This window comes from Salmo salar, chromosome ssa19 (genome assembly GCF_905237065.1).
Source record: "Salmo salar chromosome ssa19, Ssal_v3.1, whole genome shotgun sequence".
Taxonomy (NCBI): Eukaryota; Metazoa; Chordata; class Actinopteri; order Salmoniformes; family Salmonidae; genus Salmo; species Salmo salar.
In genome coordinates this window covers 49,519,373-49,591,461 of record NC_059460.1, presented here as the reverse complement: position 1 = coordinate 49,591,461, position 72,089 = coordinate 49,519,373, and the positions used below count along the sequence as shown (strand labels likewise).

Here is a 72,089-nt window from a genome sequence, read left to right as displayed (position 1 = left end):
AAATATTAAGATTAATTGGACATGGATTGTGTCAAATCTTTATCTATTTAGGTGGTATTAACAAACCACTGGTGCGGGCTAACATTGGGTTGTTTTGTTCTTATGTTGCAGATCCTTGGTCTTGATCAAGATGAGAGAGAAAGCAACCGTCTCATTATCAAGAGGCAGCTAAGGTCGAGAACAGCAAGGAAATGATTACAAACTTGGTCAAAAGTGGCTGAGTTTTTCTCTCTATCTATATCTATCTATCTATAATTATTTTTTTACCTCTTTTGGAAATCAGTGTATTGGTTTTCTAACAACCTATGTACGTATGTGAATATTGTAATTTTGTTTCTCATTTTCCATTATGTTTGAGAGAAAAAACTGAATTGTGCTTTTTAGAATAAATTATTTTTAGATTACTAATAAAGTGTACACACTACAGGGAACATGGCAAATGCCATACGTTTTTGTCAATGTACATTGGCGATGCAGCCTGTGATCAGAGAGACACATGACACATGGGACACATTGGAGGATAGAGTAGGCGTGGTTTAATCCTGCTCGACTGGGGCCAAGTGTATGTCATGGTCATGGCCACCCAGGTGTGGCTGTCATCTAAGGAGAGTGATACATTTCAACTCTCTCCCCTCGCCCCCTCTCTGTGGTGGGCCCCTGACAGGTCCCACTCACAGCCAGTCGGGTTCAGCCTCCGGTGGACAATTAATGGGACATTGGCCAGTGTTTGTGTCTGTCATTGCTGTTGTCATTGAAAACATGTTTCCAATGATTAAATGCTATTTATTCTCTGCAATACTTGGCTGTTTTTTGTCGGCTTGTCCCCTTGCGTGTTGGGTTTGATGTGCTTCTTGAAATCTTGAGCCTCCTTGGCAGTGGAAAATGTGTGTGTTGTGTTCTGGAAGGTCAAGGTGACTTTTGATGGGTGGATGAAGCTGCTGCTCAGGTTTAGCTTGCATAGTTGGGATCTCACCATGTTGTAGGTTACCCTCTGTTTTGGCACTCAGGTCTGGGTAAATGCTGATCCTCTTCCCTGCATATTTTGTAGGTCAGACCTCCAGATTCTGCTGCAAGGCAAACAATTCGTCTCTTGACTTCAAAGCTCTGGATCCATACAATCATACAGCCAGAGCCATTGCAGATTTGACCGGTGCGGTGCGCAATGTTAATCAGCGGCATGGGAACCAACTTCTCCAGCCGAACAGCTCATAGAAAAGATTGCTCATGAAGGAAGTTGAGTTGCCCGCTTCCACACCAATTTCAAGTTCTGTGACCTGCACATTGAATTTACAGGAATTATTTTAGAGTGATTCCGTTTTCTCTTTTAGGAGTTTGACTATCTTTTCCAACTTAGCTTGTGCTGTTTCCAGGTCATGGAGTCACACCTCTGTTGGATTGGCTCTCTCCTCCAGACTTTCCACTTTGGTTGAATAGGGATCAACTTTAGCAGTGAGCACTACCAATAATTAATTTACCGGTTTTAATTGTAAATTGAGGGCAGAGGTAATCAATCTCCTTACCAACTATCTCGGATAGTAGCGACCAGCTCTTTCTGTTGTCGGGTATTGAGAGCCGTCATGTTCCCATAGTTGAACTGTGGACAGACAAATTCTACCTGCTTGAGCCTAATAGACCTGCTATGTATTGCTTGTCACAAAATGAATGTCCTACACCTTAATATGATGTTTAGTATTGACAAGTTTTAGGAAATAAGTCATTTAATTTATAGTCATTTCCAAAAGAAAAGACACGAATAGGCCACCGGTTTCAATACATGCCACTGGAACCGGAAATTAATTGTACACCTCTGATTGTAAATCCTTGCCAAGCCTTTTGAAAAGATATAAAAACCCCTCTTCTCTCAACTGAGGAAGCCAGCTTGCCCAAATCTCTCTCCATGAACTCAAAGGGGTATTGGATAACATGAATAAAGGCAAATAGCTTCTGAGGTCTATAAAAAAAAATTGGAACCAATTGGGTCCACTGAAATGATGAACACAGCCGTTGATTTGGAATGGATGTAAATGCAGCACTAATTCAGCTTTTATTAACTAAACATAAGGACGCCACCCAGTGTTCTCACTATCGCACTGAACTTTAGTATACACAGATATTAAACCATTTTCGAAAATTCTGCCATCCCATCTTGAAACTTACTCACCCAAATTGGTACATTTGTACCAAAGCAGGTTTGTTAAACTATTATCCTCAGATAACCTCCATCGTCTATTACATATGTTATATGCTTCATCAGAAGCCAAAACGCCAATCTCTCGACACAAAAAGCTTTTGATAGACTAGAATGGTCATATCTTTGGTCGGTTTTGGAACAAATGGGACTTGGCTCCAATTAGATTAATATGATTCAAATATTACAGAATTCGTTTTTGTTCCCCACAAAGGGGCTTTATTACAGACAGAAATACTCCAGTTTCATCAGCTGTCCTGGTGGCTGGTCTCAGACGATGCCGCAGGTGAAGCCGGATGTGAACATCCAATTCTCTGGCAACAGCTCTGGTGGACATTCCTGCAGTCACCATGCCAATTGCACGCTCCCTCAACTTGAGACATCTGTGGCATTGTGTTGTGACAAAACTGCACATATTACAGTGACCTTTTATTGTCCCCAGCACAAGGTGCACTTGTAAAATGATCATCCTGTTGAATCAGCTTCTTGATATGCCACACCTGTCAGGTGGATGGATTATCTTGGCAAAGGAAAAATGCCCATTAACAGGGATGTAAACAAATTTGTGCACAAAATTTGAGTGAAATTATCTTTTTGGAACATTTCTGGGATTTTTTTTTTTTTTTTTAGCTCATGATACATGGGACCAACACTACCTGTTGCGTTTATATTTTTGTTCAGTATACACTACCAGTCAAAAGTTTTAGAACACCTACTCATTCATGGGTTTTTCTTTATTTTTACCATTTTCTACATGTGGGAACTCCTTCAAGACTGTTGGAAAAGCATTCCAGGTGAAGATGGTTGAGAGAATGCCAAGAGTGTGCCAAGCTGTCATCAAGGCAAAGGGTGGGTATTTGAAGAATCTCAAATAAATATTTTTTTTATTTTATTTGGTTAACACTATTTTGGTTACTACAGGATTCCATATGTGCTATTTCCTAGTTTTGATGTCTTCACTATTATTCTACAATGTAGAAAATAGTCAAAATAAAAAACGCTTGAATGAGTAGGTGTTCAAAATGTTTTGACTGGTTGTGTGTGTGTATTTATATACTATATACATTTTTTTTATGAAGAAATACTCCAGTCTGAACTTAAGTGACTTAAACCAGGAAGAAAGTGTGGAGAAAGGGTCATGAACTTACATTTGTGTCTTTTTAAAATGTTAAATCCATCACAGTATTTTCAATATAGCGCTATTAGCAGCACTATTTTGGTTGCTTTTTGTGGTCTCAAGACCACAGTGACTGTACATACATACCCCAACCAGAAGCCATGGATTACAGGCAACATTCACACTGAGTTAAAGGGTAGAGCTGCCGCTTTCAAGGTGCGGGACTCTAACCCGGAAGCTTACAAGAAATCCTGCTATGCCTTGCGACGAACAATCAAACAGGCAAAGCGTCAATACAGGGCTAAGATTGAATCATACTACACCGGCTCCGACGCTTGTCTTATATGGCAGGGCTTGCAAACTATTACAGACTACAAAGGGAAGCACAGCCACGAGCTGCCCAATGACACGAGCCTACCAGATGAGCTAAATCACTTCTATGCTCGCTTCGAGGCAAGCAACACTGAGGCATGCATGAGAGCATCAGCTGTTCCGGACGACTGTGTGATCACGCTCTCCGTAGCCGACGTAAGACCTTTAAACAGGTCAAAATACACAAGGCTGCGGGGCCAGACGGATTACCAGGACGTGTGCTCCGGGCATGTGCTGACCAACTGGCAGGTGTCTTCACTGACATTTTCAACATGTCCCTGATTGAGTCTGTAATACCAACATGTTTCAAGCAGGCCACCATAGTCCCTGTGGCCAAGAACACAAAGGCAACCTGCCTAAATGACTACAGACCCGTAGCACTCACGTCCGTAGCCATGAAGTGCTTTGAAAGGTTTGTAATGGCTCATATCAACACCATTATCCCAGCAACCCTAGACCCACTTCAATTTGCATACCGCCCAAACAGATCCACAGATGATGCAATCTCGATTGCACTCCACACTGCCCTTTCCCACCTGGACAAAAGGAACACTTATGTGAGAATGTTATTCATTGACTACAGCTCAGCGTTCAACACCATAGTACCCTCAAAGCTCATCACTAAGCTAAGGATCCTGGTACTAAACACCTCCCTCTGCAACTGGATCCTGGACTTCCTGACGGGCCACCCCCAGGTGGTGAGGGTAGGTAGCAACACATCTGCCACGCTGATCCTCAACACTGGAGCTCCACAGGGTTGCGTGCTCAGTCCCCTCCTGTGCTCCCTGTTCACCCACGACTGCATGGCCAGGCATGACTCCAACACCATCATTAAGTTTGCAGACGACACAACAGTGGTAGGCCTGATCACAGACAACGACGAGACAGCCTATAGGGAGGTCAGAGACCTGGCCGTGTGGTGCCAGAATAACAACCTATCCCTCAACGTAACCAAGACTAAGGAGATGATTGTGGACTACAGGAAAAGGAGGACTGAGCACGCCCTCATTCTCATCAACGGGGCTGTAGTGGAGCAGGTTGAGAGCTTCAAGTTCCTTGGTGTCCACATCACCAACGAACTAGAATGGTCCAAACACACCAAGACAGTCGTGAAGAGGGCACGACAAAGCCTATTCCCCCTCAGGAAACTAAAAAGATTTGGCATGGGTCCTGAGATCCTCAAAAGGTTCTACAGCTGCAACATCACTGTCTGGTACGGCAATTGCTCAGCCTCTGACCGCAAGGCACTACAGAGGGTAGTGCGTACGGCCCAGTACATCACTGGGGCTAAGCTGCCTGCCATCCAGGACCTCTACACCAGGCAGTGTTAGAGGAAGGCCCTAAAAATTGTCAAAGACCCCAGCCACCCCAGTCATAGACTGTTCTCTCTACTACCGCATGGCAAGCAGTACCGGAGTGCCAAGTCTAGGACAAAAAGGCTTCTCAACAGTTTTTACCCCCAAGCCATAAGACTCCTGAACAGGTAATCAAATGGCTACCCGGACTATTTGCATTGTGTGCCAACCCCCCCAAACCCTCTTTTTACGCTGCTTCTACTCTCTGTTTATCATATATGCATAGTCACTTTAAATATACATTAATGTATATACTATCTCAATTGGGCCGACCAACCAGTGCTCCCGCACATTGGCTAACCGGGCTATCTGCATTGTGTCCCGCCACCCCATCTTTTACGCTACTGCTACTCTCTGTTCATCATATATACATAGTCACTTTAACCATATCTACAGGTACATACTACCTCAATCAGCCTGACTAACTGGTGTCTGTATGTAGCCTCGCTACTTTTATAGCCTCGCTACTGTATATAGCCTGTCTTTTTACCGTTGTTTTATTTCTTTACTTACCTATTGTTCACCTAACACCTTTTTTGCACCATTGGTTAGAGCCTGTAAGTAAGCATTTCACTGTAAGGTCTACACCTGTTGTATTCGGCGCACGTGACAAATAAACTTTGATTTGATTTGAGTGAGTGAGTTTAACATTCTTCATCAAGAATATGGGCAAAATTGTATTATTGACATTGAAAGAGGTGTGGATGTTGTTCCCTTGTCATATAATTGCTACATTTAATATCAATATAGAATTAAAAATAGTATTCCAGATTGTATTTTGGGGATTATTTTTCGTGATGCGAATATGGAGTTGAGGCTGAGACAGCCTGATTAAATTTGGGTCCCGAGGCAAAACCAGTTGAGAACCACTGTTTTAAATTGTATTTCCCGGAACTAGCACTTCTTCCCATCATAAATTGGTACAGACATGATTATTCCGCCCCCTGACTGAGTATAGAGAGAAATGTGGTCTCCTATTGCCTTGGAAGAGGTGGTCTTTATATCCCTTTAAAGCTGCAATATGTAACTTTTTGGGTGACCAAATTCACATAGAAATGTCAGTTATAGATCTGTCATTCTCATTGAAAGCAAGTCTAAGAAGCAGTAGATCTGTTCTATGTGAGCTATTTCCATGCTTCCTGTTCTTAAATGTAGTTTCTGTATCTTTTACTTTTGGTTTTGTACACCAGCTTTAAACAGCTGAAAATACAATATTTTTGGTTAGGACAATATATTTCACAGCGGTTTAGATGGTACAATGATTCTCTACACAACGACTGCTTGTTTTGTCACATTGACTGAAATTACGCAAACTATTAGAATTTTAGCAACCAGGATATGGCGGCTCAATTTCTGCATATTGCTCCTTTAAACAATGTAAACTATGCTTTGGTGCTAGCATTATTGCTCATACAATGTCTATTTGGCGCAAAATAGAAAAACAATGTAATTGGGAATCACAATGGCATGCCCTTACGCCAATATTTCACAATAATGCCTTGCAGTCTTTTGCATCCCCCAATAGTCCAAATAAATTATTTGACTTCCCGAAAGGACTGATCTCTATAATATATAAACAACTTTTTGAAAGTTCTGAGCTAGCCATTAAAGTATGAACCACAGATGTAAGTGAATCTGAACAACCCTTTAACTGGAACAGAATATTTCGAAGTGCATGAATATAAATATTCAATGCATTTCATCTACAGTGTTACTTAATGATGATAGCTCCTTGAATCTCTCAATCAATCAGAGATGATTACTACTGGCAGGCATCGTTGCCACAAAAAAAGATGATGGCTCTTAGATGGCAATCACCCCACTATATATATATATATATATACACACAGTGCCTTGCGAAAGTATTCGGCCCCCTTGAACTTTTCGACCTTTTGCCACATTTCAGGCTTCAAACATAAAGATATAAAACTGTAATTTTTTGTGAAGAATCAACAACAAGTGGGACACAATTATGAAGTGGAACGAAATTTATTGGATATTTCAAACTTTTTTAACAAATAAAAAACTGAAAAATTGGCCGTGAAAAATTATTCAGCCCCCTTAAGTTAATACTTTGTAGCGCCACCTTTTGCTGCGATTACAGCTGTAAGTCGCTTGGGGTATGTCTCTATCAGTTTTGCACATCGAGAGACTGACATTTTTGCCCATTCCTCCTTGCAAAACAGCTCGAGCTCAGTGAGGTTGGATGGAGAGCGTTTGTGAACAGCAGTTTTCAGTTATTTCCACAGATTCTAGATTGGATTCAGGTCTGGACTTTGACCTGGCCATTCTAACACCTGGATATGTTTATTTGTGAACCATTCCATTGTAGATTTTGCTTTATGTTTTGGATCATTGTCTTGTTGGAAGACAAATCTCCGTCTCAGTCTCAGGTCTTTTGCAGACTCCATCAGGTTTTCTTCCAGAATGGTCCTGTATTTGGCTCCATCCATCTTCCCATCAATTTTAACCATCTTCCCTGCCCCTGCTGAAGAAAAGCAGGCCCAAACCATGATGTGTTCAGGGTGATGAGCTGTGTTGCTTTTACGCCAAACATAACGTTTTGCATTGTTGCCAAAAAGTTCGATTTTGGTTTCATCTGACCAGAGCACCTTTTTCCACATGTTTGGTGTGACTCCCAGGTGGCTAGTGGCAAACTTTAAACGACACTTTTTATGGATATCTTTAAGAAATGGCTTTCTTCTTGCCACTCTTCCATAAAGGCCAGATTTCTGCAGTATACGACTGATTGTTGTCCTATGGACAGAGTCTCCCACCTCAGCTGTAGATCTCTGCAGTTCATCCAGAGTGATCATGGGCCTCTTGGCTGCATCTCTGATCAGTCTTCTCCTTGTATGAGCTGAAAGTTTAGAGGGACGGCCGGGTCTTCGTAGATTTGCAGTGGTCTGATACTCCTTCCATTTCAATATTATCGCTTGCACAGTGCTCCTTGGGATGTTTAAAGCTTGGGAAATCTTTTTGTATCCAAATCTGGCTTTAAACTTCTCCACAACAGTATCTCGGACCTGCCTGGTGTGTTCCTTGTTCTTCATGATGCTCTCTGCGCTTTAAACGGACCTCTGAGACTATCACAGAGCAGGTGCATTTATACAGAGACTTGATTACACACAGGTGGATTCTATTTATCATCATTAGTCATTTAGGTCAACATTGGATCATTCAGAGATCCTCACTGAACTTCTGGAGAGAGTTTGCTGCACTGAAAGTAAAGGGGCTGAATAATTTTGCACGCCCAATTTTTCAGTTTTTTATTTGTTAAAAAAGTTTGAAATATCCAATAAATTTCGTTCCACTTCATGATTGTGTCCCAGTTGTTGTTGATTCTTCACAAAAAATTACAGTTTTACATCTTTATGTTTGAAGCCTGAAATGTGGCAAAAGGTCAAAGTTCAAGGGGGCCGAATACTTTCGCAAGGCACTGTTATATATATATATATATATATATATATATATATATATATATATATATTATATATAAGGTATGTGGACTCACCTTCACATTAGTGGATTTGACTATTTCAGCCACTCCCATTGCTGACAGGTGTATAAAATTGAACACACAGCTATTCAATCTCCATAGACAAACATTGGCACTGTCATAGGATGCCACCTTTCCAACAAGTCAGTTCATCAAATTTCTGCCCTGCTAGAGCTGCCCAGGTCAACTGTAAGTGCTGTTATTGTGAAGTGGAAACATCTAGGAGCAACAACGGCTCAGCCGCAAAGTGGTAGGCCACAAAAGCTCACAGAAGGGGACCACCGAGTGCTGAAGTGTGTAGCATGTAAAAATCGTCTGTCCAAGGTTGCAACACTCACTACCAAGTTCCAAACTGCTTCTGGAAGCAACATCAGCACAGCATCATGTTGTGGGGGTGCTTCACTGCAGGAGGGCCTGGTGCACTTCACAAAATAGATGGCATCATGAGGTAGGAAAATTATGTGGATATATCGAAGCAACATCTCAAGACATCAGTCAGGAAGTTAAAGCTTGGTCGCAAATGGGTCTTCCAAATGGACAATGACCCCAAGCATACTTCCAAAGTTGTGGCGAAATGGCTTAAGGACAACAAAGTCAAGGTATTGGATTGGCCATCACAAAGCCCTGACCTCAATCCTATAGAAAATATGTGGGCAGAACTGAAAAAGTGTGTGCGAGCAAGGCCTACAAACCTGACTCAGTTACCCCTGCTCTGTCAGGAGGAATGGGCCAAAATTCACCCAACTTATTGTGGGAAGCTTGTGGAAGGCTATCCGAAACGTTTGACCCAAGTTAAACAATTTAAAGTCAATGCTACCAAATACTAATTGAGTGTATGTAAACTTCTGACCCACTGGGAATGTAATGAAAGAAATAAAAGCTGAAATAAATCATTCTCTCTACTATTATTCTGACATTTCACATTCTTAAAATAAAGTGGTGATCCTAACTGACCTAAGACAGGGAATTTTTACTCTGATTAAATGTCAGGAATTGTGAAAAACTGAGTTTTAATGTATTTGGCAAAGGTGTATGTAAACTTCCGACTTCAACTGTACATATACATTCTTTTTTTTAGAATATACCTGTAGAAAAGGCCCATGGAATTAGTGGATTAATCCTTTAATTCATTGTCACTTACTCAGCTGGTCCAGGGGCGCTTTAATTTGTTCAGGTGGAAATGTCCGACAGATCTCCACTCCATAAATGGAGGAAATCGTCATCGCCTGATCGCGCTGCTTTCTCTTCCTTCACTCTGTCCAATCCAGAAGTTCTGTGCGTCCATGAATCCACGTAAATCCACCCAATCTGTTACCTTTCATCTGAACTATCTGTTGCGATTGGGAGAGTGGGCCATCAGTTGTTGTTTAGAGTTATTACCGCGGAGCGCGGCTTGGAGCGCACCGCTCCAAACATATTGTGTAATGTGAATGGTCAATGATCACTGCCCTACGGATCATAATAGGCCAATTATGCAATCGATATGCTTAATATGTAATGAAATTACATGTACACATGAAGACACTTGAAAGGGTGAAATAAGAAAGTCATTGTTTGTTGAACTGATCGACTCTGATATCCAACTAATGGCGATTATAGATTGAATAACCGATCACTGTTTGTATTATTTTTTCATGATTTATGATAAATAGTTATGAGCCTAAATTATTCACCGATGATTCCTATTGACTTATTAATGAACTGGATTGTTGAATTCCCTAAATGATGTTAATAATGAATGATTGTTATGATTTGATCTTTGTGATTATGAATTTGATTGGATACCTGTTATTCTGTTTCCTTTGTTCTGCAGCACAGACTACTCAATAAATATACCACTTTATGGTTAAAGGAATTCCTGCCTCAGTCTCATCCATTCCTCTGTCACCTGACCCGTGACCACCTGTTGACCCTCACTGTCAGTCATCCTACCTGTCCAGCTACCCACACAGATTCCACTAATCTTACAATACCTTTATTATTCCCTGCAAACCCTACCACCCCTACCCCAATTGGAGTAAACTAATAAACAATAACACTTAGGCTTCTACCTTCAGTTTATACATATTATACACATTTTACAGACACAATATATTTTACAATAGTTGAGCGCTTGTTGGCTACTTTTCCTTCACTCTGCGGTCCAACTCATCCCAAAACGTCTCAATTGGGTTGAGGTCAGGTGATTGTGGAAGCCAGGTCAACTGATGCAGCACTACATCACTATCCTTTGTCAAATTGACCTGTCACAGCCAAGTGGTGTGTTTTGGGTCATTGTCCGGTTGAAAAACAAATGATAGTACCACTAAGTGCAAACCACATGGGATGGCATATGGTTACCAGAGCATTCTGCAGCAATTCTGGTTAAGTGTGCCTTGAATTCTAAATAAATTACAGACAGTGTCACCAGCAAAGCACCATCACACCACCTCCTCCATGCTTCACGGTGGGAACCACACATGCGGAGATCATCTGTTCACCTACTTTGCATCTCACAAAGACACAGCGGTTGGAACCAAAAATCTCAAAGGACAGATTTCTACTGGTCTAATGTCCATTGCTTCTGTTTCTTGGCCCAGGCAAGTCTCTTCTTCTTATTGGTGTCCTTTAGTAGTGGTTTCTTTGCAGCATTTCGACCATGAAGGCCATGTGTAACTCTGTTGTTTTTGTCGCACTGCTTTGCATTATCTTGGCCCGGTCGCATTTGTAAATGACAACTTGTTCTCAACTGGCCTACCTGGTTAAATAAAAATGTACGCAGTCTCCTCTGAATGGTTGATTTTGAGATGTGTCTGTTACTTGAACTCTGAAGCATTTATTTGAGCTGCAATCTGAGGTGCAGTTAATTGCCAATTTCTGAGGCTAGTAACTCTAAGGAATTTATCCTCTGCAGCAGAGGTAACTCTATGTCTTCCTTTCCTGTGGCGTTCCTCATCAGAGCCAGTTTCATTATAGCGATTGATGGTTTTTGCCACTGCACTTGAAGAAACTTTCAAAGTCCTTCATTTTACGCATTGTCTGACCTTCATAGTGTCTTAAAGTAATGATGGACTGTTTCTCTTTGCTTATTTGAGCTGTTCTTGCCATAATATGGACTTGGTCTCTTACCAAATAGGACTATCTTCTGTATACCACCCCTATATTGTCACAACACAACTGATGGCTCAAACGCATTAAGGAAAGAAATTCCTCAAATGAACTTTTAACAAGGCACACATGTTAATTGAAATGCATTCCAGGTGACTACCTCATGAAGCTGGTTGAGAGAATGCAAAGAGTGTGCAAAGCTGTCAAGGCGATGGGTGGCTACTTAGATTTATTTAACACTGTTTTGGTTACTAAGTGATTCCATATGTGTTATTTTATAGTTTTGATGTCTTCACTATTATTCTACAATGTAGAAAATAGTAAAAATAAAGGACTTTTGACTGGTACTATATACACTGCTCAAAAAAATAAAGGGAACACTAAAATAACACATCCTAGATCTGAATGAATGAAATAATCTTATGAAATACTTTTTTCTTTACATAGTTGAATGTGCTGACAACAAAATCACACAAAAATAATCAATGGAAATCCAATTTATCAACCCATGGAGATCTGGATGTGGAGTCACACATCCAGATCACATTAAAGTGGAAAACCACACTACAGGCTGATCCAACTTTGATGTAATGTCCTTAAAACAAGTCAAAATGAGGCTCAGTAGTGTGTGTGGCCTCCACATGCCTGTATAACCTCCCTACAACGCCTGGGCATGCTCCTGATGAGGTGGCGGATGGTCTCCTGAAGGATCTCCTCCCAGACCTGGACTAAAGCATCCGCCAACTTCTGGACAGTCTGTGGTGCAACGTGGCGTTGGTGGATGGAGCGAGACATGATGTCCCAGATGTGCTCAATTGGATTCAGGTCTGGGAAACGGGCGGGCCAGTCCATAGCATCAATGCCATCATCTTGCAGGAACTGTTGACACACTCCAGCCACATGAGGTCTAGCATTGTCTTGCATTAGGAGGAACCCAGGGCCAACCGCACCTGCATATGGTCTCACAAGGGGTCTGAGGATCTCATCTCGGTACCTAATGGCAGTCAGGCTACCTCTGGCAAGCACATGGAGGGCTGTGCGGCCCCCCAAAGAAATGCCACCCCACACCATGACTGACCCACCGCCAAACCGGTCATGCTGGAGGATGTTGTAGGCAGCAGAACGTTCTCCACGGCGTCTCCAGACTCTGTCACGTCTGTCACATGTGCTCAGTGTGAACCTGCTTTCATCTGTGAAAAGCACAGGGCGCCAGTGGCGAATTTGCCAATCTTGGTGTTCTCTGGCAAATGCCAAACGTCCTGCACGGTGTTGGGCTGTAAGCACAACCCCCACCTGTGGACGTCAGGCCCTCATACCACCCTCATGGAGTCTGTTTCTGACCGTTTGAGCAGACACATGCAAATTTGTGGCCTGCTGGAGGTCATTTTGCAGGGCTCTGGCAGTGTTCCTCCTGCTCCTCTTTGCACAAAGTCGGAGGTAGCTGTCCTGCTGCTGGGTTGTTGCCCTCCTACGGCCTCCTCCACGTCTCCTGATGTACTGGCTTATCTCCTGGTAGCACCTCCATGCTCTGGACACTACACTGACAGACACAGCAAACCTTCTTGCCACAGCTCGCATTGATGTGCCATCCTGGATGAGTTGCACTACCTGAGCCACTTGTGTGGGTTGTAGACTCCGTCTCATGCTACCACTAGAGTGAAAGCACCACCAGCATTCAAAAGTGACCAAAACATCAGCCAGGAAGCATAGGAACTGAGAAGTGGTCTGTGGTCACCACCTGCAGAACCACTCCGTTATTGGGGGTGTCTTGCTAATTGCCTATAATTTCCACCTGTTGTGTATTCCATTTGCACAACAGCATGTGAAATGTATTGTCAATCAGTGTTGCTTCCTAAGTGGACAGTTTGATTTCACAGAAGTGTGATTGACTTGGAGTTACATTGCGTTGTTTAAGTGTTCCCTTTATTTTATTGAGCAATGTATATTGGGCCCACAAGGAAGGGGTGATATGGGGAGGGTTTTCTATGGTCACCGGAGCGGGAGGATGGATGTAAAAGCAACTTTGGATGTTTAGGGTGGTAGAAGGGGTGGGTGGGGAAGTAGATACTAAACACCCCGGCCATCCTACAATCTAAGATGCCCTCAATCTCACACAAATTATCAATGAACCCACCAGGTACAACCCCAAATCCGTAAACATGGGCACCCTCATAGATATCATCCTAACCAACTTGCCCTCCAAATACACCTCTGCTGTTTTCAATCAAGATCTCAGCGATCACTGCCTCATTGCCTGCATCCGTAATGGGTCTGCAGTCAAACGACCACCCCTCATCACTGTCAAACGCTCCCTAAAACACTTCAGCGAGCAGGTCTTTCTAATCGACCTGGCCCGGGTATCCTGGAAGGATATTTACCTCATCCAGTCAGTAGAGGATGCCTGGTTATTCTTTAAAAGTGCCTTCCTCACCATCTTAAATAAACATGCCCCATTCAAAAAATGTAGAACCAGGAACAGATATAGCCCTTGGTTCTCTCCAGACCTGACTGCCCTTGACCAGCACAAAAACATCCTGTGGCGTTCTGCATAAGCATCGAACAGCCCCCGTGATATGCAACTTTTCAGGGAAGTTAGGAACCAATATACACAGGCAGTTAGGAAAGCTCATGCTAGCTTTTTAAAGCGGAATTTTGCAACCAACCTGTAGCACAAACTCAAAGTTCTGGAACACTAAAGTCCATGGAGAATAAGAGCACCTCCTCCCAGCTGCCCACTGCACTGAGGCTAGGAAACACTGTCACCACTGATAAATCCACTATAATTGAGAATTTCAATAAGCATTTTTCTACGGCTGGCCATGCTTTCCACCTGGCTACCCCTACTCCAATCAACAGCCCTCCACCCCCCACAGCAATTCGCCCAAGCCTCCCCCACTTCTTCAAGCAAATCCAGATAGCTGATGTTCTGAAATAGCTGCAAAATCTGGACCCCTACAAATCACCCGGGCTAGACAATCTGGACCCTCTCTTTCTAAAATGATCTGCCAAAATTGTTGCAACCCCTATTACTAGCCTGTTCAACCTCTCTTTCGTATCGTATGAGATTCCCATAGATTGGAAAGCTGCCGCGGTCATCCCCCTCTTCAAAGGGGGTGACACTCTAGACCCAAACTGCTACAGACCTATATCTATTCTACACTGCCTTTCTAAGGTCTTCGAAAGCCAAGTTAACAAACAGATCACCGACCATTTCGAATCCCATCGTACCTTCTCCACTATGCAATCTGGTTTCAGAGCTGGTCATGGGTGCACCCCAGCCATGCTCAAGATCCTAAACGATATCATAACCGCCATCAATAAGACACATTACTTTGCAGCCGTATTCATCGACCTGGCTAAGGCTTTCGACTCTGTCAATCACAACATTCTTATTGGCAGACTCAACAGCCTTGGTTTCTCAAATGATTGCCTCGCCTGGTTCACCAACTACTTCTCTGATAGAGTTCAGTGTGTCAAATCGGAGGGCCTGTTGTCCGGACCTCTGGCAGTCTCTATGGGGGTGCCACAGGGTTCAACTCTCGGGCCGACTCCCTTCTCTGTATACATCAATGATGTCGCTCTTGCTGCTGTTGATTCTTTGATCCACCTCTACGCAGACAACAGCATTCTGTATACCTCTGGCCCTTCTTTGGACACTGTGTTACCTAACCTCCAGACAGGCTTCAATGCCATACAACTCTCCTTCCGCGGTCTCCAACTGCTCTTAAACGCAAGTAAAACTAAACGCATGCTCTTCAACCGTTCACAGCCCGCACCTGCCCGCCCGTCCATCATCACTACTCTGAACGGTTCTGACCTAGAATATGTGGACAACTACAAATACCTAGGTGTCTGTTTAGACTGTAAACTCTCCTTCCAGACTCACATTAAACATCTCCAATCCAAAATTAAATCTAGAATTGGCTTCCTATTTCGCAACAAAGCATCCTTCACTCATGCTGCCAAACATACCCTCATAAAACTGACCATCCTACCGATCCTCGACTTCTGCGATGTCATTTACAAACTAGCATCCAACACTCTACTCAACAAATTGGATGCAGTCTATCACAGTGCCATCCGTTTTGTCACCAAAGCCCCATATACTGCCCACCACTGCGACCTGTACGCTCTCGTTGGCTGGCCCTCGCTTCATACTCGTCGCCAAACCCACTGGCTCCAGGTCATCTACTAGTCTCTGCTAGGTAAAGCCCCGCCTTATCTCAGCTCACTGGTCACCATAGCAGCACCCACTCGTAGCACGCGCTCCAGCAGATATATCTCACTGGTCACCCCCAAAGCCAATTCTTCCTTTGGCCGCCTCTCCTTCCAGTTCTCTGCTTCCAATGACTGGAACGAACTGCAGAAATCGCTAAAGCTGGAGACTCTTACCTCCCTCACTAGCTTGAAGCACCAGCTGTCAGAGCAGCTCACAGATCACTGCACCTGTACATAGTTCATCTGTAAATAGCCCATCCAATCTACCTCATCCCCATACTGTATTTATTTATTTATCTTGCTCCTTTGCACCCCAGTATCTCTACTTGCACATTCTACCATTCCAGCATTTAATTACTATATTGTAATTACTTCGCCACCATGGCCTATTTATTGCCTTACCTCCCTTATCCTACCTCATTTGCACATGCTGTATATAGACTTGTCTATTGTATTATTGATTGTATGTTTGTTTATTCCATGTGTAACTCTGTGTAACTCTGTGTTGTTGCATGTGTCGAACTGCTTTGCTTTATCTTGGCCAGGTCGCAGTTGCAAATGAGAACTTGTTCTCAACTAGCCTACCTGGTTAAATAAAGGTGAAATAAAATAAATAAAAAAGATAGCATATATAGCCCCCCTCCCATATCTCTATAGATGCTATGGATGTAGGCCCACCTCTTTCTTTTCCTTTACAGTTTATTATTACAAAATCCTGTATGATTAATATGATCATTTCTCCCTGTTTTTTTGTGGGGGCAGCCTACGGTACTTGTGGTATAAACTAAGTGTGTAAATTGACAGGAATATTGTACCTGTAACCCCCTCCCCATTGAGAATCCATAATAGGCCTACAGTATACATCTAGCTAGATGTGATGTCCTCAAGAAAACCTTGGCGTTGCAAAACTGACTATTAATGGCATTAGGTTGTTCAGAGTTAATGCATTACCTCTGGTGCACCTCCATTTTATGCGTCTTGTGTATACTGTGGAAGGAAAATGGTCACCTTTTTTTGAAGTAGGGGTTAAAGAGGTCACATTAAAAGAGAATCACCATCTGTTTAGCAGGGTAACAAGAGCATTGATTTATCTTGTTTACTACCATCAGCACTTTTAAAACACGGTTAGATAGCAATCTGCGTCGCAGGACCCCGTGGAGAGTGAGATCAAGAACAACATCCGGTTGAGGGGTAACAACAGAGTTAACGTGCAGGTGAGATGAAAATAATATGGGATCCACGCTCAAATATTTCAATATGTTACAAATTGATGCCTAATCTCTGTTGAACTACACTTGTTGGCCTTACGCAATATCTTGTCCCATGTCAACAGACCCCTACAGTTGTCAGTGTAAAAGCAGACCAGAAGAAGCAAAAAGATGGAACCCTTAGAAGATCTGAGACTTCATTCAGAGTTCCCCATCTGCTCAGGATTAAAGGTTAGCAAGGCCATTGATTTATGTAGCTACTTCACTACCATCAGCACTTTAATAACCGTTAGATATCAACAACACTCCCCAAATGATGCATTAAGTATATTAGAGCTACTCTATTGAATTGGCATTGCCTTCCCTAAACTCTGAGGCAATGATTAATACCGGGATTAGTTGGCCTTTCTGTTTGTCCCAGTCTCTGAGTGATTGATTGACTGACAGCTTAGCTCGGACATGGCCGTTCATCATGCTCCTCTCTGGGCAGCTAACGGGAAGAAGCAGAGAAGAGTGACCACCTCAGCAACACAGTACAGATACAACATGACTGAGGTGAGCCACACGGTAAGCACTTGGGGGGGGACATATTTTTCTTACATATTTCGAGGGTGGTTGTTTTTCATTACACTTTTGCAATATGAAATTGTGGTGGAACAAGGTCAAAGCAGGAAGAGCTGCATTATTAGCACACTGCACGTTGTTGTTTGTGTACATTGCTGGCATGTGCATCATTAGTCTCACGGGGCCATCCTTCCAACAGAATGTGAGGAACCTGGACCCCCGAGGATAATACATTATAAATGCAGTTGATATGCCTATTCAATCTGTCATGTCTATGGATATCAGTTTGTGCTGACTGCTATGTGGGTATTGTCACGTCCTGACCAGTATAAGGGGTTATTTGTTATTGTAGTTTGGTCAGGATGTGGCAGGGGTGTGTTTGTTTAGAGTGTTTTGGGGTTTGTTGGGCTATGTTCTGATTTAAGAGGGGTGTTTGTTTAGAGTGTTTCGGGGTTTGTTGGGTTATGTTCTTGTTAGTCTATTTCTATGTTAGTTCTAGTATGTCTATTTCTATGTGGTGTTTGTTGGGTTGACCTTCAATTGGAAGCAGCTGCTCCTAGTTGCTTCTAATTGAAGGTCCTATTTAAGAGGGGTGTTTTTCTATGGGATTTTGTGGGTAGTTGTTCTTTGTATAGCTATATGCCTTACGGGACTGTTTGTCGTCGTTGTTTTTGTATACGTGTGTTTTGTTTTGTTTTTCCTTCTTTCTGCCAAATAAAAAGATGAGTATACACATTCCTGCTGCGTTTTGGTCAAATCCATACGACATCCGTGACAGGGATAAATATATTTGGTATTTGGTATTTTATTAGAATCCCCATTAGCTGTTTCAAAAGCAGCAGCTTCTCTTCCTGCGGTCCACACTGTCACAGTATCCACAGAAGGTGGCGCCCCTCCTCGGTCGAGCGGCGCTCGGCGGTCGTCGTCGCCGGCCTACTAGCTGCCACCGATCTATGTTTCTGTGTCTTTTGGTTTTGTCTGTCTGATCCGCACCTGTTTCTTGTCTGTCATTAGTTAGGTTATTTAGTGTGTCTTTTCAGTTCAGGATTTCGTGCGGGATTGTTTTATGTCAACTCTGGACAGTTATGAGTGAGTGCTGCGCTCGTTGTTAATTATATTTACCGGGCTGCGCCACGTGCGGCTTTTGTTTTGGGAACGTGTTTTCCCTAGTAGAATTTATGTGCGCCCTGTGCCTTTCGGCTTCTTGTGTTGTTCCCAGATTTTCTATTAAAACCCACTATTACTCCGGACCTCTGTCTCCTGCACCTGACTCTGCCTCTCTACTGATCCTGGTAATAGTGACACACACAAAACATGAAACATAATACAGAATGACATAATACAGAACATCATTAGATAAGAACAGCTCAAGGACAGAACTACATACATTTTTAAAAAGGCACACGTAGCCTACATATCAATGCATACACACAAACTATCTAGGTCAAACAGGGGAGAGGTGTTGTGCCGCGAGGTGTTGCTTTATCTGTTTTTTTTAAACCAGGTTTGCTGTTTATTTGAGCAATATGAGATGGAAGGAAGTTCCATGCAATAAGGGCTCTATATAATACTGTACGTTTTCTTGAATTTGTTCTGATTTTGTGGACTATGAAAAGGCCCCTGGTGGCATGTCTGGTGGGATAAGTGTGTGTGTCAGAGCTGTGTGTAAGCTGACTATGCAAACAATTTGGGATTTTTAACACATTAATGATTCTTATAAAAAGAAGTGATGCAGTCAGTCTCTCCTCAACTCTTAGCCAAGAGACACTGGCATGCATAGTATTTATATCAGCCCTCTGATTACAATTAAGAGCAAAACGTGCTGCTCTGTTCTGGGCCAGGTGCAGCTTAACTAGGTCTTTACTTGCTGCACTGGACCACATGACTGGACAATAATCAAGATTAGACAAAACTAGAGCCTCTGCAGAACTTTTTGGAGTGTGGTGTCAAAAAAGCACAGCATCTCTTTATTACGGCTAGACCTCTCCCCATTTTTGCAACCATTGAATCTATATGTTTTGACCATGACAGTTTACAATCTAAGGTAACTCCAAATAATTTAGTCTCCTCAACTTGTTCAACAGCCACACCATTCATTACCAGATTCAGCTGAGGTCTAGCACTTAAGGAATGATTTGTACCAAATACAACGCTCTTAGTTTTAGAGATGTTCAGGAACAGTTTATTACTGGCCACCCATTCCAAAACAGACTGCAACTCTTTGTTAAGGGTTTCAGTGACTTCATTAGCTGTGGTTGCTAATGCATATATGGTTGAATCATCAGCATACATGGACACACATGCTTTGTTTAATGCCAGTGGCACGTCATTGGTAAAAATAGAAAAGAGTAGAGGGCCTAGAGAGCTGCCCTGCGGTACACCACACTTTACATGTTTGGCATTAGAGACACTTCCATTAAAGAAAACCCTTTGAATTCTATTAGATAGCTCTGAATCCACAATATGGCAGAGGTTGAAAAGCCATAGCCATTTTTTCAACTACAGGTTATGGTCAATAATATCAAAGTCTGCACTGAAATCTAACAGTACTGCTCCCACAATCTTCTTATTATCAATTTCTTTCAACCAATCATCAGTCATTTGTGTCAGTGCAGTACATGTTGAGTGCCCTTCTCTATAAGCATGCTGAAAGTCTGTTGTTAATTTGTTTACAGAGAAATAGCATTGTATTTGGTCGAACACCATTTTCTTCCCAACAGTTTGCTAAGAGCTGGCAGCAAGCTTATAGGTCTGCTGTTAGAACCAGTAAAAGCCGCTTTACGAATCCTGGGTAGCGGAATTACTTTGGCTTCCCTCCAGGGCTGAGGACAAACACTTTCCTCTAGGCTCAGATTAAAGATATGACAGATAGGAGTGGCTATAGAGTCAGCCACCATCCTCAGTAGCTTTCCATCTAAGTTGTCAATGCCAGGAGGTTTGTCATTATTGATCATTAACAATAATCTTTCCAAACTTGCACTGCTTTTCTTTCATTATTATTTTTTTTATGCATGAATATAATTGCTCACTGTTTGTTGTGGGCATTTCCTGCCTAAGTTTGGCAACTTTGCCAATGAAATAATTATTTAAATAATTGGCAACATCAAATGGTTTTGTGATGAATAAGCCATCTGATTCGATGAAAGATGGAGTTGAAATTCATCAAGTGCAGCATCTGGATGCTCCTCACTAATCACATCAGACCAACAAATATTTTTAACATCATCCACATACGTCACAGCAAAATCTTTTGTATGATATCTTATACACTATTTTAGGCCCAGCTGTTGGAACTTCGGCTTTCCTGGATATAGCCACTATATTGTGATCACTGCATCCAATGGGTCAGATACAGCTTTATAACAAAGTTCTACAGCATTAGTAAAAATGTGATCGATACATGTGGATGATCTTGTTCCTGTAGTGTTTGTAAACACCCTGGTAGGGTGATTAATAACCTGAACCAGATTACAGGCACTGTTTACAGTAAGAAGTTTCCTCTTGAGCGGACAGCTTGATGAAAACCAGTCAATATTCAGGTCCCCAAGAAAGTAGACCTCTCTGTTTATATCACATACACTATCAAGCATTTCACACATACTATTTAAATACTGACTGTTAGCACTTGGTGGCCTATAGCAACACCCCAAAAGAAAAGGCTTTAGATGTGCCAAGTGAACATGCAACCACAACACCTCAATAACATTTGACATAAGATCTTCTCTAAGCATTACTGGGATATGGCTCTGAAAAGCATTTCTGTCTCTTCTATAAATGTTATATCCTTGTATTGCTACTGATGTATCATCTTATGAATTATCTAAGTGAGTCTCAGAAATGGCTAATATATGAATATTATCTGATGTTAGCAAGTTATTGATTTCATTAACCGTATTTCTAAGGCCACATATATTAATATGGGCTATTTTTAAGGCCTTTCCTGGGTAGCTTAAAAGAGATAGACATAATATTGAAAAGAGCAGACAAAGCAAGAAAAAAATATATACATTCAGCAGTCCATTAATCAATTGGTGTGTGTGTGCTGCGGGGTTGAGGCTACGAACCTATAGGCTTGGCTCTCTCATTCCTTCCAGGCTTCTTGGAGGGAGGGTGGACAATGAGTCTGTCGTAGTGGATGTATGCAATGTCCCCACACGCTCTGGCAGTTTTCATGGCTGGGATCAGTTCTTTCCTCTTCTGGCGCACAGCTTCAGGATAGTCCTCGTTGAGGAAGATATACGCTCCTCTCAAGTTCTTGGCTCTTTCCAGAACAGCTACCTTGTCCTTGAACCTCTGGAACTTGACCACTATCGGCTTGGGCCTATTACCTGGGCCGGTGGTGGGTTTTTCAATCCTGTGGGCGCGCTCCACCTCAATCTTCCTGTGGTCCATCTTCAATTTCTCAGAGATCATTTCACTCACATTGTCATCAGACTCCATCCAGGTCTCATGTGGAGATTCTGCAATTCCGTCCACAACCATGTTGTTTCACCTTGATTGTCCCTCGAGATAATCTAATTTATCTGTCATTGCTATCATGGATTCACACACAGAACTGGTGTCCTCTCTCAATGACTTACAGATTGCTGTCATCTTGCCGTTTTCCTGTTTCAACTCGTCGAGCTGACCCTGGGAGAACTGCACACTGTTCTTCAGGTCCTGGACCTCTCTGGTCAGGTCATCCATTATTTTATTAGTAGAATCCACGAGTATTTGGACAAAACACTTGAAACTATTTTCTTGTTGTGTTTAAAAGATCCTTCACGTGTGATAGAGAGACACCACTGGCACTGTCCTCAACGGTACTCCCGCCGGCTTTGGTCTTTGTCATGGTAGCTAGCAATGTATGTTAGGCTGTTACTCCTTGCAGTTCCAGACAGGGCAAGTCACACGAAAAATTGAAAACAACAAACAGCAGGGATCTAGACAGCCACAAACCCGGGACAATCCGCAGTACCAGCCACAATGGCTAACCGCGTCGCGGGCTAACCGCGTCACCTTGCTAGCTTGATGTCCAGCTAGCTAGCAGCTAGGCTAGCTGCGATGCCAACCTTGGTTGGCAGGATCATTGGAAAGATACAAGCAGTCCCAGAAACTGATGCCAACTGTGTCGCGGGATCCAACATAAGAAGCTAGGTAGCTACCAAGAACTTTCCAATATACTTTTAAACAACTAACTTTCCAAACAAACAAAACCGAGCTCTTCCTCGTTCCGCGTACAACGGAATCACCCAATGGCTTCTCTTCCTATATACACTACATGACCAAAAGTATGTGAACACCTGCTCGTCAAACATCTCATTCCAATATTATGGCCATTAATATGGAGTTGGTCCCCCCTTTGCTGCTATAACAGCCTCCACTCTTCTGGGAAGGCTTTCCACTAGATGTTGGAACATTGCTGCGGGTACTTGCTTCCATTCATTAGGCCCGGCTTGCAGTCGGCATTCCAATTCCTCCCAAAGGTATTCGATGGGGTTGAGGTCAGGGCTCTGTGCAGGCCAGTTTAGTTCTTCCACACCGATCTCGACAAACCATTTCTGTATCGCTTTGTGTACCAGGGCATTGTCATGCTGAAACAGGAAAGAGCCTTCCCCAAACTGTTGCCACAAATTTAGAAGCACAGAACCATCTAGAATGTCATTGTATGCTGTAGCATTAAGATTTCCCTTCACTGGAACGAAGGTGCCTAGCCCGAATCATGAAAAACTGCCCCAGACCCTTATTCCTCTTACACCAAACTTTACAGTTGGCACTACGCATTGAGGCAGGTAGCGTCCTCCTGACGTCCTCCAAACTCAGATTCGTCCGTTGGACTGCCAGATGGTGAAGTGTGATTCATCATGCCAGAGAACGCGTTTCCACTGCTCCAGAGTCCAATGGCAGCGAGCTTTACACCACTCCAGCCGACGCTTGGCATTGTGCTTGGTGATCTTAGCCTTGTAAGATTTATTGTAAGTTCCCGATGAACAGTCTCGACGTTGCTTTCAGAGGCAGTTTGGAAGTCGGTAGTTAGTGTTGCATACCAAGGACATACGTGCTACGTGCTTCAGCACTCGGCGGTCCCGTTCTGTTGAGCTTGTGTGGCCTACCACTTCGCGGCTGAGCTGTTATTGCTCCTATATTTTTCCACTTCACAATAACAGCACTTACAGTTGACCGGGGAAGCTCTAGCAGGGCAGAGATTTGATGAACTGACTTGTTGGAAAGGTGGCATCCTATGACGGTACCACGTTGAAAATCCGAAGCTCTTCAGTAAGGCCATTCTACAGTCAATGTTTGTCTATAGAGATTGCATGGCTGTGTGCTCAACTTTATATCACCTGTCAGCAATGGGTGTGGCTGAAATAGCCGAATCCATTAATTTGAAGGAGTATCCAGACATAACCATCAACATGAATTATAGGTGGTAGCCTGAGGGCCTGTCTATTCCCCGTGAGGATAAGCATCTCAAGGAAGTGTCATCAGTAGTGTGTTTGCTCCCTGGTTACTTTAAGTGCTCTTAAATTTTCTTTCTTAAAAGCCAAAAGAAGGACAGATTTTTTAATATTTTTTATATACATTTTCCCCTTTGGAATGACTGTTACTAGGAGAGATTTAGCTGTCATAATGCAAATTCTGTTGTAACGTATACACTTGGAGTCAGGAAGCAGGTGAAGAAGGTGAGTTTAATGATAAGAAAGGCAGATAAACAAAAACAGGAGAAGCGTACTGAATGTGACCAAAACCAATACTGCCTCATGACTGAGGCTACTGAGGGCTAAATAAATAAAGGGAGAGTAATTAAGGTGATGATGAGGTCCAGGTGTGCTTAACGATGGGGAGCAGATTATGATTATTGCCAGGACCGGTGGTTAGTAGAACAGTGACGTCGAGCGCCAGAGCGGGAGTAGGCGTGACAGATATAAGCGTTTGTAGGCCAATTTTGAATCTGTAGAATAACTACATTAACCATAATGCTAATTGACAGGACATTCCGAATTACCATGGCAACTATGTATCACAATAGTAGTTAATTTCTATGGTGAGGGGCCTTCTATGGCAAGCCAGAAACTTTAAGCAACCGAATGATTTTACTGTGCCCGGTTGCACACCGACATTTATGGTCAATTTATGGTCAATTATTTACATGGACCCAGTTGCATTTGCAAACAAATAATTTTTCTGTCCGAAATCAATAATATGCCTATGTAAACAGGGTAAGAGTGCAATCGACAGTCAGCAAAATAACCACAGACAGGGAGTTGACAAGGGATTAACAGGCATACATAAATTGTATTTATATGGTTGCAGTCATCAAAGATTGAATTACATTGAATCAAATGAATCTGATCTAATGATTTACCGTTTCGCTAGTGTAAGTTTAATGCAGCATCTTTGGTATAAGATGAAACAATAACGTTTATACTTCTGAATATGACAATCAATCAAAAACAATCCTACCACTACCTGCTTTTTAACATGCATGGATGGACAGGACTAAAACCTGTCTGTAATAGTTTTCGTCGTGCCTTGTGGGCAGACTGACATTGACTTACGGAGACATTAAATATTGAAATTGTCGTTTCCACGTCAGTTTGGATTTTCTCCTCCGTTAGTCTCAGGCTGAACTTCCTATCCTGAACTTCCTGGGGAGATTGAAGGGGTCACAGCACAGCACATAAGTGCAGTGTTGAGAATAACTGCCCACCCCTTTCTCATGCATGTAGGCTAGCTCGGCAGCCAGTCACCCACAAGAAAGTCAACCTTTTAGCTGTTGAAAACACTATCTATGCTCATAGAAATATATAGCTACGCTAGTGATTGTGGTCAATATGTGGTCAGCTTTGAGGACAAGGGTGAATAATGGGAAAATCTCAGTTCACCGAGGTGATAAGTGTTGATACTGTATGTGGATTCTAAGAACCAGTTTCTCTATTGAGTGCTCTCGATGTAAGCATTCCTCAATGCTTCATGACTCTACTGTATGGAGCTCAATAATCAGACCTTACCAAGCAGGGGAACATACCCCCTCCCCAATCTATTTCAACATGCAGCATTTGGCTTGTGATTAATTTCCAGAGTCTTTCAACTCTGGCCAATTATTTAGAAATGGCACAGAGAGGTATCATTGATATGGAACCTTGTGATTTGTGATTGGATTTCTTGTATTTCCAGTTTCAAGACATTATCAAAGGCAATATTGATGTTTTGTGTTTGATTCTCCTGTCCCTTATTAAAAACAAAATGGCTGCTGTTCTGGAGTTTCTGGAAACCCAATTTGCCGTGGCTAAAGATACACTCCATTGCCTACGTAGCTGCCGCTTCTCTGGTGAACGCCTTTGTCTGGTGTAGCATACGAACTTCATGTTGTACACAAAGGACATGTTCTAACTACTGCATTCTATGCCTCGGTAGGATATTAAGCCAAAGCGTGATTTCATGTTCTTTTTTCAGGAGGGGAGTTAGGCTACATGCCCGAAAACATCATCAACATGTTCATACAAACTCGTAGATTGTTTGTTGCCCCAATGCAAAACTCAAGTGTGGAGTCACATGCAGCTATCTAGGTAGCATATCAAACACAAGCAAGATTAATATTCTGTTTTATTTATCATTGCAAACAGTGCCTTCAGAAAGTGTTCATACCCCTTGATTTATTCCACGTTACAGCCTGAATTAAAAATGGACAATACCCAATAATGACATAATACATGTTAACATGTTTTTAGAAATGTGTGCACATTTATTGAAAATGAAATACATACAGTTGAAGTCGGAAGTTTACATACACTTAGGTTGGAGTCATTAAAACTGTTTTTTCAACCATTCACACATTTCTTGTTAACAAATTATAGTTTTGGCAAGCCGGTTAGGACATCTACTTTGTGCATGACACAAGTCATTTTTCCAACAATTGTTTACGGACAGATTATTTCACTTATAATTCACTGTATCACAATTCCAGTGGGTCAGAAGTTTACATACACTAAGTTGACTGTGCCTTTAAACAGCTTGGAAAATTCCAAAAAATGATGTCATGGCTTTAGAAGCTTCTGATGTTCCATAGAACATTTTTGGGCAGAACTGAAAAAGTGTGTGCGAGCAAGGAGGCCTACAAACCTGACTCAGTTACACCAGCTCTGTCAGGAGGAATGGGCCAAAATTCACCCAACTTATTGTGGGAAGCTTGATGAAGGCTACTCAAAACGTTTGACCCAAGTTAAACAATTTAAAGGCAATGCTACCAAGTACTAATTGAGTGTATGTAAACTTCTGACCCACTGGGAATGTGATGAAAGAAATAAAAGTTGAAATAAATCATTCTCTCTACTATTATTCTGATATTTCACATTCTTAAAATAAAGTGGTGATCCTAACCTACCTAAGACAGGGAATTTTTTACTCTGATTAAATGTCAGGAATTGTAAAAAACTGAGTTGAAATATATTTGGCTTAGGTGTATGTAAACTTCCGACTTCAACTGTAAATATCTAATTTACATAAGTATTCACAGCCCTGAGTCAACAGAACCACCTTTGGCAGCTATTACAGCTGTGAGTCTTTCTGGGTAGGTCTCTAAGAGCTTTACATACCTGGATTGTACAATATTCGCACATTATTCTTTTTTTTAAATCTTCAAGCTCTGCCTAGTTGGTTGTTGATCACTTCTAGACAGCCATTTTCAAGTCTTGCCATATATTTTCAAGCCAATATAAGTCATAACTGTAACTAGGCCACTCAGGAATATTCAATGTTGTCTTAGTAAGCAACTCCTGTTTATATTGGGCTTTGTGTTTTGTATTATTGCACTGCTGAAAGGTGAATTTGTCTCCCAGTGTCTGTTGGAAAGCAGACTCTACCAGCTTTTCCTCTAGAATTTTGCCTGTGCTTAGCTCTATTCCGTTTATTTTCATCCTAAAAAAACTCCTTAGTCGCTTGCCGATGTCAAGCATTGTAACGCCCTGGCCATAGAGAGGGTTTTTTTGTTCTCTATTTTGGTTAGGCCAGGGTGTTACATGGGTGGGCGTTCTATGTTTATTTTTCTATGTTGGTTTGTTTCTTTGGTTTGGCCGTGTGTGGCTCTCAATCAGGAACAGCTGTAGATCGTTGTTGCTGATTGAGAGTCATACATAGGCAGCCTGTTTTTCTTTTGGGGTTTGTGGGTGATTATTTTCTGTTTAGGTTTTTGTTAATCCTGACAGAACTGTTGGCTGTCGTTTCTTTTCATGTTTTTTTTGTAGTGTTCATTCGTTGATTAAAATACGTTATGATGAACACATCCTCCGCTGCACCTTGGTCTCTTTCTGACGACGGCCGTTACAGAATCACTCACCAACAACGGACCAAGCAGCGGAGGAAGGAGCAGCACCAGGAGAAGAGCATTCAGGATTCTTGGAAGTGGGAGGAATTACTGGACGGAAAAGGACCATGGGCTCAAGCTGGGGAGTATCGCCGCCCGCAGTGGGAGATCGAGGCAGCGATAGCTGAGAGGCGCTGGTATGAGGCAAGGGAGCGCAACAGGCACGAGAGGCAGCCCCAAAACATTTTTTGGGGGGGGCACGCGGGGAGTGTGGCACTCATAGCCCGGTGCGCTATAGGCCAGCCCCCCGCAAGTGCCATGCAAGTGTGGGCATCAAGCCAGGACGGATTGTGCCAGCTCAGCGCGTCTGGTCTCCGGTGCGCTGTTTCGGTCCAGGCTATCCTGCGCCGGCGCTGCGCACTGTGTCTCCGGGGCACTGGGAGGGTTCAGTTCGCCCTATGCCTGCGCTCCGCCCATGCCAGGCAAGAGTGGGCATTCAGCCTGGAGTATGGGTGGCAAGCCTACGCACCAGAACTCCAGTGCTCTCCCACAGCCCGGTTTATCCTGTGCCTCCTCCTCGGACCAGGCCTCCAGTGGGTTTCTCCAGCCTGGTCTATCCTGTGCCTCCTCCCAGGACCAGGCCTCCAGTGGGTCTCTCCAGCCTGGTTTATCCTGTGCCTCCTCCTCGGAACAGGCCTCCTGTGGGTCTCTCCAGCCTGGTCTATCCTGTGCCTCCTCCCAGGACCAGGCCTCCAGTGGGTCTCTCCAGCCTGGTCTATCCTGTGCCTCCTCCCAGGACCAGGCCTCCTGTGGGTCTCCCCCAGCCTGGTGAGTCCTGTGCCTGCACCCAGAGCCAGGCCTCCTGCATGTCTCCCCAGCCTGGTGAATCCTGGGCCAGAGCCGCCAGAGCCGCCCGCCTGTCCGGAGCCGCCAGAGCCGCCCGCCTGTCCGGAGCCGCCAGAGCCGCCCGCCAGTTTGGAGCTGCCAGAGCCGCCCACCTGTCCGGAGCCGCCAGAGCCGCCCGCCTGTCCGGAGCCGCCAGAGCCGCCCGCCAGCCCAGAGCCGGAGCCCCAGCCTGGTGAATCCTGGGCCAGAGCCGCCAGAGCCGCCCGCCTGTCCGGAGCCGCCAGAGCCGCCCGCCTGTCCGGAGCCGCCAGAGCCGCCCGCCAGTTTGGAGCTGCCAGAGCCGCCCACCTGTCCGGAGCCGCCAGAGCCGCAAGCCTGTCCGGAGCCGCCAGAGCCGCCCGCCAGCCCAGAGCCGGAGCCGCCAGAGCCGCCGCCTGTCCGGAGCCGCCAGAGCCGCCCGCCCGCCAGCCCAGAGCCGCCAGAGCCGCCCGCTAGTTTGGAGCCGCCAGAGCCGCCCGCCAGCCCGGAGCCGCCAGGGTCGCCCGCCAGCCGGGCGCAGACAGGGTCGCCCGCCAGCCGGGCGCAGCCAGGGTCACCCGCCAGTCCTCCGGCACAGCCAGGGGCGCCACCTAAGTGGGCCAAGCAGAGGGTGGAGCGGCGTCTACGTCCCGCACCAGAGCTGCTGCCGTAGGAGGGCCCCTTTAGAGTCAGGTTTTGCGGCCCGGAGTCCGCACCTTTGGGGGGGTACTGTAACGCCCTGGCCATAGAGAGGGTTATTTTGTTCTCTATTTTGGTTAGGCCAGGGTGTTACATGGGTGGGCGTTCTATGTTTATTTTTCTATGTTGGTTTGTTTCTTTGGTTTGGCCGTGTGTGGCTCTCAATCAGGAACAGCTGTAGATCGTTGTTGCTGATTGAGAGTTATACATAGGCAGCCTGTTTTTCCTTTGGGGTTTGTGGGTGATTATTTTCTGTCTAGGTTTTTGTTAATCCTGACAGAACTGTTGGCTGTCGTTTCTTTTCATGTTTTGTTTGTAGTGTTCATTCGTTGATTAAAATCCGTTATGATGAACACATCCTCCGCTGCACCTTGGTCTCTTTCTGACGGCGGCCGTTACAAGCATACACATAACATGATGCAGCCACCACCATGCTTGAAAATTTGAAGAGTGGTACTCAGTGAGTTATGTTGGATTTGCCCCCAGAAAATAACGCTTTGTATTCAGGCCATAAAGTTTATTTCTTTGCCACATTTTCTGCAGTTTTACTTTAATGCCTTTTTGCAAGCAGGATGCATTTTTGGGAATATTTTTTGAATAATTGAATCCACTTTAAATTCAGGTTGTAACACAACAAAATGTGGAAAAGGTCAAGGGGTATGAATACTTTCTGAAGGCACTGTCAGTAGTAGTTATTTTTCAGCAACTCTGGCTAGTGGCTACGATACTGCAGCAAGTACACAGATTAGCCTACCTACATCATCACACAAAACGCAGATTGTTTTTGCTCCTATGCAATGTGTAGGGACTGCGCCCTGCTTGTGCAACTGCAGTATCCCTTACAAAAGACAAAGAACTTTGAAGCCTTCATAATGGCCTTGAATGTTCGTTCAGATCGCTGCAGGGTTTTTCATTCAGCTGTAAAGAAATATGAGGCTGTAATGCTCATTTGAGTTGTAAGGCTGAAGCAAGCCGACTGCAGACGAATGTCAAGGTCTGCAGTCGGTGGAGGTGCATCTGCGACAGGCGAAAGTCGGACACTGATGTGGTTTTCCAACAGCAAGGCTCACTGTAACATGGCAGTGTTGCCATTGTTTATAAAAGTTTTTCTTTGTAATGTCTCCAACCCCCATATCACACACTTACAAACTGAAATCATATGTGTGTTCCTTGTACAATCAATTGGTGAGAGAGCCTCAAATATCACATTAATTTGTAAACTCAGCAAAAAAAGAAACGTCCCTTTTTCTGGAACCTGTCTTCTAAAGATATTTGGATTTTTACGAATTAACTTCACAGATCTTCATTATAAATGGTTTAAACACTGTTTCCCATGCTTGTTCAATGAACCATAAACAATTAATGAACATGCACCTGTGGAATGGTTGTTAAGACACTATAAGCTTACAGACGGTAGGCAGTTAAGGTCACAGTTATGAAAGCTTATGACACTAAAGAGGCCTTTCTACTGACTCTGAAAAATACCAAAAGAAAGATGCCCAGGGTCCCTGCTCATCTGCGTGAATGTGCCTTAAGCATGCTGCAAGGAGGCATGAGAACTGCAGATGTGGCCAGGGAAATAAATTGCAATGTCGTACTGTGAGTCGCCTAAGACAGCATTACACGGAGACAGGACGGACAGCTGATCGTCCTCGCAGTGGCAGACCACGTGTAACAACACCTGCACAGGATCGATACACCCGAACATCACACCTGCAAGACAGGTACAGGATGGCAACAACAACTGCCCAAGTTACACCAGGAACGCACAATCCCTCCATCAGTGCTCAGACTGTCCACAATAGGCTGAGAGAGGCTGGACTGAGGGCTGGTAGGCCTGTTGTAAGGCAGGTCCTCAGCAGACATCACCGGCAACAACGTCGCCTCTGGGCACAAACCCACTGTTGCTGGACCAGACAGGACTGGCAAAAAGTGCTCTTGACTGACGAGTCGCAGGTTTGTTTCACCAGGGGTGATGGTCGGATTCGCATTTATCATCAAAGGAATGAACGTTACACTAAGGCCTGTACTCTGGAGCGGGATCGATTTGGAGGTGGAGGGTCTGTCATGGTCTGGGCATCATTGGACTGAGCTTGTTGTCATTGCAGGCAATCTCAACGCTGTGCGTTACAGGGAAGACATCCTCCTCCCTCATGTGGTACCCTTCCTGCAGGCTCATCCTGATTAGTTGACAAAAGAGCATCCCACAATGCAGGCGATGGCTGCAGGATGAAGTTGGTGAAGATCATCTGCAGAAACTTGCAGTTGATTACAGTCAAAACTTCATGTACTTTCACATAAGTTCATACAGTCAACATTTTTTTTCTTAATTTTATTTACTTTTTACCCATTTTTCTCCCCAATTGGTAGTTACAATCTTGACCCATCGCGGTAAATCCCGTATGGACTCGGGAGAGGCAAAGGTTGAGAGCCATGCGTCCTCTGAAACACAAGCCGCACTGCTTCTTGACACACTGCTCGCTTAACCCGGAAGCCAGCTGCACCAATTTGTTGGAGGAAACACCATACAGCTGGCGACCGATGTCAGCGTGTACATGCGCCCGGCCCACCACAAGGAGTCGCTAGAGCGCGATGGGACAAGGACATTCCGGCCGGCCAAACCCTCCCCTAACCAGGACGATGCTGGGCCAATTGGGTGGGTAAAGAGAGAGACGTGAAGAGGGGGTGAGTATGCACAGTAGCTACTTAGAAAAAATATGTGCGTAAAATAACACGCACTCAGAACGTGATCCATAGCTTTGAGAAAGAGGTTTCCAGAATGGCGGGGTCGGGGTGAAAACCTATTACAAATGCATGAGCTATGTTAGTCGGAATTTGTATATGACTGACTGCTTTTCAGGGTTAGAATAATTGATGTAGGAGTTTCAATGTTGAGAGGTTTTGTTAACCCCTGCCCCCCATTGGTTTTATTGATATTTCCTGAAGTGCAAATAGATTATTTTTTTTATTCCCACCCCCACCCCCACCCTCCTGGAAATCCGACATGTTAGGAAAAATGTAACGAGTGAAAAGAGTAGGAATAAAAATGAATTGTATCATACATTTTCTTAGGGGAGAAATTTCAGACCCTCGATGAGCATATCAGGGTAAATATGCAGCAGTTCTGGTTTCCTCTGAATATTGGACTGCGATAGCTACATACAGTATAACCTGTCTGTCATCCAACAAATAAATTGGGAATTAAATTGGCTTTTCACGTTAGACCGGTGAACAGGCATTTGGAGTTGAGGAGTCATGTCCGCATCCTGAGTTCTGGGATTGAGTTTGATTCTATAGGAGCCTCTCATCTAATTTGCCCAGTCATTCCATTTCAAGATTGAAAATGTCTCAATTCTATTACCAAGTAATAACTCCCTGACAGTTGATTATTTTTTGGCTCAAAATGCAGAGGAAATGTTTGCTGATGCATTTGAAAGTGATTTGAGAAAGCTTTGAAGACACATTTATTTTATGGATTGAAATGTCGAGATTGCTTATGGCAATAATGATGGGATGTGCTGACCTTGTCATTTACATGATGGTCATTTAAGAAGAGTCGGGATTACCTTACCTTAATGTAATTTCCCAATATACCTCAGTAGTAGTCTACTTGATTTGAAGTCACTTGGAGGACTTTATAGCTAAAGTACAAGGCTATTTTTATTGAAATTGATGGAACTGGGCAATGGAACTGGGCAATGTTTTTCTATATGCATAGTCACTTTAACCATACCTACATGTACATACTACCTCAATTAGGCCGACTAACTGGTGCCTGAATGTAGCCTCGCTACTGTTATAGCCTCACTACTGTAAATAGCCTCTACAGTTATTTTTTACTGCCTTTTTACTGTTGTTTTATTTCTTGAGATCTATTGTTCACCTAATAGCTATTTTTTAACTTCAAAATTGCACTGTTGGTTAGGGCCTGTAAGTAAGCATTTCACTGTAAGGTCTCCTCCACCTGTTGTATTTGGCGCACGTGACAAATAAACTTTGATTTGTTCATCATGAATCAATCTGCCAAATAAAGTCTGTCCTCAGAGCGACATTGCAGGCCTCCTCATTCATACGTATGGCAGCAGAGTTTGGCTACTGCCACTAGCCCACCAGTATCAGTTGTTAGAATCTTTCACTCACTGCAATAGTCCCTAGGACAAGTAAGAGTTCTCAGAGACCCAGAGAGCATACAGCTATGATGATTTATGGGCCCCTGTGTCACGGTTTTCGTCGGTAATGGAGGACCAAAACGCAGCAGGTATGTGTAAGCTCATCTTGACGTTTATTAACTTCCCAAAATGAACACCAAAATAACAAAACAAGTGAACGAACGATATACAGACAGTCTGACAAGGCACAAGGCTAAACACAGAACAATCTCCCACAAACACACAGACAAACACACCCAACTAATATAGGACTTCCAATCAAAGGCAACACCACACAGCTGCCTTCAATTGGAAGTCCACCCCAATTAACTCTACATAGAAACACACTTACTAGACTACACATAGAAATACATAAACATAGACCATAAACCAAAAACCCGGAAATACTAAATCAAACACCCTTTTACCAAAACACCACCCCGGACCACATAAAACAAATACCCTCTGCCACGTCCTGACCAAACTACAATAACAATTAACCCTTATACTGGCCAGGACGTGACACCCTGAGCAATCAGGTACTGTTGATATCCATTCTCAGTCATGCAAGTGCAATGTCAATGAAGATTCCTTGATTCCTCCTCGCGCTCTGATTCTGCACACCTCTCTAACACTGACACTTCCTCTGCTGTAAACTGTTGTCACAGATGACACATTTGATGTTTGGAACTTGTCTTTTAAGCGGATATTAGAGATGCACTATTCAGAAATTGCTCCACCATTTCCTGGTTGCTAAAACTCTAATAGTTTGCCTAATTTCAGTTTATTTGACAAAATAAGTTAATATAATGTATAGAGTCATTGTACCATTTAAACCGCTGTGAAATATATTTTCCATACCCACAAATATTGTTGTTTCTGCTGTTTGAAGCTGGTGTACAAAACCGAAAGTAAAAGAGGTAACTTAATAACGGGAAGCATAGAAATAGTGCACATAGAACAGATCTACTGCTTCTTAGACTTGCTTTCAAGTAGAATGATAGATCTATAACTCACATTTCTATGTGAATTTTGTCAGGCCGCCCAAAAAGTTACATATTGCCACTTTAATCTTTCCGTTGGCTCCTAATGTGTGTTGAATAATCAGACCTCTTGCTGTCTCATTGAAAAACATGTACGGAGAGGATGTTTTATAGAGGTGTCTAGCAATAAGGCACCTCGGGGGTTTGTGATACATGGCCAATATACCACGGCTAAGGGCTGTTCTTATGTGCACCGCTGAGTGCCTGGATACAGCCCTTAGCCGTGGTATATTGGCCATACACCACAAACCCCTGAGGTGCCTTACTGCTATTATAAACTGGTTATCAACGTATTTAGAGAAGTAAAAATAAATGTTTTGTCATACGCGTGTTATACGGTCTGATATACCACGGCTGTCAGCCAATCAACAGTCAGGGCTCGAACCATCCAGTTCATAATTTAAACTATAAACCTGCCAGTTGTAATCCTAGACATTAACCCTGTCACCTTGTCAGTCTGAGCAAAGTCCTTGATGAGCTCAGAGAGAGAAGGTAAACAAGAGCTGCGCTCCAATTAGGGTTAGTTACAGGTCTACAAAGTAGGGCAAAGTAGAGCCTTTCACTTTGAATACTATTTTAAACCATCGCCCAACAGCACCCAGGGGTCAGGTGTTTTATGCAATTGGGCACAGTTGCATGAAACTAGCTACAGTATTATTCAAGACCTGTTTTTATTTATTTGCTCATGTAGTGTTTAATTGCGTTCTACAAACTAAATGAGTGTTTGTAGATACAGAAATAGCCCAATTAACACTGAATTCAACCAAGCAGCAAAGCGGAAGAGCCTTTTTAAAAGTCTATAGAAATGCAGGCCATGTTAATTGCTCATACACTAGCAACATGCCCTGTAAACGTCTCCCTGAGGATGCATGTTGAGTCCAAATTAGGTCACCTAATATTCAAACAAGGCTCACAGTCAGACGGAGCGCAGCACAGCACAGGTGCCCCACCACACTGATTAATGATTTTGTTGAGGCATGTGTTGCATCTCTGCTAGTGGGTCAGCGGTTATGCGGTCATGATCGGAATTTGCTAAGGTGGAATTGGACACTGGGGGGAGGTGTCTGTAACAACCTCTCCATGCTGTTGTCCGCAGTTTAGGATTCCACAGGGATGTGTGAGAACAGGCTGCTTGCTGTACGCTGTGTGGAGGAACTCTGTTTCACCAAGTTTCCTCATTAAAATTATACGCAAGTGATAAGAAAGTGCTACTTTCTATTACATTTTATGCATTTACTGTCTAGATTTGATATGTACATTTTACCGGCAATGTCAATGTGGTAAAAAAAATCGTATTGGTTATGAAATATAGAATAGTAGAGCTCGTAATTGAATATATATATTTGGTCTTGGTAGCCTGCAGTGTCTCAGTTGATGGGGCTGTCCAGAGACCAGAGTGACAAGATGGGATAATTAGAACTGTGATCTCTGCTGTCCAACAAACATCGCAGGACCTTGAAGAAGTTGAAGGACCTATAATTTAAATTGGCTATCAGCTGATCTTGCCATCTGATATGAATTAGTGCCTGAATGCCCACCACTGCTGAGCATTTTGACGTTGAATTGGCATGCTATTGCCAGGAGGAAATTATTATCTTGGAAGAGTGCATGTAATTATGCTCTCTCTGTCTCTGAATAGGGTTCAATTAATTGTCCTATTGGACTCATTACAAATCTGCCTTTTTCAATCTAGTATAGCAGTCCCTTGTGTATTACAAGAAGTCATCAAATGAATCTAGTTCACGCCTACAATTTTAAAAAAAATCGATGGTTCCAAGTGTGATGAATTCAATGCGGATGAATTACAGATGTGCATAACCTTCAGCAGACTAGAGTAGCGTAAACCAGCAAGGATATTTTCTTTTTAAATTGCTGTCGGCCGTTTATCTCTGAATTTTGTCCTGTGGAATTAATCCCAGGTATGTTTCCATTAACTTGTGCACTCATTTTTTTGGTCGACATTTAGAAGGTTCGCATAGAAAATAGATGCGACAATTGCATGCTAGGGAGCATTTGTATTTAAAAACAGCTGTACGTAATGGCATCTCTCAGAGAGAAAAGAAAACTAGTCTCGAATAAAAATGTAGTGGTTGAAGTGTTTCCGTTACCCATTTAGGCAAATTGCGCGTAAATAAATTGGCTACAGCCTGTATCCCCTCCCACCTATCTGTTTCATGTCTCAGGTAGCCTGCGAGTAGAACGCAATAACTGACTAATATTTGCCACATTCTAATACTTCTCATGTGCCTGAATGTATCGCCATGGTCCGTGCATGGTGAAACTTGCACTCCTGTAGATCTGAAATAAGTGGATGGTGAAACTTGTATCCAGCCAACCAGAAAAGCAGGGCGAAGCAATTCAGGCAAAGGAACATACTTTTTTGGAGTTTGCATTTTTTATTTTGTACGCAGTAGGCGTTTCAAATTAAATGAGGAGTGGAGTTTTATTACGCGTGACATTACGTGCCCCTCAAATGATTCGGCAATCATAATTTATTCGAAAAACACAGTTTCCATCATCATTTGTCGCAGTTTTTTATTTATTTAGCCTTTATTTAACTAGGCAAGTCAGTTAAGAACAAATTCTTATTTACATTGACGGCCTACACCGGACAAACCCGGACGACGGTGGGCCAATTGTGCGCGGTCCTATGGGCCGGTTGTGATACAGCCTGTTTTCGAACCAGGGTGTCTGTCGTGCTTTAGACCGCTGCGCTACTCGGGAGCCCTGAATAAAGATAAAGAAAGAAATCAAGAAAAGCTCGACAAAATAACAATCATCCAACCCTGTCAAACAGGATAAAAAAGTTGTTGATCTTTATATTTTTTTTGCAACATTACTTTCGTCGCATAAACCTGGGTCAATGGAAACCTGCCTGCTGTCAAAGTTTCTCTCAGAAATCCCTCCCAGTCTGACACTGATGACATGACCCCTCAGGGCAGAGGACAGAGGGTGGCAGTAAGACACTGGACAGATGGACAGTCACAAGGAGGCCTGGGAGGTTTTCAGCCATGTTGTGTCATTTAAGGAGATATTAAGGTCTAGAGACACTTGGATGATTCCCCTCCATTTGAGTAATGGTCAATTGTATTAATCACAGGAGGCTGCTGAGGTGAGGACTGCTCATAATAATGTCTGGAATGGAGTCAATGAAATGGTATCAAACAAATGGAAATCATGTGTTTGATACCATTCCATTAATTCCATTCCAGCCATTACTATGAACCCGTCCTCCCTAATTAAGGTGCCACCGGCCGCCTGTGATATACAGTGGCTTGCGAAAGTATTCACCCCTTGGCATTTTTCCTATTTTGTTGCCTTACAACCTGGACTTAAAATAGATTTTTTGGGGGTTTGTATCATTTGATTTACACAACATGCCTACCACTTTGAAGATGCAAAATATTTTTGATTGTGAAACAAACAAGAAATAAGACAAAAAAATGAAAACTTAAGCGTACATAACTATAACTATAAACAGAGAGTAGCAGTAGCGTAAAAGAGGGGTTGGCAGGTGGTGGGTGGCAGGACACAATGGAGATAGTCCGGGTAGCCAATGTGCGGGGGCACCGGTTAGTCGGGCTAATTGAGGTAGTATGTACATGAATGTATAGTTAAAGTGACTATGCATATAGACTCTGACCATGAGAAACAATATTCTCTGGTCTGAGGAAACCAAGATTGAACTCTTTGGCCTGAATGCCAAGCATCACGTCTGGAGGAAACCTGGCACCATCCCTACGGTGAAGCATGGTGGTAGCAGGATCATGCTGTGGGGATGTGTTTCAGCTGCAGGGACTGGGAGACTAGTCAGGATCGAGGCAAAGATGAACGGAGCAAAGTACAGAGAGATCCTTGATGAAAACCTGCTCCAGAGCGCTCAGAACCTCAGACTGGGGTGAAGGTTCACCTTCCAACAGGACAACAACCCATAGCACACAACCAAGACAACAAAGGAGTGGCTTCGGGACAAGTATCTGAATGCCCTTGAGTGGCCCAGCCAGAGCCTGGACTTGAACCCGATTGAACATCTCTGGAGAGACCTGAAAATAGCTGTGCAGCGACGCTCCCCATCCAACCTGACAGAGCTTGAGAGGATCTGCAGAGAAGAATGGGAGAAACTCCCCAAATACAGGTGTGCCATGCTTGTAGCGTCATACTCAAGAAGACTCGAGGCTGTAATTGCTGCCAAAGGTGCTTCAACAAAGTACTGAATAAAGGGTATGAATACTAATGTAAATGTGATATTTCAGTTTTTTTTCTTGGTGTCATCAGACTAGAGAATCTTGTTTCTCATTGTCTGAGAGTCACTTCTCATGGTCTGAGAGTACTTCACTTCCCTGACCAAGGCCCTTCTCCCCTGATTACTCAGTTTGGCCGGGCGGCCAGCTTTAGGAAGAGTCTTGTCAGTTCCAAGCTTCTTCCAATTAAGCGTAATGGAGGCCACTGTGTTCTTGGGGACCATCAATGCTGCAGAAATGTTTTGGTACCCTTCCCCAGATCTTTGCCTCAACACAATCTTGTCTCTGAGCTCTACGGACAATTCCTTTGACCTCATGTCTTGGTTTTTGCTCTGACATGCACTGTCAACTGTGGGACATTATATTGACAGGTGTGTGCCTTTCCAAATCATGTCCAATCAATTGAATTTACCACAGGTGGACTCCAATCAAGTCGTAGAAACGTCTCAAGGATGATCAATGGAAACAGGATGCACCTGAGCTCAATTTAGAGTCTCATAGCAAAGGGTCTGAATACTTATATCAATAAGATATTTCAGTGTTTTTCTATTTATAAATTTGCTAAAATTTATAAAAACCTGTTTTCACTTTGTCATTATGGGGTATTGTGTGTAGATTGAAGAGGAGAAAAACAATTTAAGCCATTTTATAATAAGGCTGTAACGTAACAAAATGTGGAAAAAGAAAGGGGTCTGAATACTTTCAGAATGCACTGTATCTCAATGTATCTCCCCCCAGTGCATGTTGTTCACGGTTCACAGAAGGTGCTGCTACCAGTGTGTCCCCCTCCCACACTGATCCAATGTTAATGATGATGATGACTGGTAGCATGTAGCCTACACCCTCTATCTGCCGATCCCCACAAACAGTGTCACCTTCCTCTTTCTTCAGCTAAAAGAATCTTTGGTGAGCTCACATGTCCAGTTCGTGTGTCAGAACTCTGATAGAGGTGGTCTGTTAATACAGGCACCTGCTTCTTTATATGCATGGAGGAATATTCCACAGGACTGTGATTTACTGGACCTGAAATGGCATTGTCTCTGAGAACCAGGGTCTGCCCATGTTTAGCTCACCCACCATGGGTGGAGGGGAGTAGACCAATGATGTACAGTATATAAACACTAGATTGCTTATGCTATGTATTGGCCAATGAGAGACTTTGAAGCTACCTATCTGGCATAATTTGGCACTCCCCAGTAGGAGCAGTCCTCCATAGCAATGAATGGAAATCTACAGTATTTCAATTAAATGTTTGCAAGACGAAATTACATGTATTTTTGTTGTTGTAGTGGGGACATTGATATTAACACGCTCCAAAAATTCTACTTTTAGGAAAATCTTTCTATATTTATTATTTATTTGTATGTTTAGCTCACATAATATAATTTAAAAGTATACATTAAGGTGTCTTTAATATAATACAAGTAGAAAAAACGAATGTATACATTAATAAACACCTTTCTAGAGGCTTCCAAGATATATTTTTTACAATGGTGGAGTTGTAAAAAGAGGCGTGGTAACTTCAAAACAGCGCCCCCTGTGTGTCACTCTAGTGTATACAGTTTATAAATCATTAAAACAGACGCTGCTTCAGGAAGTCCAAGCACCAGGCGTCCGCAGGCTTTTTACTCAAGTTAAACCCCAACTTCCCCTCTATTAATTGTTAGCTTTAAATCCAATTCTTAATTCTAATTAGAATATTGATTCATTAGGATGCCTATTAGACTGAGAAGTTAGAGGATAAAAGAGTCTACAGCGGAACAGGATATTGTGACGCTGCCCGTGGACCCTATAAATCCCTATAAAGTGGAAAGGTAAATTAGAAAGATGGCAGGAAATTCCAGCGAGGAGACAGTAATGAGCAATATCATGTTATTTTTCCCCACCGAGAGGATTTCATTTGGAATGCTGTTTCACGGTATGCCATTTGTCACTGCAATTATACCTTGAATGTGCATATCTGAGCTGAAAATTTGCAGATACAAAAGGTGGAGCCATATGCTGTAGGTGAAGCTTTAAATTAAATGTGACAAGAAAATCTGCCAATTTACAGTGAATTATAAACATTGGAGTTTAAACAGCTTGCCTATGAATATACAGATGTAATTTATCTGCGGTGGATTATTCAGTGTGTGGAGAACTATCTGGAGGTAAAGACCCAGGCCACTCAGGCTGCGTTTCCACAAGCAGGCCAATTTTCATCAGAATTGGGGTGCCTGAAAAAAACACAGCCTCAAGAGTTGAATCTGTCCTTTCAAATCTTCTCAAGGTCTTCAGTGAACATCTTTTTCATATGTAAGACCCAAGGTTCGGATTTGTACACTCTCCAGTCACATTGTCCATTCATTTCAGTGGATTTTTCATAGCAAGAATAGTTACAATACCTTGAATTTGCTATTGACTAGGAGGTTTAAAAGCCACTTTCCTTCTTTGGATGTCTGTCCATACACTAAAAGTGTTACATTTATTTTAGTGAAAGAGAGATAAGGTACCTTTCAGGGAAAGTGACCATGCCATTTGAGGGATTATATGCACAGATACAATTATTAAAAGTATTTCATGGACAATCTATTAAGTATATTGCAATGAGAACTCCTGATGTACTCTGACAAGACAAAGGAAGTATTTCAAATGTACCCAGGGGAATAATACATAAATAAACCAGTTAGAAAATTCCGTGATTTTATAGGTTAACTGATTCAGAGTGTGGACTGTGGACCACCATAATTCAACATTTAGGGATCTTTAAAAGTGTTCATCAGTGGGATAATTATTAGAAAAAGTTTAAAAAACAAGCACCCACCAGGTAGAGCAATTTCTCAGGAATGCAATGTCCATCCAGTACTCCCACCCACCCATTATCACTGAGAATGACCCCTTAAAGAGGCACAAAAGTAAACAACCTGTATCCTCAGCTCAATTCTGTGGCTTTCCTTCTCTCTTTAGAACCAGTCAGGTTAGCATTGGGTCATTGAAAAGGGCATATCATTGAGTAATTCAAGAGGACGATCCATTTGAAAGGATAATTCAGAGGTGTCAGAATCTCTGATTTATGGTCAGAGTGCATCTAGGAACACGACGGATGAGAAACTCAAGGTCATCGTTTGTACGCCCTGGTTCCATTATCCTGACTGACTCAGTGATGCGACTGTCACTGTAGCCGGATATACATTTAATTTACTCAAGAGAGGACACTCCCTGATGTCTGCTTTGGCAATAAAAGGCCGGAGAGTGTGCAAGGCCTGCTTATTATCAGAGACAAATTCATTGTAGGGCCTTCAACTTCTATTGCAGTATTTTTGTCAGTCAGCTAGAGACCAAAATTATGTTAATTTAAGGCCTAATGAAGTCAACAAATGACAGGACTAACCATTACTTTTTCCTCGAGTCTTTCCTTTGGAAAGCTTTGTAAATGGCTTTAATAGTTCTCCCATGTGGTTTTCGAGTTGTGGTAATATCTGTGGTAATATCTTTCAGTTCCACAGCCTCATCATGATGCCATAGTTGTTTTAAGTTTCTATGTGTTTCAATGGTAGCTCTGTTCACATCTTAGCACAGGAGAATGGAGCTAGCCAAAATCCTCCCATACAGCAGATTTGTCTAAATCCTAATTGCTTTTTTTTCTGATCCACAGGGTGCATAAGAGGAACGTTTTAGTTTTAGATTTAACCACAAGATTATAAAAATACTATAAGCTAGGCTATCCCTCGCTGGTCTATGATTCACACCTCAAAACAAATACCACTTCAAAGAAATAGCCAAGCCAATTGCTTCAGATGCAATGACTCACGTGGAAGCTGTGTGTTCCCTGAAGTCAAGTGCCCCCCTCCCCCTCCTAGTAAGACAATTCATGCCTTGGTTATAATAATAATACTGATCCCCTCTGAGGCCAGCCCAGCATGTTTCCAAATTAAAGCTTGTGATCGTCTATGATCCTCTGGTCTCTTTTAGTACATTGTGTTCCTTTTGGTGCTTCAACATTTACTACAGTGTTTGACTGAGCTTTGGCATGAAACAAGCACAGAGTCTAGCACGTCACTGTCAAATTAACACAATTTAGAGTTGTAGCATGATGTGTTGACCTAGTGTATTTTGACGTAAAATATAAACCATTTCTAATAGTTACATTTGATTTATAGTGTAACGCAAAACTATAAGGTAGAGCAAAACTACTACTAAAAATATATAATGTTCCTACATACTGTACAACCTGTTCCTTCTCGTTCTCAGATATGTTATTTAAATAAAAATAAAAACATCTGGAATAAATGAACGAATCAAAACAATTACAATCAAACATTTATGTACGATTATTCACCCTAGTCAACCTTGGCCAATGTCATCCCGATCAACATAAGGTTTTTCTCTACAATATACTTGAATATACTTGAAATATATATTGAACATTGAATATTTCAGTATACTTGAAAAAGGCCTAGCTTAATATGATTGATCAAATACTAATATATTGATCAAATATATTCACAGTATGTGCTATACAATGAAGGGTTAATCCCAGTTCTTATCATATCAACATGTACATTTATCCAGAGCGACTTACAGGAGCAATTAGGGCTAAGTGCCCTGCTGAAGGCTCAAAACTAGTTATGTGTCTAAAGTGCATGGTACATTTGACGAAATATGTCCATATGACCAACTGTCAAGCAGATATAAATATGTTACTAACATAATTGTGTTGCATGACTTTGAGTTTGGTCAAAATTCTACACATAATAATTACAATTTCACAAATGGTTTCGAAGGTGGTTCATTGAACACACCATAAAACAATTAATTTTCCTGTTACTCAATATACATAACTGGAACCATGGCTCACCATCTGTGGTGCATATTGTTTAACTTTAAAATGTTTCTTATTATTATTTTTTTTAAATACATTTCTCACACAAACTTTATGCATCGAGTGTGATTTTCAAGTACCAAATACACAGTGATATATCTAACAAAATAACATGACGGCGTCATTTATCCTACCACAGCCATAGCCTATTATTTGTCCTCTCATCCAATACAAGAGTGTGCCATGCTATCTAAAAATGTTCTCTGCATTTCACCGTCATCTAACATTTAATTTCTGACAGTGTGCTCTAAAATGCAGAAGAACAGCCATTCAGAATGCCTATCAGAACACTCGATTGAAAATAATCGATTTAGGGAACATTGTAATCTGACGGTTGGTTTGGGTCTGTCCCAATAACCTGACAAAATGTGGAGCTAATGTTCTTGTGTGTGCCAGGTGTGAACAATAATAACAGTTTTTTTCTATACATTTATATAGCCTTCCTCTACTCGTGAACTGAATAGGATTCCTCAGTCTAGAGCAATGTTTGCTGACTGGTCCAGAGGGTTATCTGCCTCAATTTAGTCAAATGTCAAATACAATTTTTCATCGAAACCATAGCTTGCCGGTCTCTGTGAGTGAAACGAGAAGTTTAAGAAACACTGTTCTAGCTAGATCACCAGATCTGGTCTCTCAGCCAGTTTGAGGGCCTCGTGCATGCTGGCGGCGGAGAGTTTGCGGTTGATGTTCCTGTACCTGCAGAGTAGGATGTTACGGTAGGTGGTCCTCAGGTCCCTGTTGAAGAAGGCGTAGATGAAGGGGTTGATGAGGGAGTTGGCGTAGCCCAGCCAGAGCAGGAACCTCTCCACCCAGAGGGGAACGCAGCTACACTCCGGCTCGCAGATGAAGGGCCTGGCCGTGGACAGAAGGAAGAAGGGCAGCCAACAGACGGAGAAGGCCCCCACCACGATGCCCAGCGTGGCGGCCGCCTTCTGTTCCCGTTTGAAGATGGAGATGTTCTTCCTGTCGTTCTTCAGCAGACGAGAGAAACTGGCGCACTCCTCTACCTCCTTCTGGAGCTTAAGGGCCGCAGCCACGCAGTCAACACTGTTGCATTCGTCCTCCACCTTGGGGAAGCCTTGGATGGTGTGCTTGGCGGCACTCACCTTGGCCGCTCGGTAGATGTTGTAGTACATCATCAACATCACCGACATGGGGATGTAGAACGCGACAGCGGTGGAATAGATAGTGTAGCCCACGTCCTGGCTGATTAGACACACCTTGTCGTCGTTGACGTTCTGGGCCCAGCCGAACAACGGGGGAAGGGTGATGGAAGCTGACAGCAGCCACACAGACAGAACTATTTTGGCCATGCATCTCCCACTCTGTCGCACAGGGTAGGTCAAGGGTTTAGTTATGCCTAGGTACCTGTAATGGCAAAGAGATTTGTTTTAAACATTGAGAAGTCTCTGATGGAAGTAATATGATTGACAAAGTAATCACAGGATAGTATAGATTCCTCAAACTCAACTATGGACCTCGAAGCCAGTTCCACTGTGTTTTTTCAGTTTCCCTCTAATCAGGGACTGACTTACCTGGGACATCAGGTGGGTGCAATTAATTATCAGGTACGCCAGAAAACCAGCAGGCTTTGGACCTCTTAGGGCAAGAGTTGAATACCCCTGGTATACTGTAGATCAAAGGGTGGCCAATCATCTTCCTGCTGCAGTGCAGCCTGCTGCAGTGCAGGCTTTTGCTCCAGCCCTTCTCTAACGCACCTGATTATGCTAATCAGGGTCCTGATGAGCAGCTGATTAGAAGCAGGTGTGTTAGAGCAGGGCTACAGTAAAAACCTGCACCTTCCCCCAGAAACTCAAGAGGAGGCGGGTTGGTCACCCCTGGTATAGGGTTGACAGGGTTGGTATAGATACAATAATCCATTCTCAATTTTTCATCAATGGTTGAATAAAAAAAACATAAGCAAATCTGTTCATTGGTGCTAATTGCTGTTGACTTTTCTTATAAATGAGACTAACCCGGATAAATAATGGTTTGGGGAATAAAAAATAAGAACATTTGCAATTTATTGGTTTTATTAGGGAGTCGAGACTGCATCTTGACTCACCTGTCTATGCTTATTACACACAGGGTCATGATTGATGCAGTGCAACACATCACGTCCATGGCAATAAAAACGTTGCAGAACACCTGTCCGAAGATCCACTGCCCCCCGATGAGGTCCGTGATGCTGACAAAAGGCATCACCGCCACCGCTATAGACAGGTCCGCGACCGCCAGGGAGACGATGAGATAATTGGAGGGCTGCTTCAGCTTCTTAACAAAGCACACGGATATCACCACAAGTAAGTTCCCGCAAATGGTGAGCAAAGTGAGCACAGTGAGAACTCCTCCGATAAGAACCTTCTCCACATTCCCGTGGCTGAGAATCTGCATCCCGCATGTCGTGTCATTTTCCGTGGGGCTCAGAATTGGCAAAGTTGCAGTGGTTGTTTGGTGCGCCCTCAGCAGACGCAGATCCATCCCCGCTGTAGTCATACTGGTCCTGGCAAGTTCCTTCATCAGGTCTTTGGTCAAAGATGATCTCATGAGATTAATAAGATTTAATTGGTTCCATTCTTATATATTAATCCGTTATTAATAATGCATTGGGAATCCATCAATGCACAAGGATTATTCCCCCAACTTCATTGATTCATTTGTATTTTCCATAATTTCCCCAAATTACCAGTCTCTGTAGTACCGTTATCCATGCAGCCGCGCCAAGGCAGCAGGTTAATGGGATAGAGTAAATTAATAGGATAAACAGACTCCGGTTAACAAGCTTGGTTTGTAATACATTGTAAAATGTAATGCGGTTCAATGGTGACCATCACGAGAGTGGCTAGCGCAGCAAAGAACTCTGGAAATGTTGTATCGGCTAGACTAGAGGGAAATATACCGGGGTGACGTCAGAAGAACCCGCAGAGGTGTAGGCTAGCCTAGTTAATCGTCGCCACAAAGTCATAATTATGGCTAAACCCCGGCTATTTCTACAATTTCTCTTCTTATAATCAGATATTTAACATAACCTTAACCCTAACCTTATCCACACTGCTAACCGTATGCCTAACCCTAACCTTAAATTAATACCATGAATTTTTGGGATATAGACAATTTTGACTTTGTGGTTGTGCTAACTAGTGACAAACAGTCTAGTTGGAAATTATTCACAGAAGTTTACAGTTTATTTGGGTTTTTAGAACGGAGCAACACCTTATTGCTATTATTTTACAAATTATAGCTAGTGTTTGTGTGTGCATGCATGTGTGTGTGAGAGAGGGAGAGAGAGAGATAATTTACTGTTAACTGTTGACTTTTTATTGTTTATTTCACTTTTCTTTATCCATTTCACTTGCTTTGGCAATGTAAACATATGTTTCCCATGCCAACAAAGCCCCTTGAATTGAATTTAATTGAGAGATCGCGAGAGAGTATCAGATTTATGCACTTTGGCGCCATCCTGAGGCTTTATTATAGGTCAAAATGTTTTTACAATATCCACATTTTTTCACACAGACAAATAGTGATTTTATTATATTTAGGATTGATATATTTACCTGACAAGGGGCGTAATCTTAAAGTGGCAATCTGTAGTTGCTGCATACATTTTTGGGGGACTTATAAATGAATTATATAGGTCTACATATTGATTCTTGAAGAATATAATTTTGATATGCCGAATTAATTTAGTTCAACCTCAATACTCCATCAGAACCCGAAATATAAGATTGTTACACTCCAATGTATGTAAACAAAGTAAATCTAAACAAACACTGTATAGCCTCATACCATGGTTAAAACTATAATTTTGATATAATGGATGGTCATCCCTCAGGTTTTTACCGAAACAGGCTTTGTTATTGTTATTGTCTGCGGATTGCCACTTTAAAGACTTCAGAAATGTGGGTAGCTATTTTGTCTATTTATGTTGTTTTTTTTTACTGGGAAACCCCTGTGTCCTTATTAGGCTAATCTCTCGTGGACAGATTATATTTTCGCGAGAGAGTTTTGCTTCTGGGTAACCAATATAATTATTAGGCCTACTTGTAGGTAGACTACAATGTTGCCTATTGACATTGTTCCTATTAGGCTTACAGCGTAACAATGCAATTAATTAGCCCAGTTCTTGATAGGCTACACTACAAGATAATTACACAGTAGGCTAATAAACTGTCCATTTAGCCCAGTCAGTTCATGTGTAACTTCAACTGATTTGGACCATGGGAGATGGTAATAAGTGAAGTTTAAAAATGTAATTATTTTCCCCCAGGGAACATTTGGGGGATCTACGAAACAGCCTGTACAATGACGTAGGCTGCCGACTGGTTAACTCGGAAGCTGCTGCAGGAGATGAGCATGAAGAAGCAAAATGAACGACAGTGACCTCAGCCGAACGTCCTAGCAGTTGCTGCATTGTTCCACTATCCACTTCGACGCAAGGGCCATCATTATTTTCTGTCGCAATAGATATTTACCAAATAGCCTGACATCGGTCCTTTTGAAGAAACATCGCGGAGGAAAGCGGATTAATTGTCTGAAACTGCCCGCTAGTGCTTTCCCTGCGCCCCAAAAAATGGATAACGTTAATGGCAAAGCATCGGATCAGAAAAGAACAGGCGTTTGCCAAGATAATGGTTTGACAAATGGATTCCATCCTACACAAACTGGCAACGGGAGCTGCAGTGCCTTAGGTTCAAATGGAACCAGTACCAGTGGCGGCTGTTATAGTAGTAGTAGTAGTAGTAGTAGTAGTAGTAGTAGTAGTAGTAGTAGTAGTAGTGGCCATAATGGAATTGAACATTTCCACGATCTTCAGGTCCAGGAAGACGTCCATAGTAATGGGTCGCCTCCAAAGCGGTGTAGACTCAGAAGAAGAATGGATTCTGGCAAGAAGAGTAGACCGCGTAAGTAGAATACAATTTTAAAACAATGTTTGAGCCTCAATGCTAACTGTCATGTCGGCTGTACACATTCGGTCAAGTCTGCCTACACTTTCTAAGCATCCTGTCATAAATGCCAAGCACAGCAGGGTTTTCTGTCAAATCATTGATTGCACATAATTCGGTGTTTCCGATATTACACATCGAAAGTGAAGATCGCCTGGATTTTCTATGGTGGCATCTCTTTTTCCATTAAACAATGAACCAGTCAGACTTGCTGCTGCATGATAGAATATCGCTTTGTGTTGCAAGTCTTTGCCAAGAATGTCAATAAGCAAGTCTACCCGCCCAATTCCCAAATGTATACTGCTTCTGTAACGAATAATCGGCCTGTCGGCCTATGTTTGTGGAGAAATTATTTGTAGGCCTATTCCTGTATCCTCAAACTACATTCCAGCTATTTATGAGAAATGCACAAATAATAAGAATCAAGCACCATAAATAAGTCATTATGTATTGTTTATAAACATGTTTATCATATACTAATACGACAATCATATTATTTGACACAATGTAACACTCCCGGTAATAGAACATGAGGTGTATCCTCCCTCCCCCTTGCTATTGTGAGATCTTTGATGTTGTCCGTTGAACCATTTCATTGGTCGTTTCAAAGTCAGGAGGTGTGCTGAAATCGCTGCTGATATGACAGCCAGCTCCTTTTGACCAATCAGCCGTCAGTACTTGCTTAAGGGGCTTGGCTGAAGAAACAAACAGAGCAACCAGCTTTATTAACAGCACAGTATGTTTCTCTGTTTCCACTGTAACACTGTAAAACAAGTTTGTCACTCACCATGTCAGTTAAGTGTAGCCTGCTTTATTGCTGCGACGACATCATGCCACAATGCAATAGGGCTGATTGAGTGATACTACTACTTATAGCCCAAGTATTGGATTGAAGTTTCTTTGACCATAAGCACTTTGACCTGAGGATCACAATGAAGCTTATTGTTAAAAAACCAGGTAAGAGTTTCTACTGTATTGTATTTTAAAGGGCTGAAATGTACTTATTTGCTTACTTTTATTTGCTTATTAACATCTCTTGCTACCTTGGCTGAATCAAATCTCAGCGGACAAACAGCAATTTTCCTAATTTCTTGAATACTGCAATGCTATATACTTTGGGCGGGCGTCTGGAATGATTTGGCTGTTTTATTATCTGTGTGGTGAATGCATGCAGCTCAACCATTAGTCCAAGAGGTTGCTACGCTATGCTGGCTTGTCTGTGTTCCTCTGGGCACTGTTCATATATGTCTGGAATCCAAACAGACAGCTTGTACTATATCATTGAATAGTAGTGATTGTGAACAATAGCTGCAAGTTGATCAAATGCACTTGGCATGAAGACGAATACACATGTTTTCCCTCCAGCAGAGGAGGCTGGTGGGATGAGCTATAGGAGGACGGGCTCATTGTAATGGCTGGAATGGAATCAATGGAACAGTCAATCGCGGTTTCCATATGTTTGATCCGGTTGATACCGTTCCAATTATTCCATTACAGCCATTTCAATGAGCCTGTCCTCCTATAGCTCCTCCCACCAGCCTCCTCTGCCCTCCAGTATGATCAATCGAATAAGCATAATATGCTTTGCTGATGTCGGCTTATTGGTAGTTCCCCTTATGTGCAAGAAACTGAATAGCAAATGGAGCTATGCTGTGCCAGTCACTCAACTATGAAAATGTATGGCGTTAAATCCTTGACTTTTGTTGCACATTCATGTGAGTGTGACCACTGTAAGGCTCTACTTTGACTAGCTGCTGAGAACTTTGCTCTCTGGGTGGGGGAATAAACACACCTTTCACCTATAAGTGCTGCCAGTCACGGTGCCCTGGCTTCCAGGGCCCAGATTCACAAAACCTTCTTAGGAAAACATTTCTTCTTAACTGTTATTTTTCCCATAACTATAGACTTATGAAGAAAGATAAGCAAAGTTGCTATTCCACAAAAAGGTTATTGGAAATGTACTTGCACTATTTCTTATGTTTCTCCTTAAGCAAAAAGTTAAGAAGAAATCAGATTCTTGAAAATAAAAGTTATTGGAAAGGTTGTTAATTCCAAGATAGCTAAACCCTTGTCTTAAACTCAGGGCAGTGAGAAAAAAGCTAATGAAAGCAATTGAACATGTTTAATTCACTCACAAACTTCATCTGCAAGTTTCAGCATGGATTATTTTAAACCCAAGAACATGTTTTAGAACAGTAGTCTCAGTAAGACATATGCTAGTATGATTGCCATTGCTAGCTAGATAGCTAGCTAAAATGGTTGCCTAGCAACACACATCTTAAGAAGATTTGTAAGAGATATTTGAGGTTGTTAGAAAATCATAAAATCTTAAGATATTGTTGAGGAATTGAACTCACAAACTATCCTATGAACTTCTTTTTGTTTCTTAAGAACTTTTTTACGTTTTTACGTAAGAAGTGTTTTGTGAATCTGGGCCCTGGTTACAGCCCTGGGCCAAGATTCACAAAACCTCCGTAAGAAGAAATGTCTTAACTGTCATTTTTTCTTTAACTATAGACTTAAGAAGAAAGTTAAGCAAAGTTGCTATTCCTCAAAAAGGTTATTGGAAATATTATTGCGCTATTTCTTATGTTTCAAAAAGTTAAGAAGAAATCAGATTCTTGAAAGTAAAGTTCTTGGAAATGTTGTTAATTCCAAGATAGCTAAACCCTTGTCTTAAACTCAGGGCAGTGAGAGAAAAAGCTCACGAAAGCAATTGAGACTGGGCTCAGACATTAACTGAGAAGGAGTGGTAGAGTGGCATAAATGGAAGCATTCAGTCAAATATCTCCTCTGTAAAATGACAGATTGCAAAGCAAGATCTGTCTGTAGCACCACTGACCGATATATTGAAATCGGGTGATTAAGTCAGTAAAGATTCCAGAGTATATACACACACATTTACACAGATCAATACATCAATTTGATCAGGTTCCTCTACTAGAAATTGATTGTCCAACCCAGATTACACCACCATTACACCTCTGATATCAACAATTACATCTCAAATTGGACTCTTAAACACCTGAGCGTTTTGGTTACAGTTTTTCTGTAGCTTTGCACAGAGTTGAATGTAACCGGTCTGGTTTGTGGAATGAGCCATAAGGGACTTTACACCCCTCTGTCAAATTAAGTGCCATTGATTGAAAAGCCAGGGGGAAGGAACCAGTTTGCCTGCCTGTGTATTGACTACATACAGTATTCATTGTACTGTACACTCAGTAGTAAATTGAGGGTTGGGCAGACTCTCCAGGCAATCTTCTCTCCATGCTGGTGTTTCCATGGCAACAAAGCCCTCAGCTTTTGTTGCAGAATGAACACACTGCTGTGAATTTGAGGACCCCCTTCCTCCCCTCTCCCTCCCTCCCTTCCTCCCCTCTCCCTCCCTCCCTTCCTCCCTCTCTCCAAAAGAGAGAGGAAAATGTCAGTGATTGCTTATAAGATATGATGTGTGCATAGTATGACATGATGGTTTCGTCTTCAGTGAAATCAAGATAGAAAATGCAACATAGGTCTGCACGGTTGATTGGTAGGCCTGACCTATATGGAGCAATAGCTTAGTTGTGACAGACATAACACTAGAGCCCTCTCTTTTGAGAGCTTGTGTATCCATTTGTTGAAACATAATTTTACATAACTTCTAAAGAGCTAAACATAACTTTTCTACAGACAACGGTGACCAAGCTCCAATTCATCTCTTAAAAAACCTTTTGTTTTCTATTCCAGCCTTCCCCTGGTTTGGGATGGACATCGGCGGCACCCTGGTGAAGCTGGTCTACTTCGAGCCCAAGGACTTCACGGCAGAGGAGGAGGAGGTGGAGAGCCTGAAGAGCATCCGCCACTTCCTGACCTCCAATGTGGCCTACGGCAACACAGGCATCCGCGACGTCCACCTGGAGCTCAAGAACCTAACCATGTGCGGCCGGAAGGGAAACCTGCACTTCATCCGCTTCCCCACCCAGGACATGCTAGGCTTCATCCAGATGGGCCGAGATAAGAACTTCTCCAGCCTGCACACCACACTCTGCGCCACTGGCGGAGGGGCCTACAAGTTTGAGGACGACTTTAGGACGGTGTGTGATGGTTGGAGGAACTATTGGGTGTTGTCAGACAGGGAGACTGACTGATAGTGACAGATGATGTGAATTTGTTTGTTATTGCATGTTACTACATGTGTCATTAGTCAGTTAAAGATTGCATGGCATGATCATTGAAGGCAACATGGTTTCTCATGTGATTAGATGAGAGTTGATGTATGTGGTTGGTTCAGACTCGCCTGGTCTAGTTACAGACAGATCATGCTCAAACTTGGAGCAGTTACCATTGCATATCAAAACCACTCCAGTTTCTACTCCTGCCCTATAGTCTTATACATCTTCTGCTTTCCATCTCCCAGATCGCCAACCTAAAGCTCCAGAAGCTGGATGAACTGGACTGTCTCATCCAGGGTCTTCTCTATGTGGACTCTGTGGGGTTCAATGGCCATCCAGAGTGCTACTTTTTCGAGAACCCCTCCGACCCCGAGAGTGAGAACTGTGTCAAGAAAACGTGTTGCCTTGACAACCCCTTCCCCATGTTGTTGGTAAACATTGGCTCAGGCGTCAGCATGCTGGCAGTCTATTCGAAGGACAACTACAAACGGGTCACAGGCACCAGGTAAACAAATGTAATCTGTTGCTTCTAGGCAAACTAAGGTAATCATGTGTCATTCAATGTCATGATAGCTGTATGTATTTGATGTGATAACACAGTTCTGTCACAATACCTTTGCTCGCATCCTTCTGTATTCGATGTATTCATGTTTTGAGTGTAGATAAGTTACCATGGTTCATAACTTAGTCAAATATAACTTTACAACTGTGAAAAAACTGGTTGAATCAATGTTGTTTCCATGTAAATTCAACAACAAAATCTATGTTTTTATATAATCTTATTTAATGTTGAATCAAAGTGGAAAAATTTATGGATTTGAAAAAAGTAATCAAAGGGAATTTAGTTTTTTCACCAAACTTCTACCTAAATCCAATGACACAGTGCCATTTTTGTTTTGTTTTCACATTGAATTCACGTTAGTTGACAACTCAACCAAATGTAAACCAAAACTAGACGTAGAAATGATGTCTGTGCCCAGTGGGTTGTTTCCTGCAAGCTAAACAGATGTGTACAACCCATAGAGCAGTAGCTCACATAATTGCCTGTCCCCCGCAGTTTGGGAGGTGGGACGTTCCTAGGCCTATGCTGCTTGCTGACTGGCTGCGAGACTTTTGAGGAGGCCCTGGAAATGGCGGCGAAGGGGGACAGCAGCAACGTGGACAAACTGGTGAAGGACATCTACGGAGGAGACTATGAACGCTTCGGTCTCCAGGGGTCTACTGTTGCATCTAGGTGAAGTTTAATTTAACTAATACCTCAAGTAACCGTATGGTTTGAAAACAGAGTATTATGGAAACTAACCCAATTAATTCATTTATTGCAGTTTTGGTCATATGATGAGCAAGGAGAAGCGTGACAGCATCAGTAAGGAGGACCTAGCCCGAGCCACTCTCGTCACCATCACCAACAACATTGGCTCTATTGCTCGTATGTGTGCGGTTAATGAGGTACAAAGGCAAAGATTGTTGTCACATTAGCAATCAAATTCCGTTTTCGTCGTTGAGTCATTCTAATACTGTGACTATACACGTAACTGAAAAGAATAATGGAAACACTGTTTGTGTTTCCTTTATTTTATCAGTTACCTGTAGCACACTGGGGTGTGACAGAAGGGTAAAAGTTCTCACAAAGTTATTTTCTTTCATCATAAAACAAAGGAGTGAAGTGGACAGCCAGTGTGATGGATGATGGGAATGGACTCTGTGTGCTTTCAGCTTCTTTACAGTGTTGCCTTGTGGCATGGAGATCAAGCAGCATTGTACAGGGCTATCAAAGCACACAGAACAACAACAGTGTGCTTTCTGACACAAATCAAGAGCTTGAGACTATAAGTTTCTATCTGCATTTTTGTCAAAATGTAGTTATTGATATAGCCTTGTTCTGTACGATGTTCTCTACCGACAGTATATGGTACTCTAAATAGCTAATTTCATGTTGTTAAGTTCAAAAGGGTACAAGATAAAATTGCTGACACCATTCAAACCAATGAGGTTTCGGAACATTAAAGCCAATTATCTCAGAATCATCTTTTTGCAGATAGAACCTTAGGGGGGCTTTTTCTGAGCTCTGGTGCGTTTAACCTCTTAGTTCGGTGTGTTTGGACTGTGTACATTTTATTCAGCTTTCTAGCTACCTATGCATGTAGAGTACAGTGTATGAATTGGAGGAAGTCTTATGACGTCCCTGCACAGTGCACCGCTTTTTTGCTTTGGTGGATTGTTATTTAGAATGAGTAGTCTTGTCATTCTGGCAGCCCCGTAACTATGTAATTAACAGAAGTTGAGCCGTTCGTTATTGGCTATTGCTCAACCTTTCTCTCCCTTGCTGCTGAGTCACTGAAGCTTAAGACAGATTCTACTGCTGCTGCTGCTGTTACTTCAGGTTCTCTCCCCTATTTAATATTAATTATTTTATTTAACTAGCAAGTCAGTTATTAAGAACAAATTATTATTTTACACCAGGCCAAATCCTAACCCGGACGACGCTGGGCCAGTTCTGCGCTGCCCTTTGGGACTCCCAATCATGGCCGGTTGTGATACAGCCCGGGATCGAACCAGGGTCTGTAGGGATGCCTCTAGCACTGAGATGCAGTGCCTTAGACCGCTGCGCCACTTGGGAGCTCTAGATGGCAGCCAGACACCCATCTATGCTATTAATCTGAGAGCAGGCCCAAGGTCTTCAAACAAATATTTTTGTGGACATATCTTACTTTTAAAATATCTCATTCTATCTTGCTTTGTGAAACAGTCATTCTAAAAAAGTCTGGTTTACAAATGGTTCAATGTTGTCTTTCAGAAAATTGAAAGAGTGGTGTTTGTTGGGAATTTCCTGAGAATCAATACTGTCTCAACGAAGCTGCTTGCTTATGCCATGGATTTTTGGTCCAAAGGACAATTAAAAGCTCTCTTCTTAGAGCATGAGGTAAGTAGTTTGCGATATGCTCATTGGAATGCGTTGATCTAAGGGCAGTGTCACTGAGTCACTTCACAATGCTATTATAAAATATGTGTAGTGTGAGGGATGTTTCTATACTCAAAGGGGCCGATTCAGACTTAGGAAATCTATGCTTTTTTACGCGTTTTTATTTAAGCACTTCAAATGCGGTGAATACAACAGGTGTAGTAGACCTTACCGTGAAATGATTACTTACAAGCCTTTAACCAACATGGCAGTTCATGAAATAGAGTTAAGAAAATATTTACTAAATAAACGAAATAAAAAAATACAATAAAAAGTAACACAATAAAATAACAATAACGAGGCTATATACGGAGGTACCGGTACCGAGTCAATGTGCGGGGGTACAGGTTAGTCGAGGTAATTTGTACATGTAGGTAGGGGTAAAGTGACTATGTAAATGGTATGGGTGGCCATTTGATTAATTGTTCAGCAGTCTTATGGCTTGGCTCAATAGTATTTAAACTTACCTTGTGCAGGTGTCTAAAACGCTTTGTGGGTGTGGCTCCCTTACGCCCGCTAAAAACCCTTCAACTTGCTGGCCAATAGATTTTATCGTGGAGTTTTCATTCCATAGGGTTTTCAGTACATTTGCCTAAAACCATCCCTTTAAATATGGTGTACCTTTTTAATTCGATTTTTCTCAAGACTCACAAGAATAAATTGAAAGAATGGTTTCAGAATATTAGAGATCAATGAAAGAAAGCCATCTAAATATATGTATATTCGTCTCTGTTTCCGCACCAATTGGTAGATGCAAAAATACTCTGATCTTGTAGATTATTTAGGGTTCGGAAAGTATTTATGAAGAATGAAGAAAAACTGGTTTGGAGAGCGTGTATGCACAACATATATTGGTGAATCAAAATACAGCTTGATTCTTCCTGAAAGTTGCCATATTCAATTGTTCAATCCATGAAATATTGGATGGTGAAAAAGTGTAGAATAGGGGTTGAACAATAGTTTTATAAATCTACTCTAATCCTCACTAATCATGGAACTGTGATGACAACGGTCCAGTCGTCGTGAACCGTGTGGCAGGCTCCAGGTTTAAACTGCAACGTGTGGTCTGCGTTCCATAGTGATTCCAATAGGCTGCATGTCCCAAATTATTGCACAACTTGTAATATGTTAGCCTAATATGATCCACTATTGCTAGTGACTCTCATGCACAACCACACGGACCTGACAGAGGAAAGAAAGGTCAACTAATGATGCAATGGAATGATGTAGGCTACAAATTGAAACTAACACTAAGTGACAGTTATAAATGCATGTGGCACAGGAGGCTGCTGAGGAGAGGACGGCTGGAATGGAGTGAATGGAATGGTATCAAACACATGGAAATCATTTGTTTGATTAGTTCGATTACCATTCCATTCATTCCGTTCCAGCCATTACTATGAGCTCGTCTTCCCCAATTAAGGTGCCACCAACCTCCTGTGGTATGTGGGTATTACTGACGGTGGCTACCGATAGTGGTTAATATTTAACGTGATAGGCTACAAATAGAAAACAGAGAAAGTTGAAGAATATAATTAAACATTTGAGAGTGGACAAAGGTTCAATTTGGCACGACATTGCTCATGTCGATGCCCTGTGATCACGTGAACTAGGCTGCAGTAGGCTACCAATTTGGGTTGCGTCTCCAAGTTTCGTCCCTGCAAGCTAATAGGCCGTACAGTAAAAACTCTGCTTAACGTCACAGCATCTTACGTTGACTGTGCTTTTCAGTTCGCTGACTGGCTTCACATTTGTCTCCAGCGATCATAAGAAAATGTCGATCTGAAACAATTATCATTTATATTTACAATCTTATCTGGACGGATTACTTTCTTATCAATAGCTTTTATCAATTTGTAAATTACAGTGCATGGAGAATGGTGTTATTTATATCGGGGGGGAAAAGTTGGTGTTTTTCCACTTGGAACCTTTTTCATGCTTTCTTCGTGCGTAAAGGTGATGGAATTATGAGGGAATTAAGTCAAGGTTATAATATGGCATATCTCTAGACACCTCCATTTCTGCTATCTCCACCCCAAACGAATACCTGGCTGGTACATGTTTCCCCATGCTTCAGTTCAAAGGTCAGAATGCGTGCAGAGAGGATAGTATGTGTGAAAATAATTACGCTTCATTTATGCAAGCAGCACACTTGTTGTTGTTTTAGTCTCCTAATTGTACCAGGAAAAGGTTAAACAACAGATCATCTGCGTATGTTTGGATAGGTTACAATTGGGTGCTGAGCAGGAATCTCAAGGTTGCTGATGATAATATCCTGGTCAAATACCTGATCAGATAATGAACTGACCTGAGCCCTCTGTGTTTTTCAGGGTTATTTCGGGGCTGTCGGTGCCTTCCTGGAGCTACTGAAAATGACGGACGACCTTTAAGACAGACAGACGGATGCAGACGAAACCCTAACTCTCACCACAAGACGTTGCTGCTCTACAGTTCCGGAAAAGCCACTGACTGGCCAAAATGGTGGAAAAGCCACTGATTGGCCGAAATGGTGGAAAAGCCACTGATTGGCCGAAATGGTGGACAAGCCACTGATTGGCCAAAATGGTGGACAAGCCACTGACTGGCCAAAATGGGGAAAAGCCATTTGAATAATTTAACTGTTTTAAGAGGTTCTGCTAATTATCCTCCTCCTTGTCTGCTGATGTTTTAGAAAACAGATTTTTAATATTATGAATACAGGCTGGAGGAGATGAGGTTGGCATTTTGTTTGCCACTTTAAAGTAAACCTTTGTGGTACTTCCTGTTTATAAAAACCCTAACTGTATATTGTGTGCTTAAGCCAAACGCTACTGGTCCCTGATCGTATGTGTGTTTTGGTTCCATATTCGTTATTTTATTTTTACAAGATGTAAGTAGTTAAATTGATCTTTAAATTAGGAGCATTAGCTTTCAACTAGCCTTCACACTTTTTTTCCTAATCAATCATCCTAACCTATTGTTCTGTGATATGATTTGAGATATAATCAAATGTATTATCCTACTGTACATGTGAATAGTAAGCAGTTACTATATCAACTGGTTTGGCCAATTTGTGAAATTTTGACCATTAAGCAGTAGCTAAATTTGACATAAAATGTTGCGGGTTGATTTTGTGTAATAATACGCTGCAATACCTCATAGAACATTTTACATAATGGATATTTTTTATCAGTAGCAGTGGAATGACAGTTCCCCAAATCCTTCCTCTGCATTCACTTTAATGCAGTATTCTGTCTCTCCTTCCCTATTCCATGCCTTATAATTCTGTCACTGTTTAAATGAAACCGTTAACTTTGGGACCAAGCATTCAGTACTAAATGATCCTCAGAAACTTCACAAAGTAGATGTTTTTCATCAGAAAAGCCGACTCACTGACATGGACTAGCCTAGCAGGTGCGATACAAAGTGTCCTTTGTGAGTCATGCGATTCCAAACCTTTACATGAAGGGACTTTTTCAGAGATCTAAAAATAGTTAATTCTAGCATTTCTGTTTTCATTCTCATCAAAGAGGGTGTCCATTTATGCCTGACTTCCTACCTGTAATAATCAGTATGTGTTTTATGATTGTAATTTAATATGTTTTGGATGTACTGTATTGAGTACTCTAGTCGAAAGGAGATTTGATTCTCCTACCGTTAACTCTTGGTTAAATTTCATGACATTTCATGATGGCATTTTGGTTTCAAGTGAAACTGCATAGCTGGCCTGTGAACCGCTGTGTGCTGCATACCCTTCTGCCTTCCTGCCCTCTTCAGAGGGTCCCGTGACCATCCTTCTCATCCAAACGATACACCCAGGCTGCGTCTAAAATGGCACCCTATTCCCTATAGTACGATACTTTGGAACAGATCACGCTGTTCCCTATATAGTGCTCTACTTTTGACGAGGACCCATGATTTTGGCCAAAAGTAGTGCACTATATAGGGAATATGGTGCCATCTTGGACTCATACCCAGACTCACTTAGCTAACATCATACATCTTTGTTTTTAATTCCAATGCAACCTGTGGGAGTTTTCAGCTGTACGTTAGGACAGATGTTCAAATGTGCTTTATGCTTCATTACTGTATAGAACATGGCGAATAATAATATATGTAACTCAGAACCTGATTGAACTGGATTACTGACCTGGGCCATGCTATATATTCAGCCGTGCTTCATTGTCGTCATTAAAACTGTTCTCTAAACTGTTTTGTCTAACCTGATGAGATGTTGAGTTCGTTGCGTTCACATCCTGATGTACCGCCTTTTCCTGTTGTGCCTATAACACTTGCTTAGTGAAGAAGGTACAGTATTTCGTGACGTGTACAGTGCCTAGTGAAAGTCTACAGACCTTTGCACCGTTTTCACATTTTGCTGCCTTAAAATTCAAACTATAAAGGGATTACGTTGAGACGTTCTCCCACGGATCTACACAAGCATTTAGTTTCACCCGCAATAATATCTGGTAAATATGTGTATGTGACCAATACATTTGATTTTCATTTGTATTTTGAAGCCACTTCACTTTTTCAACGTGAAAGAAAAATGTAACATTTTCTGAAATTAATAAAAAACGAAGAGGTCTTGATTGCAAAGATCTTCACACCCCTTCCTGCACATCTAAAATACTTTTAGGAGCAAATACTTTAATGAAAAAAATGACAATTTGTTGAATGAGATCCGTCTGTTTGCAAAAGTAGTGGTTCTCGTGATTGAATAACAACTCCCCCTGTCTAAGGTCCCTCAGTTGGATAGTGAATGTCAAACAATGATTGAACCTCAGTTACCGATGCGATTCATGAGCATGTCTGGGACACATTTTTATACAGGCATAATGTAACCTTTATTTAACTAGGCAAGTCAGTTAAGAACAAATTCTTATTTACAATGACGGCCTGGGAACAGTGGGTTAACTGCCTTGTTCAGGGGCAGAATGACAGATTATTTTCCTTGTCAGCATGGGGATTTGATCTAGCAACCTTGCTAGGTTACTGGCCCAACGCTGTAACCACTAGGTTACCTGCCGGGGGAGGTTAAGAAATAACTCCAAGCCACCTTATGATTACACCCTAGATCAGCTAGATGCAGGCAAGAGTGTGCAAGGCGGTATTGAATGTGTCGCTGCTGTCACCTTGTCTACTCCAATTTGCTTCTTGACATGCACACCTACATTATAAACGTTCATTCGTAGGCTAGGTTGAAGCAAGCTCATGATGGGTATAGGGAATGGTCAAGTATGGTAGTTAGAACACTATATTGAATATGATCTTTATAGTGGCAGCATCATATTTTGGGAATGACAGTGGCTGAGGAGTTCGTCAGGATCAAAGAAACTTGAAACACTAGAATGGCTTTCCAAGAGTTGAGTGTTTCTGAGTGGTCCAGTCTCAATGCTGCCTTAAATATGTTTGAAAGTCAGAGTTTGTCAGGATCAAAAGAAATATGAAAGGAGCAAAGCCCAGGTAAAAAGTTAGAGCAAAACCTACCTCAGTCTTTTGAAAACCTAACCCTGGGATAGAGTTTTATTTTTAGGGACAGTTGCACAAATTTGTATGCAAAAGACACACCAGAATGGCTTTCCAAAAGGTGCTGGGTGTTCCTTAGTGGTCTAGTCTCAGTGCTGACTTAAATCTGCTTAAAAAAATCTGAGATGAGGCTTAAATATCGCTGTCCATCAATGACTCCCAACAAAACTGACTGAGCTTGAGCAATATTGACAAAAACAATGGAAATACATGTATGTTGCCCTAAAAGTTGTGCAAAGTTGGTGGAATCTAATTCAAAATGATTCACTGTAATTGCTGCTAAAAGTACTTCACCAATTATGAAATCTGGAGTGTGAAGACCTACACAGTCAAGAGACCTTTGTTTTCTTATTTAGTATTAATTTAGAAAATTGTATATATTTTTTGTGGAGTAGGTTGTGTAGATCAGTAGGGGAAAAATCTAATTGAATAATTTTTTACATAAAAATTGAAGGCAGCAAAATGTAAAAACTGTGTAAGGGGTGTGTAGACTTTCACTAGTCTCTGTATATTGCTACGTATAGCGTACTCACTGAACTGTATATCAGAGACTTGCACGTGGACTTTGGCATTCCTGTACGACCCTGAGCGACCACTTTAACTTCCAAATGTCATGGGATGCCTTTGATTATAGAGACTAGGCATAACCTCTGATTGACCACTGAAACTTCTGGTAGTCCAGCCTCCATTTTGTTCTGACTTCACTTTGTTATGTTATGGAGTGAGTGGTCCAGGGTTCTTTTGGGTGTGGCATGTTATGAAAACAGTGTTTTATGATGTGTGTGTGCGCCCGTGGGGTTGGGGAGTAACTGATTACATGCAATCAGTTACATGTAATCTGATTGGGTGTGGCAAATTATGAAAACTGAGTGTTTTATGTTGTGTGTGTGTGCGCGCGCCTGCAGGGTTGGGGAGTAACTGATTACATGCAATCAGTTACATGTAATCTGATTACAAACAAATCTGTAACTGCAATCAGTTACGTTACCAGCAAAAATATTGTAATCAGATTACAGATACTTTTGAGAAACTTGGATTACTTTTAAATTCAGAAAGGAGTTTTGCAAAAAAAATAAATGATAGCTTTCTGTTTTCTCAATGACATTCAATTCAGCATCGAAAAAAGGTGCAAGTTTAAGTTTGTTCCACTTGAGCGAGTCTGACCACAAGTCAGAGACCACTATGATAACACACCAAATGCTTTTGATGGATCCTTTTTGTCTTCTTCTAATGCCTCTTAAAGGGAAAGTAATCCAAAAGTAACAAAGTAATCAGATTCCGTTACTGAGTTTGGGTAACTAGTAACTGTAACGGACTACATTTAGAAAGTAACCTTCCCATGCCTGTGTGTGCGCACGTGTGTGCAGGTGTGTGTTTTTGTGTTGGAGGGGTCTGGGTGTGCCTGAGAGCTCTTTGAAACCTTTTTTTGTTGAGCATTTGCACACCCATTGTGTAATAAAGTATTTACTAAAAGAACAACATTGCCTTTAATTTTTTCCAGTATGTCAAAACATGACTATTACAGCCCCCTCCCTTCAGGAATTTAAGGAATGTGCTATCTTATTGTTTGTAACAAGTACTAAGATGAATAAAGGTGTTATACAGTATGTGGGGTTGTTTGTGAATGGAAATTGGAACGGGTTAACTCTGTTTCAGCTATGAGAATTTAGAGAATGTATCTGTCCTCATCTGTCCCCTATCTGTTTTGCAATCCATGTTGACATACCATGCAGATAGCCTACATTGGTAAAGACACTCCTCCTGTGTTTTCACGTTACACACGTATTGTGGCTCTGTTGCTTAAACAAAACATCTGGAACAAATGATGTTTGAATTATGCAAAATGTAAATCAATATGAGCCCTTATTGTTTGTTTTCATTTAAAGAGATTATTCTTTCCAGAAGATTATGTACACTGCTCAAAAAAATAAAGGGAACACTTAAACAACACAATGTAACTCCAAGTCAATCACACTTCTGTGAAATCAAACTGTCCATTTAGGAAGCAACACTGATTGACAATAAATTTCACATGCTGTTGTACAAATGGAATAGACAACAGGTGGAAATTATAGGCAATAAGCAAGACACCCCCAATAAAGGAGTGGTTCTGCAGGTGGGGACCACAGACCACTTCTCAGTTCCTATGCTTCCTGGCTGATGTTTTCGTCACTTTTGAATTCTGGCGGTGCTTTCACTCTAGTGGTAGCATGAGACGGAGTCTACAACCCACACAAGAGGCTCAGGTAGTGCAGCTCATCCAGGATGGCACATCAATGCGAGCTGTGGCAAGAAGGTTTGCTGTGTCTGTCAGCGTAGTGTCCAGAGCATGGAGGCGCTACCAGGAGACAGGCCAGTACATCAGGAGACGTGGAGGAGGCCGTAGGAGGGCAACAACCCAGCAGCAGGACCGCTACCTCCGCCTTTGTGCAAGGAGGAGCAGGCGAAGCACTGCCAGAGCCCTGCAAAATGACCTCCAGCAGGCCACAAATGTGCATGTGTCTGCTCAAACGGTCAGAAACAGACTCCGTGAGGGTGGTATGAGGGCCCGACGTCCACAGGTGGGGGTTGTGCTTACAGCCCAACACCGTGGAGGACGTTTGGCATTTGCCAGAGAACACCAACATTGGCAAATTCGCCACTGGCGCCCTGTGCTCTTCACAGATGAAAGCAGGTTCACACTGAGCACGTGACAGACGTGACAGAGTCTGGAGACGCCGTGGAGAACGTTCTGCTGCCTGCAACATCCTCCAGCATGACCGGTTTGGCGTTGGGTCAGTCATGGTGTTCGGTGGCATTTCTTTGGGGGCCGCACAGCCCTCCATGTGATCGCCAGAGGTAGCCTGACTGCCATTAGGTACCGAGATGAGATCCTCAGACCCCTTGTGAGACCATATGCTGGTGCGGTTGGCCCTGGGTTCCTCCTAATGCAAGACAATGCTAGACCTCATGTGGCTGGAGTGTGTCAGCAGTTCCTGCAAGAGGAAGGCATTGATGCTATGGACTGGCCCGCCCGTTCCCCAGATCTGAATCCAATTGAGCACATCTGGGACATCATGTCTTGCTCCATCCACCAACGCCACGTTGCACCACAGACTGTCCAGGAGTTGGCGGACGCTTTAGTCCAGGTCTGGGAGGAGATCCCTCAGGAGACAATCCGCCACCTCATCAGGAGCATGCCCAGGCATTGTATGGAGGTCATACATGCATGTGGAGGCCACACACACTACTGAGCCTCATTTTGACTTGTTTTAAGGACATTACATCAAAGTTGGATCAGCCTGTAGTGTGGTTTTCCACTTTAATTTTGAGTGTGACTCCAAATCCAGACCTCCATGGGTTGATAAATTGGATTTCCATTGATTATTTTTGTGTGATTTTGTTGTCAGCACATTCAACTATGCAAAGAAAAAAGTATTTAATAAGATTATTTCTTTCATTCAGATCTAGGATGTGTTGTTTAAGTGTTCCCTTTATTTCTTTGAGCAGTATATATAAAATGGCATAATGTATTCACATGATTTCGAAATGAAATCTAACCATTAATGAGGATATAACCATACCGGTTGCTTGTACATAATGTTAACTCGCAGGCCTTACAAAATGTGAGTGGTGGCTGTATTAAATTCAAATAAGAGCTCTATAGGAACAAGCAAATAAAATGATTCTAACGTTTAAATGTTGACTGAGTTGTGTTAGTGATAAAGTGGTCTTACTGAATATTGTTACACCTGGAGAAAACAGAACCAATTCATTTGAAATGATTCCCAGTTCAATACATAATAACTTTAAATACATCAACACCAGTGAAGGCTCCTCAGAGGACGACCATCCTACTCAGTGAATTTCATACACATTAAACTAGAGAAATATTTAAAAAGTAATCCTTTTTAGATAAAAATATACTAAATATATACATATGTCACCAAACAATATACTAAAAGTACACTGTTTTGCAATAAGGACTACAGTAGCCTCAACTGCACTCTCTGGGGTAGCACCATGTAGCTGGAGGACAGCTAGTTTCCATCCTCCTCTGGTCACATTGACTTCAATGCAAAACCTAGGAGGCTCATGGTTCTCACCCCCTTCCATAGACTTACACAGTAATTATGACAACTTCCAATCTATCAGAGCTCTTGCAGCATGAACTGAGATGTTGTCCACCCAATCAAAGGATCTGAGAATGAATCTATTTCTGAAAGCATAAACTCCAGTTAACTAGCAATGCAGTGCATACAATGTGGTGAGTGGTTAACTCAAAGAGAGATTTCTAGTAGCTATGTTTCCTATGATATTAGCTAATGTGGTGATAATGATGTAGGCTATGTGTAGCGGTTAGCGGTTATGGTATGAAGGTTTAGCTTTTAGAGGTGTTTTTGCCTGGTCACAGACAGCTGTTGTATTGTGCATTGAAGTCCGCAAGCAAAGGGATAATGTGAGAGGAGGAATTATACAAGGAGCAAAGTGATGATGCTGTTTGCATGTGGCTGCTATGAAAGTAAACTGTGTGTGCGGGTGATCAGGGGTGTATTCATTCCGCCGATTCTGTTGAAAAACAATGTTACATCTAGACGTTCTGCTAGCGGAACACCTGCTCCAATATCCAATGATAGGCGTGGCGCGAATGACAAATTCCTCAAAAATCCAAAAACGTCAATTTTTCAAACATATGACTATTTTACACCATTTTAAAGACAAGACTCTCCTTTATCTAACCACACTGTCCGATTTCAAAAAGGCTTTACAGCGAAAGCAAAACATTAGATTATGACAGAAGAGTACCCAGCCAGAAATAATCAGACACCCATTTTTCAAGCTAGCATATAATGTCACACAAAACAAAACCACAGCTAAATGCAGCACTAACCTTTGATGATCTTCATCAGATGACACGCCTAGGACATTATGTTATACAATACATGCATGTTTTGTTCAATCAAGTTCATATTTATATCAAAAACCAGCTTTTTACATTAGCATGTGACGTTCAGAACTAGCATTCCCACCGAACACTTCCGGTGAATTTACTAAATTACTCACGATAAACGTTCACAAAAAACATAACAATTATTTTAAGAATTATAGATACAGAACTCATTTATGCACTCGCTATGTCCGATTTTAAAATAGCTTTTCGGTGAAAGCACATTTTGCAATATTCTGAGTAGATAGCATGCCATCACAGGCTAGCTATTTTGACACCCACTAAGTTTGACCCTCACCAAACTCCGATTTACTATTAGAAAAGTTTGATTACCTTTCCTGTTCTTCGTCAGAATGCACTCCCAGGACTTCTACTTCAATAACAAATGTTGGTTTGGTTCAAAATAATCCATAGTTATATCCAAATAGCGGCGTTTTGTTCGTGCGTTCAAGACACTATCCAAGGGTGACGAAGGGTTACGCGCCCCACGCGTTTCGTGACAAAACAATTCTAAATATTCCATTACCGTACTTCGAAGCATGTCAAACGCTGTTTAAAATCAATTTTTATGCTATTTTTCTCGTAAAAAAGCGATAATATTCCGACCGGGAGTCGTTGTTTTCGTTCAAAGACGAAAGAATAAAAACATGGGGTCGCCTCGTGCACGCGCCTCCAGTCTCTGTTGTCTGATCGACCACTATCAAAATGCGCTAATGTTTTTCAGCCAGGGCCTGCAAAGCCACCATTCAGCTTTTTGCCGCCTTCTGAGAGCCTATGGGAGCCGTAGGAAGTGTCACGTAACAGCAGAGATCCCTTGTTTTGGATAGAGATGATCAAGAAGGCCAAGAAATGGTCAGACAGGGTACTTCCTGTACAGAATCTTCTCAGGTTTTGGCCTGCCAAATGAGTTCTGTTATACTCACAGACACCATTCAAACAGTTTTAGAAACTTTGGAGTGTTTTCTATCCAAAGCTAATAATTATATGCATATTCTAGTTTCTGGGCAGGAGTAATAATCAGATTAAATCGGGTACGTTTTTTATCCGGCTGTGAAAATACTGCCCCCTATCCATAACAGGATAAACGGAAGCAAAAGGAATGAATCCGGGATAGACCTACCTGAATTTGTCCAATAGAAACTCTCCTCAAAATAGAACGTTTTGCAACAGTTTGGACTAATGATTACACCCCAGATCAGCTAGATGCGGGCAAGAGTGTGCAAGGCGGTATTGAATGTGTTACTGCTGTCACCTTGATCACTCCAACTTGTCTCTTGACATGTGCACCTACATTATAAACTTTAATTTGTAGGCTAGGTTGAAGCAACCTCATGATGGGTAAAGGGACAATTGAGTATCATGTACACACAGTGCAGTGCTATTGAATTTGACATATGAAATTACCACCAGTAAACTATTGATCTTACTGTATTCAGTATTCATCGATGTACAGTCGGATATTCATCACCATTTACATTTGGTTTACCAAGAGTTGTGAACATGGTGTTTAGAGAGTATAGCTGCATAATTTATTCTCACGTGTTGAGAGGAGTGCAGGAGGAGGGGGGCATCCAGCCAGGGTGGAGGTTAACAAGTTCCTCCTGTTCTGCCACATGAGTCTGGGGTCTGTCCCAAGCCTGCACATCCCCCCCATCTGCGCAGACTTTTCACGTATCCCTAAACGTTTTTGATGCCAGAATACATGCAGAATCAAAGGTTCTGTAATGGATTGTGAGGTCACTTAATGTCACAGAACAGATACTGTGTACGTTTTGATTAATGAACAGGGAGCTGCAAACGACTTCACTGAACTATGCAACTGAACAACAGCTGGATGTGTGTGACTTAAAGGTAAGAAGCGTATTATTGCTCCATCTTAGAAACTGTGGGGGAAATTATGTTTAAAAATATATATTTTTTCGAAGCTTTTTTCTATGTGTATTAATTCCCATTGATTGTTTTTTAAACATTTGTAGCGACGCAGCCAAGAGCCTTTGATGTTCAAGTAGCCTATTGGAGCTTTCACCGATGATGATGAGAACGAAACGTATTCAATCAGAACAAAATGTAACAAGTCTCCAAAATGGTTGATTCTGTTGATCCGTTGCATGCTTACTGATTCACAAGTGTTGTATTATATAAACTGTAGATTATTGCAGTCTTTAAGATAACACAAATAACAAAAACAGAAAGGAACTTATTGGGTCAGTATGTTTTACACGTTTCCCCGCTCCACGTTTTTCAGAACTGTTGCATCTCCTCATGAAGAAATGTGGCGAACATTTCTACACTCATTTAACTTGCAGATGTAAGGCTAACTGGTTTTCAAAAGAACGTGCATGTAATTCACGAGACGTAAAAGTAGCACCTTTTTTGAGGGGGATATTTCATTACGGACCCAGTCCAAATTGTCGACATTTCAGCCGCGTGATCCACCATACAATGTCAGCCCTCTGTTACCTATCCATTGACATATTTTGTCTATATTGTGCTAGATGTCCTTGGGTGATTTTATATTTTCTGCAGCCTTAATTATACGAGTCTAAAAACATATTGTTGGATGACTTACACTACCAGTCAAAGGTTTTAAAACGCTTACTCATTCAAGGGTTTTCTTTATTCTTACTATTTTCTACATTGTAGAATAATAGTGAAGACATCACAACTATGAAATAACACATATGGAATTATGTAGTAACCAAAAAAGTGTTAAACAAAACAAAAGACATTTTATATTTGTGGTTCTTCAAATAGCCACCCTTTGCCTTGATGACAGCTTTGCACACTGTCACACAGCACACAGCTTTGCACAATTAGTATGATATGTTACGTTTGGTATCATGTAAACGTCTGGCAACCCAAAGATTGTGTACTCGAATCTCATCACGGACAACTTCAGCATTTTAGCTAATTAACAACTTTTCAATTACTACTTTTGAGCTGCTTTTCAACTACTTACCATATTAGCTAACCCTTCCACTAACCTTAACCCTTTAACCTAACTCTTAACACTAACCTTAACCCCTAACCCTAATATCTGGCCTAGCTAACGTTAGCCACCTAGCTAACATTAGCGTTAGCCACCTAGCTAACATTAGCCTCAACAAATTGTAATGTGGAACATATCATACATTTTGCAAATTTGTAACATATTGTATGAATTTCAATTCATAACATATTGTACAAATTACAATTCCTAACGTACTATAATATTAATTGTAATTTGTAACATATCATACAAAATGGATGATGGATATCCACAAATTAATACATACTATATGATATGTCTCATATCATACCTACATTTACTATCTTACGTTTACCCCTTAGTCCAGTTTGGAACCAGACATGTGGCCAACATGGGCTCAGCAGCTGAAACAATGAAACTATACAATTAGCCTTTATGGAGTCAATAAATTATGCAACTTTATATCCTCCACATTCTTAGTTTAAAAAGTTATTTATTTATTTAGTTTCCATACAAAGATGTCATAGATATCGTGTGTTTGGTATCAGACTGAAATTCTGATTTAAAGGAAAATACCACTGGTATTTTTTTCATTATTACATTGTTGATATAGTGGCAAAATGTTTTGCATGTCAGCAGTCCAGTTTTCAAGATATAGAATTTTCAAGATGCAAAGTGATGATGATGCATTTTGCATCATGTGGTTGGTGACCAAAAAACCCCGAAAAAACAAAACAACCTAAATATAGTTTTGAGTGGATTTTTCCTTTACGTACTGACATTAACTGACATTCATCAATCAAAACATGATTGCCGTTTGTTGCTACATACTTAAGTAAATTTCAGAGAATTGCTGTTAAACTAATGGAGGGTAGCCAAGTCAAGTGCCTAATGGAACCAAAGCTGCAGAGATGTGTTTCTATAGGAAGTGTTTTAGAGCAGCACATGCCACGGGCTCAGAGAGGTCACAATAGCAGATGGCAGCTAGGGTCTGAAGTTAATATTGTAATCGCCCCGAGTTATCCCTGACACCCTGGCAGTGAACACATCCTCTCATGGACTCCTAGGTCAATAACCCTGTCGCCTCACTGTTCTGCTTGGGCCGGGGGAGTAAAGTATTTCAACACACACATCAGCAGTGACTAGTCTTGTTTGTAGGCTGAGTCCTCAACAAATGCTGAATGGGCTGGACATGTTTCAGACCCAGACCCAGAGAAGATGTCTGAGGTGTTTTTGTTGATGCCTGTTAATGATTCTGAGCCACCTTTTGACTTATTCATAGAGTCTTAGCTAGTATATGTGCTTCTCCTTGTGTTCTACAACAGTGTAACTGAAGTGAACTGAACAGCTTCTTCAACAACCAGTGCAATCCCATGCTGGGTGTGACTGTGTGAGGCTGTCTGTCTGCGAGGTGTCCCTGGGTCTTGACTGAGAACAGGAGAAAAACAGAGGGAACAGAAAAAGGATCTGAGCATGGTTCATGCCGTGGCTATGGCTCAGGGGAAAAAGAGACCAGCGGTCCCCCCTCCTGATGGGGGCTGGGGCTGGATGATTGTGGCCGGTTGCTTCTTGGTCACTGTCTGCACACGTGCCGTCACCAGGTAAGTCTGGCAGGAAGAGAGGGTCATGGAGTTCCCCTGGCTTGGTCCTGACACAACTCAGAACTGTGGAGTGATAAGCCTGTGTGTTTATTTTACAGTATAAGTGGGCGTCCCATCAAATCAGACTATTATCTTTTTTTTTTACATGTTTGAGTACAGTTAAGTTTGTGGGACAATTTCAAACAAAACTTAACCATACTATCAGGTATGAAGGTAGGACCCAGATGCAGACCACGTCGAATAAACAATAGTTTAATATTCTAACAGGGGCAGGCAATAGGCAGGACAAGGCAGGTAGGGGTCAGTAAACCAGAGGTGGGTCAATGGTACCGGGCGGCAGGCAGGCAAAGGGTCAGGGTAAGGCAGAGGTCGGTAATCCAGAGGGAGGCAAAGGTACAGGTCGGCAGGCAGGATCAGGGTCAGGCAGAGTGGTCAGGCAGGTGGGCTCGGAGTCAGGACAGGCAAGGGTCAAAACCAGGAGGGCGAGAAAAGAGAGACTGAAAAAAGCAGGAGCTGCTCTCGGCCATGGGACCGTCGGGGACTTCTGGGATGACTCGGAGGCGAGGTGGAATCCCTGGACGTGCGAGTGAAATCGAATTTCCTCTCCATCCGTCGTTCCCACAATTGCCCATCGATGCGGATGGTCAAAGCGATGAGGGAGTCAAAATCTGTGGGTAACTCCCAAGCTGCAAGCTTGTCCTTAACCTCCTCCGAGACGCCGTGCAGGAACATGTCGAACAGTGCTTCCGAGTTCCACTCACTCTTCGCTGCCTACGTACAGAAATCCACGGCATAGTCGGCCACAGTGCGGGATTAGCTTCCGGGCAGCTTCTCTCTCGGAGAACGAGGCATCAAAGACCTTCCTCCCCTCTCCCATGAACCCCTCCAGGCTCGCGCATATTGCCGGCTGCTGTTCCCATACGGTGGTAGCCCAGGTGAGAGCCCTTCCAGACATAAGCGTGATGAGGTAGGCTATTTTGGAGCGATCAGAGGGGAAGGAGGAGGGCTGAAGCTTGAAAATGAGGGCACACTGAGCTAGAAACGCCCGACAGGTGCTTGGCTCTCCATTAAAGCATTCCGGCTCCTGGGAAGGTGAAGTGGCCAGTGGGGCGGCACTGCTAACTGCCGAGTTGCTGAGGGGTGGTGGGGTTACCACCGTGGTAGGCTGCCCCCCAGATGACCCGCGGAATTGCTTCAGCAGCATGTCCAAATCAAATTTTATTAGTCACATGCGCCAAATACAACAGGTGTAGACCTTACAGTGAAATGCTTACTTACCC

The 72,089-nt window shown here is 42.3% G+C and overlaps 4 protein-coding genes across 8 annotated transcripts in view; 3 read left to right on the top strand and 1 right to left on the bottom strand.

Moving 5' to 3' along the window:
* LOC106578967 (kinesin-like protein KIF20B) overlaps positions 1–796 on the top strand; it is a 14,067-nt gene extending 13,271 nt beyond the window's left edge. For both annotated transcript variants that reach the window (XM_014158299.2, XM_014158300.2), the window contains exon 27: positions 112–796. In XM_014158299.2, coding sequence (XP_014013774.1) covers positions 112–195 — 84 coding nt within the window. In that variant the 3' untranslated portion in view covers positions 196–796. The remainder of the gene's footprint in view (positions 1–111) is intronic.
* Positions 797–42,342: 41,546 nt separating this feature from the next.
* Positions 42,343–46,734, bottom strand: LOC106579046 (5-hydroxytryptamine receptor 7-like). The gene is made up of 2 exons (XM_014158473.2): positions 45,812–46,734; positions 42,343–45,114 (listed from the first exon to the last, which is right to left on the bottom strand). The coding sequence occupies exons 1-2, from the start codon at positions 46,291–46,293 to the stop codon at positions 44,358–44,360; spliced, it is 1,239 nt and encodes a 412-aa protein (XP_014013948.1). The 5' UTR covers positions 46,294–46,734; the 3' UTR covers positions 42,343–44,357.
* Positions 46,735–48,069: 1,335 nt separating this feature from the next.
* On the top strand, positions 48,070–59,996 carry pank1b (pantothenate kinase 1b). Of its 2 annotated transcripts, none has more exons than XM_014158297.2 (7): positions 48,070–48,650; positions 52,419–52,765; positions 53,089–53,348; positions 53,901–54,077; positions 54,169–54,292; positions 55,641–55,766; positions 58,136–59,996. In XM_014158297.2, the coding sequence occupies exons 1-7, from the start codon at positions 48,320–48,322 to the stop codon at positions 58,193–58,195; spliced, it is 1,425 nt and encodes a 474-aa protein (XP_014013772.2). In that variant the 5' UTR covers positions 48,070–48,319; the 3' UTR covers positions 58,196–59,996. The 2 variants fall into 2 exon arrangements, with proteins under 2 accessions (XP_014013772.2, XP_014013773.1); XM_014158298.2 differs by lacking the exon at positions 48,070–48,650 and adding an exon at positions 49,380–49,649.
* A 7,844-nt stretch (positions 59,997–67,840) lies between these two features.
* The window catches only part of LOC106578965 (monocarboxylate transporter 12-B), a 21,923-nt gene continuing 17,674 nt past the window's right edge, over positions 67,841–72,089 (top strand). For 2 of the 3 annotated variants that reach the window (XM_014158293.2, XM_014158294.2), the window contains exons 1-2: positions 67,841–68,091; positions 70,534–70,809. In XM_014158293.2, the coding sequence (XP_014013768.2) occupies positions 70,682–70,809 (128 nt within the window). In that variant the 5' untranslated portion in view covers positions 67,841–68,091; positions 70,534–70,681. The remainder of the gene's footprint in view (positions 68,092–70,533; positions 70,810–72,089) is intronic. The other variant, XM_014158295.2, reaches the window with a different exon arrangement.

Excerpts from the sequence above, each read along its gene's own strand:
- pank1b (XM_014158297.2), top strand. The coding sequence starts at position 48,320 with ATGGATAACGTTAATGGCAAAGCATCGGATCAGAAAAGAACAGGCGTT. Across the intron at positions 52,766-53,088 it reads TTGAGGACGACTTTAGGACG|ATCGCCAACCTAAAGCTCCA; the intron begins GTGTGTGATGGT and ends TCCATCTCCCAG. Across the intron at positions 54,078-54,168 it reads GGGTCTACTGTTGCATCTAG|TTTTGGTCATATGATGAGCA; the intron begins GTGAAGTTTAAT and ends CATTTATTGCAG.
- LOC106579046 (XM_014158473.2), bottom strand. The coding sequence starts at position 46,293 with ATGAGATCATCTTTGACCAAAGACCTGATGAAGGAACTTGCCAGGACC. Across the intron at positions 45,115-45,811 it reads TGTGTAATAAGCATAGACAG|GTACCTAGGCATAACTAAAC; the intron begins GTGAGTCAAGAT and ends TTGCCATTACAG.